The sequence below is a fragment of the Aquarana catesbeiana genome, linkage group LG09, assembly GCF_042186555.1.
Source record: "Aquarana catesbeiana isolate 2022-GZ linkage group LG09, ASM4218655v1, whole genome shotgun sequence".
Taxonomy (NCBI): domain Eukaryota; kingdom Metazoa; phylum Chordata; class Amphibia; order Anura; family Ranidae; genus Aquarana; species Aquarana catesbeiana.
In genome coordinates, this window is record NC_133332.1 from 87,263,101 (window position 1) to 87,324,048 (window position 60,948).

The window sequence follows — 60,948 nt, forward strand, 5'->3', positions numbered from 1 at the left end:
ATAGAAGGCACTGATGAGCACTGATGGAAGGCACTGATGAGCACTGATGGAAGGCACTGATGAGCACTGATAGAAGGCACTGATGGGCACTGATAGAAGGCACTGATGAGCACTGATGGGCACTGATAGAAGGCACTGATGGGCACTGATAGAAGGCACTGATGGGCACTGATAGACGGCACTGATGAGCACTGATGGAAGGCACTGATAGAAGGCACTGATGAGCATTGATAAAATGCACTGATGAGCACTGATGAGCACTGATAGAAGGCACTGATGACCACTGATAGAAGGCACTTATGAGCACTGATAGAAGGCACTGATGGGCACTGATGAGCACTGATAGAAGGCACTGATGAGCACTGATGGAAGGCACTGATGAGCACTGATAGAAGGCACTGATGAGCACTGATAGAAGGCACTGATGGGCACTGATAGAAGACACTGATGAGCACTCATAGAAGGCAATGATGGGCACTGATAGAAGGCACTGATGGAAATTAATAGCATTCACTGATGAGCACTGATAGGAGGCACTGATGGGCACTGATTAGTACTGATAGAAGGCACTGATGGGCACTGATAGAAGGCACTGATGAGCACTGATAGAAGGCACTGATGAGCACTGGTAGAAGTTACTGATGAGCACTGATAGAAGGCACTGATGGGCACTGATGAGCACTGATAGAAGGCACAGATGGGCACTGATAGAAGGCACTGATGGGCACTGATAGAAGGCACTGATGGGCACTGATAGACGGCACTGATGAGCACTGATGAGCACTAATAGAAGGCACTGATAAGCATTGATAGAAGGCACTGATGAGCACTGATGGAAGGCACTGATGAGCACTGATAGAAGGCACTGATGAGCACTGATGGAAGGTACTGATGAGCACTGATAGGAGGCACTGATGGGCACTGATAGGAGGCACTGATGGGCACTGATAGAAGGCACTGATGAGCACTGATAGAAGGCACTGATGGGCACTGATCGTAAGCACTGATGAGCACTGATAGAAGGCACTGATGAGCACTGATGGAAGGCACTGATGAGCACTGATAGAAGGCACTGATGAGCACTGATGGAAGGCACTGATGAGCACTGATAGGAGGTACTGATGGGCACTGATAGAAGGCACTGATGAGCACTGATAGAAGGCACTGATGGCCACTGATAGAAGGCATTGATGGGCACTGATGAGCACTGATAGAAGGCACTGATGGGCACTGATAGAAGGCACTGATGAGCACTGATGGAAGGAACTGATGAGCACTGATAGAAGGCACTGATGAGCACTGATAGAAGGCACTGATGGGCACTGATAGAAGGCACTGATGGGCACTGATAGAAGGCACTGATTGGCACTGATAGAAGGTACTGATGACCACTGATAGAAGGCACTGATGGGCACTGATAGAAGACACTGATGAGCACTCATAGAAGGCAATGATGGGCACTGATCGAAGGCTCTGATGCACACTGATAGAAGGCACTGATGGAAATTAATAGCATTCACTGATGAGCACTGAAAGGAGGCACTGATGGGCACTGATGAGCACTGATAGAAGGCACTGATGGGCACTGATAGAAGGCACTGATAGAAGGCACTAATGGGCACTGATAGAAGGCACTGATGAGCACTGATGGAAGGCACTGATGAGCACTGATAGAAGGCACTGATGAGCACTGATAGAAGGCACTGATGGGCACTGATAGAAGACACTGATGAGCACTCATAGAAGGCAATGATGGGCACTGATAGAAGGCACTGATGGAAATTAATAGCATTCACTGATGAGCACTGATAGGAGGCACTGATGGGCACTGATGAGTACTGATAGAAGGCACTGATGGGCACTGATAGAAGGCACTGATGAGCACTGATAGAAGGCACTGATGAGCACTGGTAGAAGTTACTGATGAGCACTGATAGAAGGCACTGATGGGCACTGATGAGCACTGATAGAAGGCACAGATGGGCACTGATAGAAGGCACTGATGGGCACTGATAGAAGGCACTGATGGGCACTGATAGACGGCACTGATGAGCACTGATGAGCACTAATAGAAGGCACTGATAAGCATTGATAGAAGGCACTGATGAGCACTGATGGAAGGCACTGATGAGCACTGATAGAAGGCACTGATGAGCACTGATGGAAGGTACTGATGAGCACTGATAGGAGGCACTGATGGGCACTGATAGGAGGCACTGATGGGCACTGATAGAAGGCACTGATGAGCACTGATAGAAGGCACTGATGGGCACTGATCGTAAGCACTGATGAGCACTGATAGAAGGCACTGATGAGCACTGATGGAAGGCACTGATGAGCACTGATAGAAGGCACTGATGAGCACTGATGGAAGGCACTGATGAGCACTGATAGGAGGTACTGATGGGCACTGATAGAAGGCACTGATGAGCACTGATAGAAGGCACTGATGGCCACTGATAGAAGGCATTGATGGGCACTGATGAGCACTGATAGAAGGCACTGATGGGCACTGATAGAAGGCACTGATGAGCACTGATGGAAGGAACTGATGAGCACTGATAGAAGGCACTGATGAGCACTGATAGAAGGCACTGATGGGCACTGATAGAAGGCACTGATGGGCACTGATAGAAGGCACTGATTGGCACTGATAGAAGGTACTGATGACCACTGATAGAAGGCACTGATGGGCACTGATAGAAGACACTGATGAGCACTCATAGAAGGCAATGATGGGCACTGATAGAAGGCTCTGATGCACACTGATAGAAGGCACTGATGGAAATTAATAGCATTCACTGATGAGCACTGATAGGAGGCACTGATGGGCACTGATGAGCACTGATAGAAGGCACTGATGGGCACTGATAGAAGGCACTGATGAGCACTGATAGAAGGCACTGATGAGCATTGGTAGAAGTTACTGATGAGCACTGATAGAAGACACTAATGGGCACTGATGAGCACTGATAGAAGGCACAGATGGGCACTGATAGAAGACACTGATGAGCACTGATAGAAGGCACTGATGGGCACTGATAGAAGTTACTGATGAGCACTGATAGAAGGCACTGATGAGCACTGATAGAAGGCACTGATGAGCACTGATGGAAGGCACTGATGAGCACTGATAGGAGGCACTGATGAGCACTGATAGGAGGCACTGATGGGCACTGATAGGAGGCACTGATGGGCAATGATAGAAGGCACTGATGAGCACTGATAGAAGGCACTGATGAGCACTGATAGAAGGCACTGATGGGCACTGATAGAAGGCACTGATGAGCACTGATAGAAGGCACTGATGAGCACTGATGGAAGGCACTGATGAGCACTGATGGAAGGCACTGATGAGCACTGATAGAAGGCACTGATGGGCACTGATGGAAGGCACTGATGAGCACTGATGAGCACTGATAGGAGGCACTGATGGGCACTGATAGAAGGCAATGATGGGCACTGACAGAAGGCACTGATGGGCACTGATAGAAGGAAGGCACTGATGGGCACTGATAGAAGGCACTGATGGGCACTGATGAGCACTGATAGAAGGCACTGATGGGCACTGATAGAAGGCACTGATGGGCACTGATAGAAGGCACTGATGGGCACTGATAGACGGCACTGATGAGCACTGATGGGCACCGATGAGCACTGATAGAAGGCACTGATAAGCATTGATAGAATGCACTGATGAGCACTGATGGAAGGCACTAATGAGCACTAATGGAAGGCACTGATGAGCACTGATAGAAGGCACTGATGAGCACTGATGGAAGGTATTCATGAGCACTGATAGGAGGCAGTGATGGGCACTGATAGGAGGCACTGATGAGCACTGAAAGAAGGCACTGATGGGCACTGATAGAAGGCACTGATGGGCACTGATAGAGGGCACTGATGGGCACTGATAGAAGGCACTGATGAGCACTGATGGGCACCGAAGAGCACTGATAGAAGGCACTTATGGGCACTGATAGAAGGCTCTGATGAGCACTGATAGAAGGCACTGATGGGCACTGATGAGCATTGATAGGAGGCACTGATGAGCACTGATGGGCACTGATGAGCACTGACAGAAGGCACTGATGGAAGGCACTGATGAGCACTGATAGAAAGCACTGATGAGCACTGATAGGAGGCAATGATGGGTACTGATAGAAGGCAATGATGGGCACTGATAGAAGGCACTGATGGACACTGATAGAAGGCACTGATGGGCACTGATAGATGGCACTGATGAGCACTGATGGGCACCGATGAGCACTGATAGAAGGCACTGATGAGCATTGATAGAAGCCACTGATGAGCACTGATAGAAGGCACTGATGAGCACTGATAGAAGGCACTGATGAGCACTGATGGAAGGTACTCATGAGCACTGATAGGAGGCACTGATGGGCACTGATAGGAGGCACTGATGAGCACTGATAGAAGGCACTGATGGGCACTGATAGAAGGCACTGATGGGCACTGATAGAAGGCATTGATGGGCATTGATGGGCACTGATGGGAACTGATAGAAGGCACTGATGGACACTGATAGAAGGCACTGATGGGCACCGATAGACGGCACTGATGAGCACTGATGGGCACTGATGAGCACTGATAGAAGGCACTGATGAGCATTGATAGAAGGCACTGATGAGCACTGATAGAAGGCACTGATGGGCACTGATAGAAGGCACTGATAGGCACTGATTGGCACTGATAGAAGGCACTGATGAGCACTGATAGGAGGCACTGATGGGCACTGATAGGAGGCACTGATGGGCACTGATAGAAGGCACTGATGAGCACTGATAGAAGGCACTGATGAGCACTGATGGAAGGCACTAATGAGCACTGATAGAAGGCACTGATGAGCACTGATGGAAGGCACTGATGGGCATTGATGAGCACTAATGGGCACTGATAGAAGGCACTGATGGACACTGATAGAAGGCACTGATGGGCACTGATAGACGGCACTGATGAGCACTGATGGGCACTGATGAGCACTGATAGAAGGCACTGATGAGCAATGATAGAAGGCACTGATGAGCACTGATGGAAGGCACTGATGAGCACTGAAAGAAGGCGCTGATGAGCATTGATAGAATGCACTGATGAGCACTGATGGAAGGCACTGATGAGCACTGATAGAAGGCACTGATGAGCACTGATGGAAGGTACTGATGAGCACTGATAGGAGGCACTGATGGGCACTGATAGGAGGCACTGATGAGCACTGATAGAAGGCACTGATGGGCACTGATAGAAGGCACTGATGGACACTGATAGAAAGCACTGATGGGCATTGATGAGCACTGATGGGCACTGACAAAAGGCACTGATGGACACTGATTGAAGGCACTAATGGGCACTGATAGACGGCACTGATGAGCACTGATGGGCACCGATGAGCACTGATAGAAGGCACTGATGAGCATTGATAGAAAGCACTGATGAGCACTGATGGAAGGCACTGATGAGCACTGATAGAAGGCACTGATGAGCACTGATGGAAGGTACTGATGAGCACTGATAGGAGGCACTGATGGGCACTGATAGGAGGCACTGATGGGCACTGATAGAAGGCACTGGTGAGCACTGATAGAAGGCACTGATGAGCACTGATGGAAGGAACTGATGAGCACTGATGGAAGGCACTGATGAGCACTGATAGAAGGCACTGATGAGCACTGATAGAAGGCACTGATGGGCATTGATGAGCACTAATGGGCACTGATAGAAGGCACTGATGGACACTGATAGAAGGCACTGATGGGCACTGATAGACGGCACTGATGAGCACTGATGGGCACCGATGAGCACTGATAGAAGGCACTGATGAGCATTGATAGAAGGCACTGATGAGCACTGATGGAAGGCACTGATGAGCACTGATAGAAGGCACTGATGAGCACTGATAGAAGGCACTGATGAGCACTGATAGGAGGCACTGATGGGCACTGATAGGAGGCACTGATGGGCACTGATAGAAGGCACTGATGAGCACTAATAGAAGGCACTGATGGGCACTGATAGAAGGCACTGATGAGCACTGATGGAAAGCACTGATGAGCACTGATAGAAGGCACTGATGGGCACTGATAGAAGGCGCTGATGGGCACTGATAGACGGCACTGATGAGCACTGATGGGCACCGATGAGCACTGATAGAAGGCACTGATGAGAATTGATAGAATGCACTGATGAGCACTGATGGAAGGCACTGATGAGCACTGATGGAAGGCACTGATGGGCACTGATAGAAGGCACTGATAAGCACTGATGGAAGGTACTGATGAGCACTGATAGGAGGCACTGATGGGCACTGATAGAAGGCACTGATGGGCACTGATAGAAGGCACCGATGGGCATTGATGAGCACTGATGGGCACTGATAGAAGGCACTAATGGGCACTGATAGAAGGCACTGATGGGCACTGATAGAAGGCACTGATGGGCACTGATAGAAGACACTGATGGGCACTGATGAACACTGATGGGCACTGATAGAAGGCACTAATGGGCACTGATAGAAGGTACTGATGAGCACTGATAGGAGGCACTGATGGGCACTGATAGAAGGCACTGATGGGCACTGATAGAAGGCACCGATGGGCATTGATGAGCACTGATGGGCACTGATAGAAGGCACTAATGGGCACTGATAGAAGGCACTGATGGGCACTGATAGAAGGCACTGATGGGCACTGATAGAAGGCACTGATGGGCACTGATAGAAGGCACCGATGGGCATTGATGAGCACTGATGGGCACTGATAGAAGGCACTAATGGGCACTGATAGAAGGCACTGATGGGCACTGATAGAAGGCACTGATGGGCACTGATAGAAGACACTGATGGGCACTGATGAACACTGATAGAAGGCACTGATGGGCACTGATAGAAGGCACTGATGGGCACTGATAGAAGGCACTGATGAGCTCTGATAGAAGGCACTGGTGGAAATGAATAGCATTCACTGATGAGCACTGATAGGAGGCACTGATGAGCACTGATAGAAGGCACTGATGAGCACTGATAGAAGGCACTGATGAGCACTGATGGAAGGTACTGATGAGCACTGATAGGAGGCACTGCTGGGCACTGATAGGAGGCACTGATGGGCACTGATAGAAGGCACTGATGAGCACTGATAGAAGGCACTGATGGGCACTGATAGAAGGCACTGATGAGCACTGATAGGAGGCACTGATGAGCACTGATAGGAGGCACTGATGGGCACTGATAGAAGGCACTGATGAGCACTGATAGAAGGCACTGATGAGCACTGATGGAAGGCACTAATGAGCACTGATAGAAGGCACTGATGAGCACTGATGGAAGGCACTGATGGGCATTGATGAGCACTAATGGGCACTGATAGAAGGCACTGATGGACACTGATAGAAGGCACTGATGGGCACTGATAGACGGCACTGATGAGCACTGATGGGCACCGATGAGCACTGATAGAAGGCACTGATGAGCATTGATAGAAGGCACTGATGAGCACTGATGGAAGGCACTGATGAGCACTGATAGAAGGCGCTGATGAGCATTGATAGAATGCACTGATGAGCACTGATGGAAGGCACTGATGAGCACTGATAGAAGGCACTGATGAGCACTGATGGAAGGTACTGATGAGCACTGATAGGAGGCACTGATGGGCACTGATAGGAGGCACTGATGAGCACTGATAGAAGGCACTGATGGGCACTGATAGAAGGCACTGATGGACACTGATAGAAAGCACTGATGGGCATTGATGAGCACTGATGGGCACTGACAGAAGGCACTGATGGACACTGATTGAAGGCACTGATGGGCACTGATAGACGGCACTGATGAGCACTGATGGGCACCGATGAGCACTCTATAGAAGGCACTGATGAGCATTGATAGAAAGCACTGATGAGCACTGATGGAAGGCACTGATGAGCACTGATAGAAGGCACTGATGAGCACTGATGGAAGGTACTGAGGAGCACTGATAGGAGGCACTGATGGGCACTGATAGGAGGCACTGATGGGCACTGATAGAAGGCACTGATGGGCACTGATAGAAGGCACTGATGAGCACTGATAGAAGGCACTGATGAGCACTGATGGAAGGCACTGATGAGCACTGATGGAAGGCACTGATGAGCACTGATAGAAGGCACTGATGAGCACTGATAGAAGGCACTGATGGGCATTGATGAGCACTAATGGGCACTAATAGAAGGCACTGATGGACACTGATAGAAGGCACTGATGGGCACTGATAGACGGCACTGATGAGCACTGATGGGCACCGATGAGCACTGATAGAAGGCACTGATGAGCATTGATAGAACGCACTGATGAGCACTGATGGAAGGCACTGATGAGCACTGATAGAAGGCACTGATGAGCACTGATAGAAGGCACTGATGAGCACTGATAGAAGGCACTGATGGGCACTGATAGAAGGCGCTGATGGGCACTGATAGACAGCACTGATGAGCACTGATGGGCACCGATGAGCACTGATAGAAGGCACTGATGGGCATTGATGAGCACTAATGGGCACTAATAGAAGGCACTGATGGACACTGATAGAAGGCACTGATGGGCACTGATAGACGGCACTGATGAGCACTGATGAGCACCGATGAGCACTGATAGAAGGCACTGATGAGCATTGATAGAACGCACTGATGAGCACTGATGGAAGGCACTGATGGGCACTGATAGAAGGCACTGATGAGCACTGATGGAAGGCACTGATGAGCACTGATAGAAGGCACTGATGGGCACTGATAGAAGGCGCTGATGGGCACTGATAGACGGCACTGATGAGCACTGATGGGCACCGATGAGCACTGATAGAAGGCACTGATGAGCATTGATAGAATGCACTGATGAGCACTGATGGAAGGCACTGATGAGCACTGACGGAAGGCACTGATGGGCACTGATAGAAGGCACTGATAAGCACTGATGGAAGGTAGTGATGAGCACTGATAGGAGGCACTGATGGGCACTGATAGAAGGCACTGATGGGCACTGATAGAAGGCACTGATAGAAGGCACTGATGGGCACTGATAGAAGGCACTGATGGGCATTGATGAGCACTGATGGGCACTGATAGAAGGCACTGATGGACACTGATAGAAGGCACTGATGAGCATTGATAGAAGGCACTGATGAGCACTGATAGAAGGCACTGATGAGCACTGATAGAAGGCACTGATGAGCACTGATGGAAGGTACTGATGAGCACTGATAGGAGGCACTGATGGGTACTGATAGGAGGCACTGATGGGCACTGATAGAAGGCACTGATGAGCACTGATAGAAGGCACTGATGGGCACTGATATAAGGCACTGATGAGCACTAATAGAAGACACTGATGAGCACTGATGGAAGGCACTGATGAGCACTGATGGAAGGCACTGATAGAAGGCACTGATGGGCACTGATGGAAGGCACTGATAGAAGGCACTGATGGGCACTGATGAGCACTGATAGAAGGCACTGATGGGCACTGATGAGCACTGATGGGCACTGATAGAAGGCACTGATGGGCACTGATAGAAGGCACTGATGGGCACTGATAGACGGCACTGATGAGCACTGATGGAAGGCACTGATAGAAAGCACTGATGAGCATTGATAAAATGCACTGATGAGCACTGATGGAAGGCACTGATGAGCACTGATAGAAGGCACTGATGACCACTGATAGAAGGCACTGATGAGCACTGATAGAAGGCACTGATGGGCACTGATGGAAGGCACTGATGAGCACTGATAGAAGGCACTGATTGGCACTGATGAGCACTGATAGAAGGCACTGATGGGCACTGATAGAAGGCACTGATGAGCACTGATGGAAGGCACTGATAGAAAGCACTGATGAGCATTGATAAAATGCACTGATGAGCACTGATGGAAGGCACTGATGAGCACTGATAGAAGGCACTGATGACCACTGATAGAAGGCACTGATGAGCACTGATAGAAGGCACTGATGGGCACTGATGGAAGGCACTGATGAGCACTGATAGAAGGCACTGATTGGCACTGATGAGCACTGATAGAAGGCACTGATGGGCACTGATAGAAGGCACTGATGAGCACTGATGGGCACTGATAGAAGGCACTGATGGGCACTGATAGAAGGCACTGATGGGCACTGATAGACGGCACTGACGAGCACTGATGGAAGGCACTGATAGAAGGCACTGATGAGCATTGATAAAATGCACTGATGAGCACTGATGGAAGGTACTGATGAGCACTGATAGAAGGCACTGATGGGCACTGATGAGCACTGATAGAAGGCACTGATGAGCACTGATGGAAGGCACTGATGAGCACTGATAGGAGACACTGATGGGCACTGATAGAAGGCACTGATGAGCACTGATAGAAGGCACTGATGGGCACTGATAGAAGGCATTGATGGGCACTGATGAGCACTGATAGAAGGCACTGATGGGCACTGATAGAAGGCACTGATGAGCACTGATGGAAGGCACTGATGAGCACTGATAGAAGGCACTGACGAGCACTGATAGAAGGCACTGATGGGCAATGATAGAAGGCACTGATGGGCACTGATAGAAGGCACTGATGACCACTGATAGAAGGCACTGATGGGCACTGATAGAAGACACTGATGAGCACTCATAGAAGGCAATGATGGGCACTGATAGAAGGCACTGATGGAAATTAATAGCATTCACTGATGAGCACTGATAGGAGGCACTGATGGGCACTGATGAGCACTGATAGAAGGCACTGATGGGCACTGATAGAAGGCACTGATGAGCACTGATAGAAGGCACTGATGAGCACTGGTAGAAGTTACTGATGAGCACTGATAGAAGGCACTGATGGGCACTGATGAGCACTGATAGAAGGCACAGATGGGCACTGATAGAAGGCACTGATGGGCACTGATAGAGGGCACTGATGAGCACTAATAGAAGGCACTGATAGAAGGCACTGATGGGCACTGATAGAGGGCACTGATGAGCACTAATAGAAGGCACTGATAGAAGGCACTGATGGGCACTGATAGAAGGCACTGATGAACGCTGATGGAAGGCACTGATGAGCACTGATAGAAGGCACTGATGAGAACTGATAGAAGGCACTGATGAGCACTGATGGAAGGTACTGATGAGCACTGATAGAAGGCACTGATGAGCACTGATGGAAGGCAATGATGAGCACTGATAGGAGGCACTGATAGAAAGCACTGATGAGCACTGATAGAAGGCACTGATGGCCACTGATAGAAGGCATTGATGGGCACTGATGAGCACTGATAGAAGGCACTGATGGGCACTGATAGAAGGCACTGATGAGCACTGATGGAAGGAACTGATGAGCACTGATAGAAGGTACTGATGACCACTGATAGAAGGCACTGATGGGCACTGATAGAAGACACTGATGAGCACTCATAGAAGGCAATGATGGGCACTGATAGAAGGCTCTGATGCACACTGATAGAAGGCACTGATGGAAATTAATAGCATTCACTGATGAGCACTGATAGGAGGCACTGATGGGCACTGATGAGCACTGATAGAAGGCACTGATGGGCACTGATAGAAGGCACTGATGAGCACTGATAGAAGGCACTGATGAGCATTGGTAGAAGTTACTGATGAGCACTGATAGAAGACACTAATGGGCACTGATGAGCACTGATAGAAGGCACAGATGGGCACTGATAGAAGACACTGATGAGCACTGATAGAAGGCACTGATGGGCACTGATAGAAGTTACTGATGAGCACTGATAGAAGGCACTGATGAGCACTGATAGAAGGCACTGATGAGCACTGATGGAAAGCACTGATGAGCACTGATAGGAGGCACTGATGAGCACTGATAGGAGGCACTGATGGGCACTGATAGGAGGCACTGATGGGCACTGATAGAAGGCACTGATGAGCACTGATAGAAGGCACTGATGAGCACTGATAGAAGGCACTGATGGGCACTGATAGAAGGCACTGATAAGCACTGATAGAAGGCACTGATGAGCACTGATGGAAGGCACTGATGAGCACTGATGGAAGGCACTGATGAGCACTGATAGAAGGCACTGATGGGCACTGATGGAAGGCACTGATGAGCACTGATAGAAGGCACTGATGGGCACTGATGAGCACTGATAGAAGGCACTGATGGGCACTGATAGAAGGCACTGATGAGCACTGATGGGCACTGATAGAAGGCACTGATGGGCACTGATAGATGGCACTGATGGGCACTGATAGACGGCACTGATGAGCACTGATGGAAGGCACTGATAGAAGGCACTGATGAGCATTGATAAAATGCACTGATGAGCACTGATGGAAGGCACTGATGAGCACTGATAGAAGGCACTGATGACCACTGATAGAAGGGACTGATGAGCACTGATAGAAGGCACTGATGGGCACTGATGAGCACTGATAGAAGGCACTGATGAGCACTGATGGAAGGCACTGATGAGCACTGATAGGAGGCACTGATGGGCACTGATAGAAGGCACTGATGAGCACTGATAGAAGGCACTGATGGGCACTGATAGAAGGCATTGATGGGCACTGATGAGCACTGATAGAAGGCACTGATGGGTACTGATAGAAGGCACTGATGAGCACTGATGGAAGGCACTGATGAGCACTGATAGAAGGCACTGATGAGCACTGATAGAAGGCACTGATGAGCACTGATAGGAGGCACTGATGGGCACTGATAGGAGGCACTGATAGAAGGCACTGATGAGCACTGATAGAAGGCACTGATGGGCACTGATAGAAAGCACTGATGAGCACTGATAGAAGGCACTGATGAGCACTGATGGAAGGCACTGATGAGCACTGATAGAAGGCACTGATGAGCACTGATGGAAGGCACTGATGAGCACTGATAGGAGGCACTGATGGGCACTGATAGAAGGCACTGATGAGCACTGATAGAAGGCACTGATGGCCACTGATAGAAGGCATTGATGGGCACTGATGAGCACTGATAGAAGGCACTGATGGGCACTGATAGAAGGCACTGATGAGCACTGATGGAAGGAACTGATGAGCACTGATAGAAGGCACTGATGAGCACTGATAGAAGGCACTTATGGGCACTGATAGAAGGCACTGATGGGCACTGATAGAAGGCACTGATTGGCACTGATAGAAGGTACTGATGACCACTGATAGAAGGCACTGATGGGCACTGATAGAAGACACTGATGAGCACTCATAGAAGTCAATGATGGGCACTGATAGAAGGCTCTGATGCACACTGATAGAAGGCACTGATGGAAATTAATAGCATTCACTGATGAGCACTGATAGGAGGCACTGATGGGCACTGATGAGCACTGATAGAAGGCACTGATGGGCACTGATAGAAGGCACTGATGAGCACTGATAGAAGGCACTGATGAGCACTGGTAGAAGTTACTGATGAGCACTGATAGAAGGCACTAATGGGCACTGATGAGCACTGATAGAAGGCACAGATGGGCACTGATAGAAGACACTGATGAGCACTGATAGAAGGCACTGATGGGCACTGATAGAAGTTACTGATGAGCACTGATAGAAGGCACTGATGAGCACTGATAGAAGGCACTGATGAGCACTGATGGAAGGCACTGATGAGCACTGATAGGAGGCACTGATGAGCACTGATAGGAGGCACTGATTGGCACTGATAGGAGGCACTGATGGGCACTGATAGAAGGCACTGATGAGCACTGATAGAAGGCACTGATAGGCAGTGATAGAAGGCACTGATGGGCACTGGTGACCACTGATAGAAGGCACTGATGGGCACTGATAGAAGGCACCGATGAGCACTGATAGAAGGCACTGATGGGCACTGATGGAAGGCACTGATAGGAGGCACTGATGGGCACTGATAGGAGGCACTGATGGGCACTGATAGATGGCACTGTTGAGTACTGATAGAAGGCACTAATGGGCACTGATAAAAGGCACTGATGGGCACTCATGAGCACTGATGAGCACTGATAGAAGGCACTGATAGAAGGCACTGATGTGCACTGATAGAAGGCACTGATGAACGCTGATGGAAGGCACTGATGAGCACTGATAGAAGGCACTGATGAGCACTGATAGAAGGCACTAATGGGCACTGATAGAAGGCACTGATGGGCACTGATAGAAGGCACTGATAGGCAATGATAGAAGACACTGATGGGCACTGATGAACACTGATAGAAGGCACTGATGGGCACTGATAGAAGGCACTGATGGGCACTGATAGAAGGCATTGATGAGCACTGATAGAAGGCACTGATGAGCACTGATGGAAGGTACTGATGAGCACTGATAGGAGGCACTGATGGGCACTGATAGGAGGCACTGATGGGCACTGATAGAAGGCACTGATGAGCACTGATAGAAGGCACTGATGGGCACTGATAGAAGGCACTGATGAGCACTGATAGAAGGCACTGATGAGCACTGATGGAAGGCACTGATGAGCACTGATGGAAGGCACTGATGAGCACTGATAGAAGGCACTGATGGGCACTGATGGAAGGCACTGATGAGCACTGATAGGAGGCACTGAGCGGCACTGATGAGCACTGATAGAAGGCACTGATGGGCACTGATAGAAGGCACTGATGAGCACTGATGGGCACTGATAGAAGGCACTGATGGGCACTGATAGAAGGCACTGATGGGCACTGATAGACGGCACTGATGAGCACTGATGGAAGGCACTGATAGAAGGCACTGATGAGCATTGATAAAATGCACTGATGAGCACTGACGAGCACTGATAGAAGGCACTGATGACCACTGATAGAAGGCACTTATGAGCACTGATAGAAGGCACTGATGAGCACTGATAGAAGGCACTGATGAGCACTGATGGAAGGCACTGATGAGCACTGATAGGAGGCACTGATGGGCACTGATAGAAGGCACTGATGAGCACTGATAGAAGGCACTGATGGGCACTGATAGAAGGCATTGATGGGCACTGATGAGCACTGATAGAAGGCACTGATGGGCACTGATAGAAGGCACTGATGAGCACTGATGGAAGGCACTGATGAGCAGTGATAGAAGGCACTGATGAGCACTGATAGAAGGCACTGATGAGCAATGATAGAAGGCACTGATGGGCACTGATAGAAGGCACTGATGACCACTGATAGAAGGCACTGATGGGCACTGATAGAAGACACTGATGAGCACTCATAGAAGGCAATGATGGGCACTGATAGAAGGCACTGATGGAAATTAATAGCATTCACTGATGAGCACTGATAGGAGGCACTGATGGGCACTGATGAGTACTGATAGAAGGCACTGATGGGCACTGATAGAAGGCACTGATGAGCACTGATAGAAGGCACTGATGAGCACTGGTAGAAGTTACTGATGAGCACTGATAGAAGGCACTGATGGGCACTGATGAGCACTGATAGAAGGCACAGATGGGCACTGATAGAAGGCACTGATAAGCATTGATAGAAGGCACTGATGAGCACTGATGGAAGGCACTGATGAGCACTGATAGAAGGCACTGATGAGCACTGATGGAAGGTACTGATGAGCACTGATAGGAGGCACTGATGGGCACTGATAGGAGGCACTGATGGGCACTGATAGAAGGCACTGATGAGCACTGATAGAAGGCACTGATGGGCACTGATCGTAAGCACTGATGAGCACTGATAGAAGGCACTGATGAGCACTGATGGAAGGCACTGATGAGCACTGATAGAAGGCACTGATGAGCACTGATGGAAGGCACTGATGAGCACTGATAGGAGGTACTGATGGGCACTGATAGAAGGCACTGATGAGCACTGATAGAAGGCACTGATGGCCACTGATAGAAGGCATTGATGGGCACTGATGAGCACTGATAGAAGGCACTGATGGGCACTGATAGAAGGCACTGATGAGCACTGATGGAAGGAACTGATGAGCACTGATAGAAGGCACTGATGAGCACTGATAGAAGGCACTGATGGGCACTGATAGAAGGCACTGATGGGCACTGATAGAAGGCACTGATTGGCACTGACAGAAGGTACTGATGACCACTGATAGAAGGCACTGATGGAAATTAATAGCATTCACTGATGAGCACTGATAGGAGGCACTGATGGGCACTGATGAGCACTGATAGAAGGCACTGATGGGCACTGATAGAAGGCACTGATGAGCACTGATAGAAGGCACTGATGAGCATTGGTAGAAGTTACTGAGGAGCACTGATAGAAGGCACTAATGGGCACTGATGAGCACTGATAGAAGGCACAGATGGGCACTGATAGAAGACACTGATGAGCACTGATAGAAGGCACTGATGGGCACTAATAGAAGTTACTGATGAGCACTGATAGAAGGCACTGATGAGCACTGATAGAAGGCACTGATGAGCACTGATGGAAGGCACTGATGAGCACTGATAGGAGGCACTGATGAGCACTGATAGGAGGCACTGATGGGCACTGATAGGAGGCACTGATGGGCACTGATAGAAGGCACTGATGAGCACTGATAGAAGGCACTGATGAGCACTGATAGAAGGCACTGATGGGCACTGATAGAAGGCACTGATGAGCACTGATAGAAGGCACTGATGAGCACTGATGGAAGGCACTGATGAGCACTGATAGAAGGCACTGATGGGCACTGATGGAAGGCACTGATGAGCACTGATAGAAGGCACTGATGGGCACTGATGAGCACTGATAGAAGGCACTGATGGGCACTGATAGAAGGCACTGATGAGCACTGATGGGCACTGATAGAAGGCACTGATGGGCACTGATAGATGGCACTGATGGGCACCGATAGATGGCACTGATGAGCACTGATGGAAGGCACTGATAGAAGGCACTGATGAGCATTGATAAAATGCACTGATGAGCACTGATGGAAGGCACTGATGAGCACTGATAGAAGGCACTGATGACCACTGATAGAAGGCACTGATGAGCACTGATAGAAGGCACTGATGGGCACTGATGAGCACTGATAGAAGGCACTGATGAGCACTGATGGAAGGCACTGATGAGCACTGATAGGAGGCACTGATGGGCACTGATAGAAGGCACTGATGAGCACTGATAGAAGGCACTGATGGGCACTGATAGAAGGCATTGATGGGCACTGATGAGCACTGATAGAAGGCACTGATGGGTACTGATAGAAGGCACTGATGAGCACTGATGGAAGGCACTGATGAGCACTGATAGAAGGCACTGATGAGCACTGATAGAAGGCACTGATGAGCACTGATAGGAGGCACTGATGGGCACTGATAGGAGGCACTGATAGAAGGCACTGATGAGCACTGATAGAAGGCACTGATGGGCACTGATAGAAAGCACTGATGAGCACTGATGGAAGGCACTGATGAGCACTGATAGAAGGCACTGATGAGCACTGATGGAAGGCACTGATGAGCACTGATAGGAGGCACTGATGGGCACTGATAGAAGGCACTGATGAGCACTGATAGAAGGCACTGATGGCCACTGATAGAAGGCATTGATGGGCACTGATGAGCACTGATAAAAGGCACTGATGGGCACTGATAGAAGGCACTGATGAGCACTGATGGAAGGAACTGATGAGCACTGATAGAAGGCACTGATGAGCACTGATAGAAGGCACTTATGGGCACTGATAGAAGGCACTGATGGGCACTGATAGAAGGCACTGATTGGCACTGATAGAAGGTACTGATGACCACTGATAGAAGGCACTGATGGGCACTGATAGAAGACACTGATGAGCACTCATAGAAGTCAATGATGGGCACTGATAGAAGGCTCTGATGCACACTGATAGAAGGCACTGATGGAAATTAATAGCATTCACTGATGAGCACTGATAGGAGGCACTGATGGGCACTGATGAGCACTGATAGAAGGCACTGATGGGCACTGATAGAAGGCACTGATGGGCACTGATAGAAGGCACTGATGAGCACTGATAGAAGGCACTGATGAGCACTGGTAGAAGTTACTGATGAGCACTGATAGAAGGCACTAATGGGCACTGATGAGCACTGATAGAAGGCACAGATGGGCACTGATAGAAGACACTGATGAGCACTGATAGAAGGCACTGATGGGCACTGATAGAAGTTACTGATGAGCACTGATAGAAGGCACTGATGAGCACTGATAGAAGGCACAGATGGGCACTGATAGAAGACACTGATGAGCACTGATAGAAGTTACTGATGAGCACTGATAGAAGGCACTGATGAGCACTGATAGAAGGCACTGATGAGCACTGATGGAAGGCACTGATGAGCACTGATAGGAGGCACTGATGAGCACTGATAGGAGGCAATGATGGGCACTGATAGGAGGCACTGATGGGCACTGATAGAAGGCACTGATGAGCACTGATAGAAGGCACTGATAGGCAGTGATAGAAGGCACTGATGGGCACTGGTGACCACTGATAGAAGGCACTGATGGGCACTGATAGAAGGCACCGATGAGCACTGATAAAAGGCACTGATGGGCACTGATGGAAGGCACTGATAGGAGGCACTGATGGGCACTGATAGGAGGCACTGATGGGCACTGATAGATGGCACTGATGAGTACTGATAGAAGGCACTAATGGGCACTGATAAAAGGCACTGATGGGCACTCATGAGCACTGATGAGCACTGATAGAAGGCACTGATAGAAGGCACTGATGGGCACTGATAGAAGGCACTGATGAACGCTGATGGAAGGCACTGATGAGCACTGATAGAAGGCACTGATGAGCACTGATAGAAGGCACTAATGGGCACTGATAGAAGGCACTGATGGGCACTGATAGAAGGCACTGATGGGCACTGATAGAAGACACTGATGGGCACTGATGAACACTGATAGAAGGCACTGATAGAAGGCACTGATGGGCACTGATGGAAGGTACTGATGAGCACTGATAGGAGGCACTGATGGGCACTGATAGGAGGCACTGATGAGCACTGATGGAAGGTACTGATGAGCACTGATAGGAGGCACTGATGGGCACTGATAGGAGGCACTGATGGGCACTGATAGAAGGCACTGATGAGCACTGATAGAAGGCACTGATGGGCACTGATAGAAGGCACTGATGAGCACTGATAGAAGGCACTGATGAGCACTGATGGAAGGCACTGATGAGCACTGATGGAAGGCACTGATGAGCACTGATAGAAGGCACTGATGGGCACTGATAGAAGGCACTGATGAGCACTGATGGGCACTGATAGAAGGCACTGATGGGCACTGATAGAAGGCACTGATGGGCACTGATAGACGGCACTGATGAGCACTGATGGAAGGCACTGATAGAAGGCACTGATGAGCATTGATAAAATGCACTGATGAGCACTGATGAGCACTGATAGAAGGCACTGATGACCACTGATAGAAGGCACTTATGAGCACTGATAGAAGGCACTGATGGGCACTGATGAGCACTGATAGAAGGCACTGATGAGCACTGATGGAAGGCACTGATGAGCACTGATAGAAGGCACTGATGAGCACTGATAGAAGGCACTGATGGGCACTGATAGAAGACACTGATGAGCACTCATAGAAGGCAATGATGGGCACTGATAGAAGGCACTGATGGAAATTAATAGCATTCACTGATGAGCACTGATAGGAGGCACTGATGGGCACTGATGAGTACTGATAGAAGGCACTGATGGGCACTGATAGAAGGCACTGATGAGCACTGATAGAAGGCACTGATGAGCACTGGTAGAAGTTACTGATGAGCACTGATAGAAGGCACTGATGGGCACTGATGAGCACTGATAGAAGGCACAGATGGGCACTGATAGAAGGCACTGATGGGCACTGATAGAAGGCACTGATGGGCACTGATAGACGGCACTGATGAGCACTGATGAGCACTAATAGAAGGCACTGATAAGCATTGATAGAAGGCACTGATGAGCACTGATGGAAGGCACTGATGAGCACTGATAGAAGGCACTGATGAGCACTGATGGAAGGTACTGATGAGCACTGATAGGAGGCACTGATGGGCACTGATAGGAGGCACTGATGGGCACTGATAGAAGGCACTGATGAGCACTGATAGAAGGCACTGATGGGCACTGATCGTAAGCACTGATGAGCACTGATAGAAGGCACTGATGAGCACTGATGGAAGGCACTGATGAGCACTGATAGAAGGCACTGATGAGCACTGATGGAAGGCACTGATGAGCACTGATAGGAGGTACTGATGGGCACTGATAGAAGGCACTGATGAGCACTGATAGAAGGCACTGATGGCCACTGATAGAAGGCATTGATGGGCACTGATGAGCACTGATAGAAGGCACTGATGGGCACTGATAGAAGGCACTGATGAGCACTGATGGAAGGAACTGATGAGCACTGATAGAAGGCACTGATGAGCACTGATAGAAGGCACTGATGGGCACTGATAGAAGGCACTGATGGGCACTGATAGAAGGCACTGATTGGCACTGATAGAAGGTACTGATGACCACTGATAGAAGGCACTGATGGGCACTGATAGAAGACACTGATGAGCACTCATAGAAGGCAATGATGGGCACTGATCGAAGGCTCTGATGCACACTGATAGAAGGCACTGATGGAAATTAATAGCATTCACTGATGAGCACTGAAAGGAGGCACTGATGGGCACTGATGAGCACTGATAGAAGGCACTGATGGGCACTGATAGAAGGCACTGATAGAAGGCACTAATGGGCACTGATAGAAGGCACTGATGAGCACTGATGGAAGGCACTGATGAGCACTGATAGAAGGCACTGATGGGCACTGATAGAAGACACTGATGAGCACTCATAGAAGGCAATGATGGGCACTGATAGAAGGCACTGATGGAAATTAATAGCATTCACTGATGAGCACTGATAGGAGGCACTGATGGGCACTGATGAGTACTGATAGAAGGCACTGATGGGCACTGATAGAAGGCACTGATGAGCACTGATAGAAGGCACTGATGAGCACTGGTAGAAGTTACTGATGAGCACTGATAGAAGGCACTGATGGGCACTGATGAGCACTGATAGAAGGCACAGATGGGCACTGATAGAAGGCACTGATGGGCACTGATAGAAGGCACTGATGGGCACTGATAGACGGCACTGATGAGCACTGATGAGCACTAATAGAAGGCACTGATAAGCATTGATAGAAGGCACTGATGAGCACTGATGGAAGGCACTGATGAGCACTGATAGAAGGCACTGATGAGCACTGATGGAAGGTACTGATGAGCACTGATAGGAGGCACTGATGGGCACTGATAGGAGGCACTGATGGGCACTGATAGAAGGCACTGATGAGCACTGATAGAAGGCACTGATGGGCACTGATCGTAAGCACTGATGAGCACTGATAGAAGGCACTGATGAGCACTGATGGAAGGCACTGATGAGCACTGATAGAAGGCACTGATGAGCACTGATGGAAGGCACTGATGAGCACTGATAGGAGGTACTGATGGGCACTGATAGAAGGCACTGATGAGCACTGATAGAAGGCACTGATGGCCACTGATAGAAGGCATTGATGGGCACTGATGAGCACTGATAGAAGGCACTGATGGGCACTGATAGAAGGCACTGATGAGCACTGATGGAAGGAACTGATGAGCACTGATAGAAGGCACTGATGAGCACTGATAGAAGGCACTGATGGGCACTGATAGAAGGCACTGATGGGCACTGATAGAAGGCACTGATTGGCACTGATAGAAGGTACTGATGACCACTGATAGAAGGCACTGATGGGCACTGATAGAAGACACTGATGAGCACTCATAGAAGGCAATGATGGGCACTGATCGAAGGCTCTGATGCACACTGATAGAAGGCACTGATGGAAATTAATAGCATTCACTGATGAGCACTGAAAGGAGGCACTGATGGGCACTGATGGGCACTGATAGAAGGCACTGATGGGCACTGATAGAAGGCACTGATGAGCACTGATAGAAGGCACTGATGAGCACTGGTAGAAGTTACTGATGAGCACTGATAGAAGGCACTAATGGGCACTGATGAGCACTGATAGAAGGCACAGATGGGCACTGATACAAGACACTGATGAGCACTGATAGAAGGCACTGATGGGCACTGATAGAAGTTACTGATGAGCACTGATAGAAGGCACTGATGAGCACTGATAGAAGGCACTGATGAGCACTGATGGAAGGCACTGATGAGCACTGATAGGAGGCACTGATGAGCACTGATAGGAGGCACTGATGGGCACTGATAGGAGGCACTGATGGGCACTGATAGAAGGCAGTGATGAGCACTGATAGAAGGCACTGATAGGCAGTGATAGAAGGCACTGATGGGCACTGGTGACCACTGATAGAAGGCACTGATGGGCACTGATAGAAGGCACCAATGAGCACTGATAGAAGGCACTGATGGAAGGCATTGATAGGAGGCACTGATGGGCACTGATAGGAGGCACTGATGGGCACTGATAGAAGGCACTGATGAGTACTGATAGAAGGCACTAATGGGCACTGATAAAAGGCACTGATGGGTACTCATGAGCACTGATGAGCACTGATAGAAGGCACTGATAGAAGGCACTGATGGGCACTGATAGAAGGCACTGATGAACACTGATGGAAGGCACTGATGAGCACTGATAGAAGGCACTGATGAGCACTGATAGAAGGCACTAATGGGCACTGATAGAAGGCACCGATGGGCACTGATAGAAGGCACTGATGGGCACTGATAGAAGGCACTGATGGGCACTGATAGAAGGCACTGATGAGCACTGATAGAAGGCACTGGTGGAAATGAATAGCATTCACTGATGAGCACTGATAGGAGGCACTGATGAGCACTGATAGAAGGCACTGATGAGCACTGATAGAAGGTACTGATGGGCACTGATAGAAGGCACTGATGAGCACTGATAGAAGGCACTAATAGAAGTTACTGATGAGCACTGATAGAAGGCACTGATGAGCACTGATAGAAGGCACTGATGGGCACTGATAGAAGGCACTGATGGGCACTGATAGACGGCACTGATGAGCACTAATAGAAGGCACTGATGAGCACTGATAGAAGTTACTGATGAGCACTGATAGAAGGCACTGATGGGCACTGATGAGCACTGATAGAAGGCACTGATGGGCACTGATAGAAGGCACTGATGGGCACTGATAGAAGGCACTGATGGGCACTGATAGACGGCACTGATGAGCACTGATGAGCACTAATAGAAGGCACTGATAAGCATTGATAGAATGCACTGATGAGCACTGATGGAAGGCACTGATGAGCACTGATAGAAGGCACTGATGAGCACTGATGGAAGGTACTGATGAGCACTGATAGGAGGCACTGATGGGCACTGATAGGAGGCACTGATGGGCACTGATAGAAGGCACTGATGAGCACTGATAGAAGGCACTGATGGGCACTGATCGAAAGCACTGATGAGCACTTATAGAAGGCACTGATGAACACTGATGGAAGGCACTGATGAGCACTGATAGAAGGCACTGATGAGCACTGATGGAAGGCACTGATGAGCACTAATAGGAGGCACTGATGGGCACTGATAGAAGGCACTGATGAGCACTGATAGAAGGCACTGATGGCCACTGATAGAAGGCATTGATGGGCACTGATGAGCACTGATAGAAGGCACTGATGGCCACTGATAGAAGGCACTGATGAGCACTGATGGAAGGAACTGATGAGCACTGATAGAAGGCACTGATGAGCACTGATAGAAGGCACTGATGGGCACTGATAGAAGGCACTGATTGGCACTGATAGAAGGTACTGATGACCACTGATAGAAGGCACTGATGGGCACTGATAGAAGACACTGATGAGCACTCATAGAAGGCAATGATGGGCACTGATAGAAGGCTCTGATGCACACTGATAGAAGGCACTGATGGAAATTAATAGCATTCACTGATGAGCACTGATAGGAGGCACTGATGGGCACTGATGAGCACTGATAGAAGGCACTGATGGGCACTGATAGAAGGCATTGATGAGCACTGATAGAAGGCACTGATGAGCACTGGTAGAAGTTACTGATGAGCACTGATAGAAGGCACTAATGGGCACTGATGAGCACTGATAGAAGGCACAGATGGGCACTGATACAAGACACTGATGAGCACTGATAGAAGGCACTGATGGGCACTGATAGAAGTTACTGATGAGCACTGATAGAAGGCACTGATGAGCACTGATAGAAGGCACTGATGAGCACTGATGGAAGGCACTGATGAGCACTGATAGGAGGCACTGATGAGCACTGATAGGAGGCACTGATGGGCACTGATAGGAGGCACTGATGGGCACTGATAGAAGGCACTGATGAGCACTGATAGAAGGCACTGATAGGCAGTGATCGAAGGCACTGATGGGCACTGGTGACCACTGATAGAAGGCACTGATGGGCACTGATAGAAGGCACCGATGAGCACTGATAGAAGGCACTGATGGGCACTTATGGAAGGCACTGATAGGAGGCACTGATGGGCACTGATAGGAGGCACTGATGGGCACTGATAGAAGGCACTGATGAGTACTGATAGAAGGCACTAATGGGCACTGATAGAAGGCACTGATGGGCACTGATAGAAGGCACTGATGGGCACTGATAAAAGGCACTGATGGGTACTCATGAGCACTGATGAGCACTGATAGAAGGCACTGATAGAAGGCACTGATGGGCACTGATAGAAGGCACTGATGAACACTGATGGAAGGCACTGATGAGCACTGATAGAAGGCACTGATGAGCACTGATAGAAGGCACTAATGGGCACTGATAGAAGGCACTGATGGGCACTGATAGAAGGCACTGATGGGCACTGATAGAAGACACTGATGGGCACTGATGAACACTGATAGAAGGCACTGATGGGCACTGATAGAAGGCACTGATGGGCACTGATAGAAGGCACTGATGAGCACTGATAGAAGGCACTGGTGGAAATGAATAGCATTCACTGATGAGCACTGATAGGAGGCACTGATGAGCACTGATAGAAGGCACTGATGAGCACTGATAGAAGGTACTGATGGGCACTGATAGAAGGCACTGATGAGCACTGATAGAAGGCACTGATAGAAGTTACTGATGAGCACTGATAGAAGGCACTGATGAGTACTGATAGAAGGCACTAATGGGCACTGATAAAAGGCACTGATGGGTACTCATGAGCACTGATGAGCACGGATAGAAGGCACTGATAGAAGGCACTGATGGGCACTGATAGAAGGCACTGATGAACACTGATGGAAGGCACTGATGAGCACTGATAGAAGGCACTGATGAGCACTGATAGAAGGCACTAATGGGCACTGATAGAAGGCACTGATGGGCACTGATAGAAGGCACTGATGGGCACTGATAGAAGACACTGATGGGCACTGATGAACACTGATAGAAGGCACTGATGGGCACTGATAGAAGGCACTGATGGGCACTGATAGAAGGCACTGATGAGCACTGATAGAAGGCACTGGTGGAAATGAATAGCATTCACTGATGAGCACTGATAGGAGGCACTGATGAGCACTGATAGAAGGCACTGATGAGCACTGATAGAAGGTACTGATGGGCACTGATAGAAGGCACTGATGAGCACTGATAGAAGGCACTGATAGAAGTTACTGATGAGCACTGATAGAAGGCACTGATGAGCACTGATAGAAGGCACTGATGGGCACTGATAGAAGGCACTGATGAGCACTGATAGAAGGCACTGATGAGCACTGATAGAAGGCACTGATGGGCACTGATAGAAGGCACTAATGGGCACTGATAGGAAACATTTATGGGCACTGATAGGAGGCACTAATGGGCACTGATAGGAGGGATTTTTGGGCACCGATGAGCACTGATGGGAGGCACTGATGGGCACTAATAGAAGGCACTAATGGGCACTGATAGAAGGCACTAATGGGCACTGATAGGAGGCACTAATGGGCACTAATAGGAGGCATTTATGGGCACTGATAGGAGGCACTGATAGGAGGCACTGATGAGCACTGATAGGCCACATTGATGAGCACTGATAGGCAGCACAGATAGGAGGCACTAATGTGCACTGATAGGTGGCATTGATGGGCACTAATAGGTGGTACTGATGGGCACTGAGGAATACTGATAGGCAGTTTTGATGGGCTTTTATGGGCAGAATTGAAGAGTACTGATAGGTGGCACTGATGGACGCTGTTAGGTGGCATTAATGAGCACTGATAGGTGGTGCTGATAGGCACAATTGATGGGCACTAATAGGCAGCATTAATGAGCACCGATAGGTAACAATTGTAGGTGGAAGTGAGGGGCACTGATAGGCGGCATTGATGGGCACTGATAGATGGCACTGATGATTGGGGCATTGATTATCAGTGTAAACAATTTACTGACATTCTTGACAGTTAACGGTAGTCCTTTCCTAACACAAACACAGCGTGGGAGGAAAGGGCTGCGGATAATCGGCAAGTCTTTTTACATGGTAAAGGGCCGCTGTGTTTGCGCTGGATGCATGTCCCAGGGGTCGGGCGGGAAGCACGGTTTTGGGAGGATGTCCATGGACACCCTCCCAAAATTGGAAGTCCGGGGCTCGGATGGAAGGGGGGCAGGGGGGCCCATCATGGTTTCTTGCACCGGGGCCCTGAAGGTTCTATTTGTGCCTCTGTTATAGAGTATGCATAAGAATTAAAAGAATACAGCCTGCCAGTGCCCATTAAAAGAATACATCCTGCCGGTGCCCTATAAAAGAATACATCCTGCCGATGCCCATTATATACTGCTTACCTGTTCCTGGTAATGAGATGTCCGGCTGTGTCAGATCGGAATCAATGTGCAGCCGTGGTAACGATGTCCCGCCTCCTGTTACACAGGGCACAATGATTCCTAGCATTAGATCACTGTGCCGTCAATCACAAGAGGTGGTCTAGGAGGCGGGACATCGTTATGTGGCTGCTCACACTGACACAGCATGGGAGGGATGGGAAACTCACAGGGGCACCGGGCCGATTCATGAGCGTCACCCAGCGGCACAGTCCCATCTCTTTTTCGCCTCCATTTCGGAATTTTTTTTCTTAAGCTGACATTCACTCGAGTATAAGCTGAGGGGGGGGGGGGGTGTCAGCCTAAAAAATGGGCTGAAAAACTCGGCTTATACTCGAGTACGTACGGTATATACCATTGTTTTTAGACGTTATAACTTTCACACAAACCAATTAATACACGCTTATTGGGATTTTTTTTTTACCAGACAGGTAACAGGATACATTTTGCCATAAATTTATGAAGGAATTTGATTTTATTGCATGTTTTATAACATAAAGTAGAAAATATTGCTTTGTTTTAAATTTCTGATCTTTTTTGGTTTATATAATAAAAAATAAAAAACCCAGTGGTGATAAAATGTCACCAAAAGAAATCTCTATTTGTGTAAAAAAAAAAAAAATGATATAAATTTTAAATTTGTGTACAGTGTTGCATGACCGCGCAATTTCCAGTTAAAGTAGCACAGTGTCGAATAGCAAAAAATATCCTGGTCATAAAGGGGGTAAAACCTTCCGGAGGTCAGGTGGTTGTAAAGTCAGTGAGACCTGTTCCTGTGTCCCCCTAGGTGTGCTGACCACGGTAATAATCGCTGGCTGATGTGCCTCCGTCATCCCGCTGTGTTCAGAGTCTCTCCCTCTCCTCCTCCCCCCTGCCTGTCAGTTCATAGTGTGTGTATATGTGTGAGCCAATCTCCTCCCTGCCCCTCCTATCCTGCCTCTATTCCATGTGGCTGTAAAGTCACTGAGGACAATTACTGGAATCCCCTCTGTTATAGCAAGCTATACAGTACAGTGTGTGTGTTTTTTTAAACTATGAAGCTAAATACTGTCACGGAACGTCCCACACTCTGCTTGAGTGCTTCCGTCAGTATACCACTTCCTCCCAGTCTGGACTAAGATATCAGATATTCCAACTGCTCCCAAGCACAAAACAAGGCGAGACTTGCTTAGATGCTAACATGGACTGTTTTATTTAGAATCAAAATTACAAGACTTTATATGCCGTTGGAACCTCCTCTAACAATACAACTGTAACCTAATTAACATGAGCTAGTTTACTAAATCATTTACCCAGACTAGTTGACTATTCAATACACATAACCATAAACATCAACACAGGGTTAATTAGAACAAACAACAATGTGTGGAATACCCTTAGAACCTGTGGTAAGCCAGACTAGACTCATTTATATTAAACACATTATAGCAGACAACAAGACAGGTAGTTGGAGTTGATGACACCAGCATATCCTCACAGTGTGTGTCCCAACAGTATGAATCAGTCTTATCAGCAGGGGGGCTGCTGGAGGAATCCCCCCTCCCTCTACAGGGACACACATCCCAAATGACCACAGCAAAGAGTCCACAACAGAATGAGACAACATACAATATATACATATATACATGATTGAGTTTGATTAGTACAGATCAGACTGGATTTCTAGTTTACCTTGCAGAGTATTGTTCCCTTAAAATCCAGGGCCCATAATCTGTTGGCAAGAGGCTTGTGTTCAGTCCCCTCCAATAGCCTCTGTCCCGGGTGAGTCTGTCACAAATACCTTATTTCACAGTGCCGCTGGGCAGTTACGTGACCTCTCGCCTCTCTCCTTTCCCAATCTAAGGAATACAGCAGGAAGGGCTGAGATTCCCCTCTGACGTCAGCCAGGAGGTCACATGAAATAAGGTATTTAGCTTCATAATTATATAAAAAAAACCACACACTGTAATGTATAGTTTGCTATAACAGAGGGGATCAGGGCCGCCATCAGGGGGGTACAGCCGGTACACATGTAAGGGGCCCGCCCGTCTGAGGGGCCCGGACCACAGGTCACAACCCAGGCTATCCTTAACACAAGGCAGCTGCCAGAGCGAACCGGCTGCCAGGATGCAGGGGAGGGTGGAGAGGTGGGTGGATCACACGTGTGTACAGGTCGGGGCCCGCTGTCAGACGCTGTGCAGGGTGGGGTGATGTCAGGTGCCAGGTCAGAGGGTCCCATGGAGGAGAACATCAGGGGGGAGGAGCCCCTCCCGCTTATTTGTGTGCAGGTCAGAGGGACCCATGGAGGAGGTTGGGTGGAGGACCCCCCCCTCTTTTGTGCATGCAAGCTCCGCTCTGGTCAGGTACCAGTGTGCGCCGGGCTGTGCGGGGTGGGTGGGGCCAGTTATGCCAGCGAAGGGCCCCATGGAGGAGGAGGTCAGGGTGAAGAAGCCCCCCCCTTTTCATGTGAAAGCTGGGAGGACTGGTGCTTCCCTAGGTGTTTTGCGACACTCCCTCCCACCTGTTCCTCTGCACCCTACCTGTCCCTCTGCCCCCCTACCTGTGACACTGCCTCCCACCTGTCCCGCTGCCCCCAACCTGTGACACTGCTTCCCACCTGTCCCACTCCCTCCCACCTGTCCCGCTGCCCCTCACCTGTCCCGCTGCCCCCCATCCCACTCCCTCCCACCTGTCCCGCTGCCCCCCGGCCTGTGACACTGCCTCCCACCTGTCAAACTCCCTCCCACCTGTCACACTGCCCCGCTACCTGTGACACTCCCTCCCACCTGTCCCTCTGCCCCCCCACCTGTGACACTGCCTCTCACCTGCCCCACTGTCCCCCACCTATGACACTGCCTCTAATCCTCTAATCAGGCCTAAAGCTGTGTAAGGGCCCCCACCATTTCTGGTGGCTGCCCTTGAGGGGATACCAGTAATTGTGTTCAGTGACTTTACAGCCACACAGAATAGTGGGAGGAGGGGAGAGGAGGGGCGGAAAGGAGATCGGCTCACACACACTAGGAACTAACAGGCAGGGATATAGCGGGGAAGAGGGAGAGACTACGGGATAACGGAGGCACGTAAACTAACCACGGTATCATGGATCAGCAGCCATGATTACCATGGTCAGCACAATAAGGGGGACACAGGAACAGGCAGGATCAACCACGTATTTTACAGCAAAGAATGGGACAAATGAAACTACACAAGCACTATGCTGTTTATCATGCTTTTTCTCCTATATTGTAAGCTCTAACGAGCAGGGCCCTCTGATTCCTCCTGTATTGGCCAAGGGCCGTCTTTACTGCAGGGCAAAAGGGGCAGCTGCCCAGGGCCCAGTCATTGTTGGAGGGCCCAAAGCTGCTGCCCCCTCCGCGGTGCCCGCCAGGGTTTTGTTTTAGCTGGAGTTCAGCCACCTCAGGCGCTGCTCAGTTCCGTCACTTGTAAATACAAAAGCGCTGTCTCTGTATTTACAAGTGACAACACTTATCACCCCGCGGCCGCTCAAACCCATCCCTCCTCTATACACATCGATCTCTATGAGAGAGCAGAGGAGTGAGGGGTGGGGAAGCTGCATGAGCACCGAATGCTATAGGAGCACAGAGGAGTGGGGGGGCGGGGAAGCTGCTTGAGCGCCGAACACTATACGAGAGCAGAGGGAGGGGCGGGGAAGCTGCACAGAGAGAAGCACCTCCTGACTGGCAGCCTGCACGGACACACCGTGAGTACTCTGCAGCTCCACTCTCTCATATTTTCTAAGTGGTGGGAGAGGAACTGGGGGGAGCTCTGAACTGGGGAAGAGAGCTTTGTACTGTGGGGGGGGAGATGTACACAGTGCACCCCATACACAGCGCACCCCTCAGCCCTGCACTCTACACACAGTGCACCCCTCAGCCCTGCACCCCTCCGCCCTGCACTCCGCGCACCCCTCAGCCCTGCACTCTGCCCACCCCTCAGCCCTGCACTCTGCGCACCCCTCAGCCCTGCACTTCACGCACCCCTCAGCCCTGCACTCCGCAATGCACTCCACACACAGTGCACCCCTCAACCCTGCACCCGGCACACAGTTCACCCCTCAGTCCTGCACTCCGTGCACAGCGCACCCCTCAGCCCGGCACTCCATGCACAGTGCACCCCTCAACCCTGCACTCCATGCACAGCGCACCCCTCAACCCTGCACTTCATACATTGCGCACCCCTAATCACTGCACTGTAATGATGTGCTGTAACCTCTAGCAACCAACCAGTGAGCTGTAATGATGTGCTGTAACCTCTAGCGCCAGTGAGTGGTAATGATGTGCAGTAACCTTCAGCAACAAATCAGTAAACAGTAATGATCTCCTGTAATTTCTAGCAACCAAGTAGTGAGCAACAATAATGATGTACAGTAACCTCTAGCAACCAATTGGTGAGGGGTAATGCTGTGCAGTAACCTCTAGCAACCAATCAGTGAGCAGTATTAATGTGCAGTAACCTCTAACAACCAATCAGCAAGCAGAAACTATGTGCTGTAAGCTGTAGCCACTATTCACTGAGCTGTAATGTGTGCTGTTACCTCTGGCAACCAATAGCTGCCTGATCTGCTGCAGTGAACTGATTTTGAGTCTAGCTGCTATTTATTGTATGTCTCAGAGTGTGGGGCTTTTTGCACAGGGTCCAATCAATATTAAAGATGGCCCTGCGGCCCTGGGTACCAATGATGGGGCCCTATTCCTCCCATTGATACCAATGATGGAGCATTGGTTAAATCCATTGGGCCATTTTCTATTCCAGCTGGTCAACTTTGGGGCACTATGCCTCCAACATGAACATTCCAACCTTGCGAACCAGAACTAGTCATTGAGGTAGTGACACCAGTCCAGAGGACAAAATAAAGCAGGTGAAGTACAAATCAGCAATGAGAGGACACAAAGACGCACATTGGTGCCGAGGTTGTGGTGAAGGACAATGTTGGTAGAAGTGCTAAAATGACTACCATCAGTTGAACCCTCACTATATAACGAAGGAGTATACTGAACAGCACTATATGGTTGTGTGCGGGGAAGAGGAGGGGAGTGGAAAGCGGAGGCGGAGAGGAGGAATCACTGGAGGTCGAGACCGTCCTTCTACAATATGCTGGCCCCGTAAAGCGCGAGTCGCCTCGCTAGTTGTGTCCCCGGTGGAAGCCATTTTGTTTGAGGCACGTCTGTGTTATACGACATAGAAGCGGTCTCCGGTAAAATGGCGTCTTCGTGTGCTCTATTGCAAAAGAATTTAAGACGAGTTTCATACAGTAATGATTATTTTTTTCAACTTACTTTGTCTTCTTTTTTCTGAATATGTCGCGATGCGCTAGAATGGTTTCGTGTTTGTCATGAGCTTTATTTATTTTGTCATTGTCACACCTTGAATCCCTAACAGCCTCTCAGCGCTTGCACGTCACACTTTACAGTTTGTGGGCGGGTACGATGGCTTGTTGGTTTTGCTGGGTACTAATTATTATTGACGCTCACAAAACTACACAATAGGTAGCCGTGTGTACATACGTATTTATAAAGTTACTGTGAACAAATACAGTTCTAGTGTTTTCCAACGAAGACAGAGTGTCAATTGTCAATAAAGCTGAATGAAGGTTAAACAAAAAAAAAAAAAAGAGAAGACGTGTGCTGGTTGGCAGATCAGACCGCGTGACTTCTCTCACCAAGATGGCGGCCTCCTTGGGCAGGCTGTGTGTGACCGGTGTGAGAGGAGTCCTGAGGAGCAGGGTAATGTGTGAGGGGAATGGAGGGTTATTACTGGAGTTCCTCATTCTTTGGCAGCCATGTGACTGCAATAGATGAATGATACAAATCTTCAGTATTCTTATCTGCTCTGCTGTGACTGAAAGTATGAAAGCTTTACACACAGCTGACTAGTATTTTCATGGGGAGGTCTGTAGTGACCGCTCACATTCATAGGAAATGGAAGCAAACCTCTAGTGAGTGCATTACAGCCTCCTCCACACGGGAGGGATTCGATCAATGCCCAGTGCCAGCAGTCTGATTAAGGCGCCATTCACATCCACGATCCCGAATCATGGCAAATAACAGGATGCCCTTTGCGATCCCTGTCACTTCCAGTGGCTCCCTGATCGCGGTGTAGGGTTGCCCCCTTTTCGTCAAGCGCATCCGAACACATAAGCAGCGCACAGCAATTTTTCATTTTTTTTCAGTGGTACATTACATTCATTATCTCTATACAATGCAAGGAAATTTGTATGCAGTATACACTATACATATGTTTTTGTGATTAAAGAACATTTCTAATCATATGGAGTTAATCACAAGAGTCCCCCTTTACATCAGAGTCCACAGAGGTGACACTCTTGGCTTACAATTGCAGTGAGCAGCCCTGCTGGGTAGCCACAGTCTGGGCCAGAGGTGGACTGATAACTCGTGGGGCTCCAGGGCAACTGAAGATCATGGGTCCTCCAGGTTTAATGATGGCTGCCTCATGGGAATCAACATTAATGTGGCAGGTCGAAGCTTAGAGGCACCGAGCTCTGCGACATGCAGAGTGGCAGGAGTGTGGTGGGTATGATGGGGGCAGTATGTATAGGAGATGAGTGTGGTGGGTATGACGGGGGCAGTATGTATAGGAGAGGAGTGTGGTGGGTATGATGGGGGCAATATGTATAGGAGAGGAGTGTGGTGGGTATGATGGGGGGCAGTATGTACAGGAGAGGTGTGTGTGGTGGGTATGATGGGGGCAGTATGTACAGGAGAGGACTGTGGTGGGTATGATGGGGGCAGTGTGTACAGGAGAGGAGTGTGGAGTGTATGATGGGGGCAGTATGTACAAGAGAGGAGTGTGGGGGGTATGACGGGGCAGTATGTACAGGAGAGGAGTGTGGGGGGTATGACGGGGGAAGTATGTACAGGAGAGGAGTGCGGAGTGTATGCTGGAGGCAGTATGTATAGGAGAGGAGTGCGGAGTGTATGCTGGGGGCAGTATGTACAGGAGAGGAGTGTGGAGTGTATGATGGGGGCAGTATGTACAGGAGAGGAGTGCGGAGTGTATGATGGGGGCAGTATGTACAGGAGAGGAGTGCGGAGTGTATGATGGGGCAGTATGTACAGGAGAGGAGTGCGGAGTGTATGATGGGGGCAGTATGTACGGGAGAGGAGTGCGGAGTGTATGATGGGGGCAGTATGTACAGGAGAGTAGTGCGGAGTGTATGATGGGGCAGTATGTACAGGAGAGTAGTGCGGAGTGTATGATGGGGGCAGTATGTACAAGAGAGGAGTGTGGAGTGTATGATGGGGGCAGTATGTACAAGAGAGGAGTGTGGGGGGTATGACGGGGGCAGTATGTACAGGACAGGAGTGCCTAGTGTATGCTGGGGGCAGTATGTACAGGAGAGGAGTGTGGGGGGGAATGATGGGGGCAGTATGTACAGGAGAGGAGTGTGGGGGGGGAATGATGGGGGCATTATGTACAGGAGAGGAGTGTGGAGGGTATGACGAACTACAAAAACATATTTGGGGGGCACACCCTAAAATGCATTTAAATTCAAGATGGTGCTGCTATAAGACCAACAAACAGTAACAAAACATATTACAGCGCACACATTCAAGAATGACATTTCCTGCAAGGCTAGTTAAAAACAGCTGAACATATTCAACAAAATACGGGGGTTTGGTCACATTATATGGTCATATAGTGTTAAGCCCACTTATTGCGACAAAGTACCCCAAATTAGTGGGTCCTACACTAGTAATAAAAGGAAAGATTTTTTGGGCTGGAGCACCCCTCTCCCTCCTCATTACCTCTTCATTAGTGGTCACCAGTGCATAGGAGGAATCCCTTCATTTCTCCCAAATAGCAGTTTGGCTCCCATGGTTGAGACGCAGGAGCTTTCATTCTATTACTAGGGTAGGACCCACTAATTCAGGGTACTTTGTTGCAGTAAGTGGGCTTAGCACTATATGACCATATAGTGTGACCAAACCCCCCCGTATTTTTTTTAATATGTTCAGGCGTCTTTAACTAGCCTTGCAGGAAATGTCATTCTTGAATGTGTGCGTTGTAATATGTTTTGTACTGGAGGGTATGACGGGGCAGTATGTACAGGAGAGGAGTGTGGAGGGTATGACGGGGGCAGTATGTATAGGAGAGGAGTGTGGAGGGTATGACGGGGGCAGTATGTATAGGAGAGGAGTGTGGAGGGTATGACGGGGGCAGTATGTATAGGAGAGGAGTGTGGAAGGTATGACGGGGCAGTATGTACAGGAGAGGAGTGTGGGGGGTAAGACGGGGGCAGTATGTACAGGAGAGGAGTGTGGGGGGTATGATGGGGGCAGTATGTACAGGAGAGGAGTGTAGAAGGTAGGATGGGGGCAGCAAGTACAGGAGAGGAGTGTGGGGGGTATGACGGGGGCAGTATGTACAGGAGAGGGTGGGTAAAACCAGGCAGATGGTTCAGAACCCGGACTGTCTGGGTGAATCCTGTACAGGTGGCAACCCTATCGTGGTGTGATTGTTGCTTGACGAATCAGTAAAATCGCACAAACAGAATCGAGGTACACCTGTTGCCCAAAAGAAGTTTTGTGTCGCGTTATTCAAACCGGACCCGTGCGACCTCCCTGTCACACCTGGGGGAAAAATGCTGCCCCGTGCTCCCATCTGTCCAGGTTCCACTTCTTTTTTCAGCCCCACCTCTGTAACTGTTTACTATGCTTTAGTTTGTGAATGGGAAGTGTGCTGAGCGACTTCCTGTTCATTCACTGTCCAGTGCAGCTAAGGCTGCAGAGAAAGGGGCTGAGGAATCTCTGTCCTCACTCCCTTCTTCTGTCAGAAGTGCGATATCGCAGGTCTGTATTTCACCAAAAAATACAAAATTATAATAAAATTATAAATATTATTTTTAAAAAATTGTAAATATTTATAGTGATTGTACAGGCTCGTGTTTTTTTTTTTTAAATAACAAACATGTCATACTTCGCTCCGCTGTGCAGTTCATTTTGCACAGAGTGGCCCCGATCCTCATCTTCTGGGGTCCCTCGGCAGCTTTCGTGGCTCCTCCTCACTTCAGATAACCCCGTAGGAGAAGCGCTCTCCCGGAGGGTTACCTTGTGGGCGCACTCCATAGACACAAATGCCGGACTCGGCTCTGGCGCCCGCGTCATTGGATTTGATTGACAGCAGCAGGAGCCAATGGCTGTGCTGCTGTCAATCTATCCAATCAAGAGTCGGGACCCCGTGCAGAGAGTGACAGCGCGTCTCCGGAGTGAGAATTACGTGGCTCAGGTAAGAAAAATGGGGGGCCGGTGACTGCCAAAAGTTTTTTCACCTTAAGGCTACTTTTACACTGGGGCGTTGGGGGGGCTTTACCGTCATTTTTGCGTAGGTTTTCGGGCGTTTTTAACCCCGCTAGCGTCCGAAAAGTGTTAAAACCGTCCGCTGCCCTTTAATTTCAATGGGCAGGGGCACTTTAGGAGCGGTGTATACACACCACTCCTACAGCGCTGCAAAGATGCACCTTGCAGGACTTTTCTTTTACCGTCCTGCCAGTGCACCGTTCCAGTGTGAAAGCATTCGGGCTGAGAGAGGAGGCTCTTTCAAGGCGCTATTTTTAGCGTTCTAGCGCCTGTAATGCGCCTCAGTGTGAAAGTTGAAAGGTGAAAAAACATGAGGGTTTACAACCCCTTTAAACAATGTAAATGTAATAAAAATATAAATTTGTAAATATTAAAAAATGTAAAAAAAAAAAAAAAATTGTAAATAGTATAAAAAAAAATATTGTAAATATTATAATAACAAATTGTAAATATAATTAAAAAATAAAATTGTAAATATAATTCAAACAAATGTAAATATCATAAAAAAATGTAAATTTTATAATAAAAGTAAATATGCATTTTTTAAATATTTTAAAAAATAAAATTGTAAATTATTTTTAAAAACTGTAAATATTTTAATCAAAAAATAAAATTGTAAATATAATAATTAAAATTGTAAATATAATAAAAATAAAATGGTAAATATTATTAAACCAAAAAATTTGTAAAAGACCAAATACATTTTTTTTGTCCCTCCCTGCTCTATCAAAATCTAAAAAAAGTTTTGCCTTTAGTTATAGTTAAAGTAGTACAGCCTTGTTCAGAACCTGCCCCAGCATGTGATTGGAGTAGCAGCTAACCACTTCTCTTGTTGCATTGCCCTTTTAATGTGGAGTTGCTAGTAATAATTATTGTATCTACAGCTTGTGGTGTTTTTACTGAGTTTGTGGAACATGGGGGGGGGGATGGGGACTTTTTATACCGGCTTGGAGCATGACATTTCTCTACATGTCTACAACTTAGACATAGTAGTGGCATATTAGCTTGAACGATAAATCAAGAATGTGGCATACTTGGTGTATGTGACACCTGGGACTGTGACATTTATTTTCAGTGATATTAATAAAATGTAATAATAATTCTGGCCAGGAAAAAAAAAAATCTGAAAACCATGAAAATCATAATGTTTTCTGACATTGGTGGTCAGTGTAGGTGCCCCCTTCATCAGCGGTCAGTGTATTTCCCCTTATATTTGAAGACCATGTGGTGATCAAGGTATTGCCCATTTACATTGGTGGTCAGTTCTCTTTTACGTAGATTATCAGTAGAGAAGGGCCCTGTTACTGTGGTGGTCAGTGGGAGAAGGGCGCCGTTACTGTGGTGGTCAGTGGGAGAAGGGCCCCGTTACTGTGGTGGTCAGTGGGAGAAGGGCCCCGTTACTGTGGTGGTCAGAGAGAAGAATGCCTTCCTTGAAGATAATTGGTGTCGGTGGTTATTTATCCAAGATTAAAAAATTGCCCAGGGAACCCATAGCAACCTCTGGAAGGACCCTGGTTGAGAATGGTTACCTTGGCATGTTTACAGAGCTAGGATGAATGTAGCATGCAAATATGCAGAGCCTAGAAGACTTGTAATGGTGTCCCTCCCTTTCACAGGCTTTGTGATGCTGTAAAGGGGATTACAGGAAGCTCATATCAAGACCTCTTTAAGTACTGTGCTAGTTCTAAGAAAAATGCATTTCATGATTTTAAATGAATACATAGTTGGATAAAATGTATGTTTTCAAATCTCTGCCTGGTGTCCAGCTTTTTCCTTGATGTGCTTAAATCACAGTTGCGCGGATGATTGGCTGAATGGCAGTTAGTAGTAATGTGACCGCTATATAAGAGGCATGTCATTTAGCTGTTTGATGAGCAGATTTTTCAATTTTATATGAGGAAACAGGACAGAATAGTTGATGCATGCGACTGGACTATGCTATAAGGAAGGGGAGAGAAAATACATTTCCTTCTAGTGGTACTGAATTATACATACTTATTGTTTCTTTTCTAGCCCCTAGTGTCTGTGCTGCCTGTTGGGGTTCGTGCACTCTGCAACCCACCTGAAACCTTCGATGTGTCATCTCGGTATAAAGATCAGCCCTGGGAATATCTGAACAGTGAAGGTATTGTGCTTCAGGTTAAACTTGTTGTTTGTTAATTTTTTAAAGGCTATGTTCATCTTTTTGTAACCTTTTTACACCCGTGTTTTAGGGTGTAGTATGTTCCTTTGAAGCAGCCTGCTGCACCCTCTGATCCTCCCCCCGTGACAGCAGGCAGGAGATCCTCCCCCTACACCTGCTGTCACAGTTTAAAAACAGCGCTGCTGTATGGGGCTCCGCCCACACAGCCGCTTCATTAATTAACACAGGGACTACAAGTCCCTTGCAGCTCTCAATGATGAGCACCCTCGTAGTTCATTGACTCTTCCTGCACTTCAGTAACTGCCTCAACAGCTGTATTAAGTGTCTGCAGGATCCTGACATTGCACCCGCGATTCACTGATCATAGGTGCAATGCTTTGCACTGCATGCTACAGTGTAATAACATAATACATTCACATTTTTTTACCTGCAAAATCGTGTGCATTTTTTTTTTTTTTTATAAAAGATGACTTTGGCCTTTTAAGCTTAAAGTAACATTCCACATTTTTGATTAAAATAGAGAGACCCTTGAAATAATGTTAGGTTTCAAGGACCGCCTGCTAAAGTGATTTCATTTGTAGCTCATGATACATTAGAATGATCCTTAAGTTGTGGAAACGTTTAAATATAAAAAATGTGGTACACCCAGAATATTTAACACTCAGAGCAGATTAATTTTTTTTTTTAACACCTTCAGTCCAATCCAGCTTATTGTCAGCCTCCACCTTCCCCTTGCAGCTGCTCATGTAGTGTTTGTGATGATCAGTGTGACTGCTGGGCTATCTTGACCAGGCTGCTTCTAATGACTCTGTGCCTGCAAATCCTCGGGAGAGCCGCTTGTCTTCCTACCCCCGCCCCATCCTTCTACTAGTCAGTGTGACAAGCCTGAGGCTTCAAGTGAATGTCCCCTTTGAGACCCCGGCAGTGCTGAATCTGTGTGATCTGCAGAAGGTAGTGAGCTCCCACACCATGGACACAGAGTAAGAGCCTGTCCCTGGAGAGGGGCTGCTGCTGGCTGTGGAAACACATGAGACTGTGGAGCCTGGGGGACAGGAAGAGCTGAGTGTAAGGTAAGAGTGCCGGACTGTCACTGAGGAGTTCAGGAGGGGGATGTGTGTTGGACGGGAAGTGCGTGAGGAGGACCAACAATTCCTCACATAGACCTCTGTGTATGAGGAGCCAACCCTGTACATACCTCACATACTACACTGAGTGTATGAGGAGAGCCCACAATCCTTCATATAGACCTCAGAGAACCCTCACCCTACACACCTCACCTCACCGTACTGAGTGTATGGCGGAGCCAACCCTGTACATACCTTACAATTCCACACTAAGTGTATGAGGAAAACCCACAATCCTTCACATAGACCTTGTAGCATGAAGATCTGTATCCCCTGCAGCAACTGCTCATGTGCTGGAATCAGGGGGGGGGATGGAATGAGCAGCTTACACATCTGGAGAGGCACCATCAATGCTGAAAGTTGTAACTGGGTTTTAGAGCAGCATATGCTCCCATCCAGATGAAACCTTTTTCAGGGAAGGCCTTGCATATTTTAGCAGGAAAATGCTAAAAAAAAAAAACACATACTGCATGTATGGCAACAGCGTGGCTTTGTAGTAGAAGAATCAGGGTGCTTAAATGGCCTGCCTGCAGCCCAGACCTTTCATAAACTGAAAATATTTGGTGTATCTCGAAACGAAAAATAGGATGAAAGACCCAGACTGTTGAGCAGTTAGAATCCTATATCAGGCAAGAATAGGACAACCTTCCTTTTCTAAAACTCCAGCAACTGGTCTTTTCGGTTCCCAGATGTTTACAGAGTGCTAAAAGAAGAGGGGATGCTACACGGTGGTAAACATGGCCCAACATTTTTAAAACGTGTTGCTGCCATTCATTTTAAAATGACCTTATTTTTTTTCTTAAAATGGTACATCTATGTTCTGTTGGGAATAAAATATGGGTTTACGTGGTTTGCAAACCATTGCATTCAGTTTTTCCGTAGATTTTATACAGCTTTCTAATATTTATTTAAAATTGGAGTTGTATATTATGTACACAAGTAATTTGTTCTTTAATATTTTAATCATGTTAAAAAACTAGGTTTTCATTTCAGTCTGCAGGCAGCTGCAACTTTCAAAACTTGCCAAAAATTCTCAGCTACCAGTTCCTTGATGCCATGTTAACTGCTGTTATTCCGGGTAATATTTGTGTATGACTCCATTCCCCCCACCCCCAGAAACTTTATTTCCTGCTTGTGTGATTGGCTCACTACTTTTTGAGAAATTTGCATTACAGGCAGCCTGTGAAATATTCATATTTTGCAAGACACTTTCAAGACTGTCACAGAATAAAGACCTAACAAGGCTGCTACCTTTTTTTTTTTTTTTTCTTTTCATCACAATACTGAAGCTCGTGATAAAAATTTAAAGCAGATGCATTTTAGTACCATTGTGGTCACCAGGACAAGTGAGATGAAATATCCTCTTCCGACAGAGGTTCTAACCATTTCCTGCACTCTATACACAATGAAAAAGGAACCTTTTGGATAAAGTTCTACTTTAGAAATCTGGTATAAGCTGAGATTAGTCCAACCCCACCAATCTGATAAAACAGGGCAGGAAATCATTAACTTTAATTATTTTTATTGTATGCAAATATTTTATTATATCATAGATTTAGCTACTGTACATTTCTCTTCTTCTAGAGTACTTGGAGCGTTATGGGGAAAATCTAGTCTGGTCAAATTACAGGAGGAACCACAAAGGACCGATCCCACCACAGAAAACCAGAAAAAAGTGCATTGTAAGTAAGAGCCTGAGCCCGGGTTCATGTTCTACAAAAAACAGCACTCCTACCAGCTATCCTTCAAAAAAAAAAAATGGCACTGTCTAACAATTTTAACATTAAAATCAGAGGTTTTAGTTGCTCAAAATTTGCAAATATACAGTACAGCGCCTTGAAAAAGTATTCACACCCCTTGAAATGTTCCACATTTTGTCATGTTACAACCAAAAATGTCAATGTATTTTTTAGGGATTTTATGTGATAGACCAACACAAAGTGGCACATAATTGTGAAGTGTAAGGAAAATAATTGTTTTCATTTTTTTTTACAAATATCTGAATAGTGTGGCATGCATTTGTATTTAGCCCCCTTTACTCTGATACCCCTAACTAAAATCTAGTGGAACCAATTACCTTCAGAAGTCACCTAATTAGTAAATAGAGTCCACCGGTGTGTAATTTAATCTCAGTATAAATACAGCTATGCTGTGAGGCCCTCAGAGGTTTGTTAGAGAACCTTAGTGAACAAACAGCATCATGAAGGCCAAGGAACACACCAGACAGGTCAGGGATAAAGTTGCGGAGAAGTTTACAGCAGGGTTAGGTTATAAAAATAAATATCCCAAGCTTTGAACATCTCACAGAGCACTGTTCAATCCATCATCCGAAATAGGAAAGAGTATGGCACAACTGCAAACCTACAAAGACATGGCCGTCCACCTAAACTGACAGGCCGGGCAAAGAGAGCATTAATCAGAGAAGCAGCCAAGAGGCCCATGGTAACTCTGGAGGAGATGCAGAGATCCACAACTCAGGTGGGAGAATCTGTCCACAGGACAACTTTTAGTCGTGCACTCTAAAAATTTGGCCTTTATGGAACTGTGGCAAGAAGAAAGCCATAAGAAGTCCCGTTTACGAGAAGCCATGTGGGGCACACAGTAAACATGTGGAAGAAGGTGGTCACCAGGTCAGATGAGTCCAAAATGTAACTTTTTGGCCTAAAAGCAAAATGCTATGTGTGGCGGAAAACTAACACTGCACATTACCCTGAAAACACCATCCCCGCAGCATCATATTGTGTGGATGTTTTTCTTCAGCAGGCACAGGGAAGCTGGTCAGAGTTGATGGGAAGATGGATGGAGCCAAATACAGGGCAATCTTAGAAGAAAACCTGTTAGCATCTACAAAAGACTTGAGACGGGTGGAGGTTCACCTTCCAGCAGGACAACAACCCTAAACATACAGCCAGAGCTACAACTGAATGGTTTAGATCAAAGCATATTCATGTGTTAGAATGGCCCAGTCAAGGTTCAGACCTAAATCCAATTGAGAATCTGTGACATGACTTGAAAATTGCTGTTCACAGACACTCTCCATCCAGTCTGACAGATCTTGAGCTATTTTGCAAAGAAGAATGGGCAAAAATGTCACTCTCTAGATGTGCAAAGCTGGTAGAGACATCCCCAAAAAGACTTGCAGCTGTAATTGCAGTGAAAGGTGGTTCTACAAAGTATTGACTCAGGGGGGCTGAATACAAATGGATGCTACACTTTTCGGATATTGATTTGTATAAAAAATTTGAAAATAATTCATCATTTTCCTCCCACTTCCCAATTATGAGCCACTTTGTGTTGGTCTATCACAAAAAACAATGAAATAAATGTAAGTTTTTGGTTGTAACATGACAAAATGTGGAAAATGTCAAGGGGTATGAATACTTTTTCAAGGCACTGTATGGGAATTTACGGGGCGTAAATTCATAAACGGGGCGTAAATTCATACTATTTACAAGCCGACCTCAATGCACTGTCTAATTGGGCGACTATGTGGCAGATGAGGTTTAATGTTGAGAAATGTAAAGTTATGCACTTGGGGGCTAAGAATATGCATGCATCATACATGCTAGGGGGAGTACAACTGGGGGAATCTGTAGTGGAGAAGGATCTGGGGGTTTTGGTAGATCATAAGCTCAATAATAGCATGCAATGCCAAGCTGCGGTTTCCAAAGCGAGCAAAGTTCTTTCTTGTATTAAGAGAGGTATGGACTCCAGAGAGAGAGATATCATTTTGCCCCTGTTCAAATCATTAGTAAGACCTCATCTGGAATATGCAGTTCAGTTTTGGACACCAGTTCTCAAAAAGGATATCGGGGAACTGGAGAAAGTGCAGAGAAGGGCAACCAAACTGATAAGAGGCATGGGGGAGCTCAGCTATGAGGAAAGATTAGAGGAACTGAATTTGTTCACTCTTGAGAAGAGGAGAATAAGGGGGGATATGATCAACATGTTTAAATATATAAGGGGTCCATATAGTGAACTTGGTGTTGAGTTATTCACTTTACGGTCAACACAGAGGACAAGGGGGCACTCTTTACGACTGGAGGAAAAGAGATTTCATCTTCAAATACGGAAAGGTTTCTTCACAGTAAGAGCTGTGAAAATGTGGAATAGACTCCCTCCAGAGGTGGTTCTGGCCAGCTCAGTAGATTGCTTTAAGAAAGGCCTGGATACTTTCCTAAATGTACATAATATAACTGGGTACTGACATTTATAGGTAAAGTTGATCCAGGGAAAATCCGATTGCCTCTCTGGGATCAGGAAGGAATTTTTTCCCCTGCTGTAGCAAATTGGAGCATGCTCTGCTGGGGTTTTTTGCCTTCCTCTGGATCAACTGTGGGTATAGTATTGGGTATATTGGATTGTACGTTTTTTTTTGTTTTATTTTTTTTTTTTATGGTTGGACTGGATTAGGGCTGAAACAACTAATCGATTAATCGACAACTAATCGATTATGAAATTAATCGATTACTATTTTCATAATCGATTAATCGGCCAGTAAAATAGTGGGGTTAAAAAAATAAAATGAGCCCTTTATAGTACAAAAAGAGCAAATCGCTACTGTAAATATTACTTTCACCGTTCTACAGTAAAAAAAAATGAACCCCTTACAGTTGCGATTATTTGCTTTTTTTGTACTATAAAGGGCTCATTTTAGTTTCTTTTAACCCCATTATGTTACTAAACGTCTTAGACCTGGTTCACATCTATGTGTTTTTTGGTGCTTTTTGCAGAAACACACTACAGTTAATTTAACATGGTTTCCTATGGGACACGTTCACATCTATGCTTTTTTTCAGCCGCTGCGTATTTGGAAAGGGTCAAGGACTTTTTTTTTTCTTAATGCAAAATGGTGCTTTTTAGGTTCAATATACTTCAATGGAGAAGCTGCAGAAAAGCATGTAATGCGTTTTTGCAGCAATTTGTATTTTTTAATCTGCCCAACAACAAATTGGCCAAAAAACAGTATTTCTCTTCTAATAGTGTATACAGTATATCTCCTCTAATAGTGAATATACAGTATATCTCTTCTGTCTGTTATTCTCAGAGTGGATTCAATATTTTGCTCCCTAACCATATAGTTGGTTGTTTATATTTACCACTGCATAGAGATATTTAAGAATGAATTGCCTTTTTTTTTAAACTTTACATATTAACTAAATTATACACCACACTTTTTTTTTTAAGGTTATTAACCGATTAATCGATTAATCTAAACAATAATCGGCCAACTAATCGATTATGAAAATAATCGTTAGTTGCAGCCCTAGACTGGATGGACTTGTGTCTTTTTTCAACCTGACTAACTATGTAACTATGTAACTATGTGGATGCTGCACTGCTTCACCAAGGCTCCTCTGTAAAGTGTGGTCCTTACTCTATATTTGAGAGTCTCCAAGTTGGAGCACATATAGCAGTGGACAAATTAAGTGCAAGTATGCCTGGAGGGAGCCCATGCCTCCTTAAAAGCGCAGGGACACATCAGAAGCCCAGATGTAGCACAGTGGCCACTTAAGACCTCCAATGTGTCTCCCAAGCCAAATCCAGCGAGCAAGCTGTACATAAATGGCAACCACCCCACTTTATAGCTAGATATGAAGTAAAGGTACACTTTATACCTTATTTCTAGCTTTGTGTCCAGTTAGGGACAAACCTCATCTCTGCACATTTTGCTTGAATTTTTACTCTTGCTTGAAGTCTGTTTTTAAGCTAAGAAAGAACTGTAATATATTGTTGCCTACGAGCTGTGGTGGCCGCTGCTTTTGTTTTTCCTTTAGTTTCATCTGGTGATCATGCAAGTAACACATTTTTTGAACTAGGATGACATAGCAGTGTAGCTATAGTGTAGAGACATGAAGGTTGATTTACAAAAGGCAAATCCACTCTGCACTACAAGTGCACTTGGAAGTGCAGTCACTGTATATCTGAGGGGGACATGCAAGGAAAATAAACTGCATTTTTGCTTGCACATGATTTGATGATAAAATCAGCAGAGCTTCCCCTCATTTCAGATCTTCCCCTCAGATATACAGAGACTGCACTTCCAAGTGCACTTGTAGTGCAGAGTGGATTTGCCTTTGGTAAATAAACCCCAAGGTTTTCTTAGGGCCCTTTCACGCGGGGTCGGCGTCGACGGTAAAGTGCTGCTATTTTTAGCGGCGCTTTACCGTCATATTTGTGGGGGTATTCGGCCGCTAGTGGGGCACTTTTAACCCCCGCTAGCGGCCAAAAAAGGGTTAAAACCACCCGCAAAGATCTGCTGCAGCAGCGCTATGCTGGCGGTATAGCTGCGCTGCCCATTGATTTCAATTGGCAGGAGCAGTATACACACCGCTTCTTCACCGCTCCAAAGATGCTGCTAGCAGGACTTTTTTTTACCATCCTGCCAGCCTACCGCTCCAGTGTGAAAACCCTCGGAGCGGCTCTTTCGGGGCGTTTTGCAGGCGCTATTTTTAGCACTGTAGCGCCTGCAAAGCTCCCCGGTGTGAAAGGGGTCTTAGAGGAATACAAAACAGCTTCCCTTCTATCTGCTCATCATATGGGGTTGTTCTGCAGTCCACAGAACTGGAATCAATGCTCCACAGATAACTTTCTATGCTGACTTATGTGCTCACAAGATTTCTGGCAGGATTAACTGTGTTGTGTGGTTTTTTTTGGGGGGTTTTTTTGTACATCTTGTATAGATAAAAAAAAAAATGGGGTTAACATAAACGTTAAAGCTAAACTTCAGGCAAACCATTTAATTACATAGATAAAATCCATATAGAAAAACTTTTATCTGTCAGATGATTTGTATTTTTATCCTTTCATTCCTGAGATTTAATAATATGTAGTCAGATATGATAACTTCTACATGCTGGTTTATTTGACAGAGAGCAGGCAAGGTCTGTGGAAACCCCTGTCCAATATGTAGAGATCAGAAGCTTCATGTGGATTACAGAGTAAGTATGACCGCCGATGCACAATCTACATACAAAAAGGCAAACCTAATTTTTTACAGGCTTCGGCCTGACAGTGCTGAGTTCAGTGTACACAATGCACATGCATATTTCCCTATGTTTTGCCCTGTAAGTACAACAAAAGAAAAGTTTGGAGGTTTTAAGAAATCTTCAGGTCTAAACTATGCATCTAACAGTGTGGGAAAAAAAGGTTTAAATGCAAGGGTTTAATGCTTTGGAAATGAAGACATTGAGAATGGTTAAGTAGTTTAGCAAAACAAAACTGTGTAGGGCTGACCCTACTCAATCCATAAAAATGACGTGTTTTGTCAGCCCACAATAGGAATTTAGGTGCTCAAGTGCATTTCTGGCAGATATAAATGGGTGTTTTCTGAAAGCATAGAGACCCTGTAAAGTTTTTTTTTTTTTTTTTTTTTTATGTCACACAATAACTGTTAGTGCTAGTTCACACCAGACGCAGTTCCGTTCGCTTTTTTTCTGCACAAAATGCATGCACAGTGTTTTCAATGTATTCCAATGGCTCTAGTTCACATCATGCAGTCAGTTTCTGCACCGGAAACTGAACGGAAACTGACTGCATGGTGTGAGCCATTGGAATACATGGAAAACACTGTGCATGCATTCTTAGTGCAGAAAAAAAGCACACGGAACTGAACAGAACTGCGTCTGGTGTGAACTAGCACTTACTGTTTATGAAATCCTGTATTTTCAGTTAAAAAAATAAAAAATAAAATTTAATTTGTACAAAAAAACCCACAATAGATCAACTATTTTTGTTGGTAAAATATAAGAGATGAGTTGTACTGAGTAAATGGATGCCAAGTATGTCAAGCCTCAGAATTTGTGCGTGTTCATGAAACGGCAAAAAACAACGGTACCCAAAAAAAAGTACCCAATGCTTCACGTCCGGAAGGTTTACCCCATTGACGAGGCCATTTTTTGCGACATGGCATTGCGTTACTTTAACTGACAATTGCGCTGTCGTGCGAGGTTGTACCCAAATAAAATTGATGTCAATTTTTTTCCCCCACAAATAGCTTTCTTTTGGGGTATTTGATCACCTCTGCGTTTTTTCATTTTTTGCACTATAAACAATAGAAGACCGACAATTTTGAAAAAAAAAAAATATATATATATATATATATATATTTTTTTTTTTTTTTTTAACTTTCTGCTATAATACATAAACAAAAAAAAAAAAATCTTCATCAATTTAGGCCAATATGTATTCTACTACATATTTTTCGTTAAAAAAATCCCAATAAGTGTATATTGGTTTGAAAGTTATAGGGTCTACAAACTACAGGATAGATTTATGGACTTTTAATTTTTTTTTATGTTTTTACTGGTAATCTGACCCTAAATTACACTTTTTGGGGACCAGTGACACCAATACTAAAAAAAATTAAATTCACTGATTACTGTATAAATGACACTGGCAGGGAAGGGGTTAACATCAGGTGCTCCCTCAGTGTGTTTCTAACTGTGTGGGGAAAGTACTGACAGGAAGAACACAGAGATCGCTGTTCCTGGTTAAAACGGGGATCTAACTTGTTTACATAGGCAGATCCCCGGGTGGCCAGCAAACATCGGGTCCGCCGGACACGCGCATCAGCTCCTTCTCTGTGCAGTAGGCGCTCCCACGCTATCTATTGCATTAAACAACGTACAGGTACGTTTTGCGCAATCGAACCACCCTGCCGCAGTATATATGCGGTGAGCAGTCCTTAAGTGGTTAAAAGTCTTTAAGAGCTCATCAGTTTAGTTAACAAGGACTGATGGCTCTAGAATTATTGCTCCCAATCTGGTGTTTTTGTACGTATTCACACTAGACGCATGCGCTTGCATTCCTATGTATGTGTGGGCTTTTAACTTTTTATTTTTTTTCTTCTGTTTTTAAATGTAATTTATCATTTAAAAAAAAAAATCTTTAGCAGACAGAAGTTTGTTTACATGCCAGCGCTGCCGTAGTCCTTATGTCTGTGGCAGTGAAAGGATCGAGTTCTGTACAACCACCTTCAGGTTTTCCCCACATGATCAGCTCCGCAAGCTACAACCGGCAGCACGGATCAGTATATACTGATGGCGGGGAAGTCTCTCCACTGTCAGAATACAAATGCTCAGCGAAATCAAATACGTGAATGGGGAAATAAAGCTATTTATTTTATTTATTTTTTCAGCCTACTGGTTGAACAAAAAAAGACTCCTCTACAGTCTGCTTTACCAACTTGTAAGATAACAATTAGGAGAGTTAAATAGACTTTTTAAGATAACACTGACAAAGAAGACAAGATAGCTCTGAATGTCTCACAAGAGTGTGTGTGTGTTGCACTTGTAAAACAGATATAACAAAACACTTTCAATGGTATATTTAACAGACCAAAAAGAGAAAATAAGAGAAGTTCATGGTTGGCGATTTACATACATTTTACACTTTAAAGCATCCTTCAGTCTGCCATGGGAATTTTGCAATTCTGTCATTTTAACCATTTGCAGGCTGTATATATACGGTGGCAAGGCGTCTGCTGCGCAGGATCAGGTATCTAGTACAGTGTGCATGCATGTGTTGTCGGCAGCCCGCTCTGATTAGACACATTGGGAGCTGATCGGCGAGTATGGCGGACTCGATGTTCGCCAGCACACAGATAAAACGGCAAGGCAGATCGCCATTCTGTCAGTACAGAAGGCATGGATCCTGTGTCTCTGCTAAGCGTGGGCACTGATCCATGCCTTCTCCTAGTACAAGCACCTTCCCCACTGTAAGAAAGCACTGGCCTGGCACATTTAACCCTTTGATCGCCGCTGATGTTAACCCCTTCCCAGCCAGTGTCATTAGTACAGCGACCGAGCATATTTTTAGCACTGGTCCCCAAAAAGTCAGTTAAGTGTCCCGACTGTCCTCCCCGATATCGCAGTCCCGCTATAAGTCGTTGATCACCGCCATTACTAATAATAAAAGAAATTTTTTTTTTTTTTTTTTTTTTTTTTTTTTCATCATTTAATATGTTTTATAGCAGAAAATAAAAAATATTGCTTTTTGTTTTCAAAATTGTCGGCCTTTTTTTTGTTTATAGTGCAAAAAATAAAACCTGCAAAGCTGATCAGATACCACCAAAAGAAAGCTCTATTTGTGGGGAAAAAAAGGACATAAATTGTGTTTAGTTATAGTGTAGCACGGCTACGCAATTGTCAGTTAAAGTGACGCAGTGCCATATCGCAAAAAAATGGCCTGGTCATGAAGGGGGGTAAACTTTCGAAGGTCAAGTGGTTAAAGAAGCATTTAATCAGGCTTTATCAAGCCTCAAGAAGGGTTTCCCTTCTGTTCACTGTTTGTATTCCTGTGAGTTTGGTGTAGGTAAATGGATGATATATGTGCCATTTTATTTACTTACTGCTGCTCTGCATGGTGTTCACATAATGACATGTGATAACAGTCCTTGCAGTTATACTCTGAGGTCAAGCTGACGTGATATTGCACCCCTAGGGTTTGGGTCCAAAACAGCCAGGGCTCAGAGGAAGTAAGTTGAATGACTGGCAGCTTCATTCAACCTGGAATAATATTTTTTGACTGGGATGTTTGCCTACTGTTAGTGTTATATCAATCTCAGCTGACTTTGTCCAGCACTATTTAAAAGATGAGGGTGCCTTAGTCTAAGAATAAATCCCTATTTTCAAGACACTACAATTGTGCTTTTAGCATCTCCAGTTCCTCAAGAATCTGATAGAAGTGGGTGCCTCTATTTGGAGTCTGTGGCTTTATTGAAAGAACAGAGAAACTCCTACCCACATTCCCTACTTTACACAGAATATGCAAAGAGCTATACGAGTAGAGATATTTTATGGCAAAAGAAAAATTATGGTATTTGCTCATCAAGTTTTGCTTAAAGCCCCCATGGACTGCTTGAATTTTGGTCAATTCCTGCTGAATAGGCTGAAATTCATGCCATGAGTGGCCCTGCAAAGCACCACTTGGCCGGACAAAATGCAGTCCCTCTTTGGCAGTGATATTGCATGCAGGCATATCAGCAATAGATTTTTCCAGCCTGCAGGCTGAATGAGAGAAAATTAACAGTGTATTGCAGCCTTACGACACCTCTCCTCTTTTAGCCTGCTTATTAGACAATAAAGGGGCAGAAACACACTGATAAGGTAATTCTTGTACTTTCAAATTTTGAACAATATCTGTATGTATTCTCTTCCTTGCCTAGATGCTGACATGCCGTTTAAAAAAATTTAAATCGCCGTAATTACCTTTTATTTTTATATTCTTCTTTGCACTTCCTGGTTCTCCTCCCGTGGGAGTAGGCGTGTTTCTAGCCTCTCCCAGACTCCTGGGAGCTAGTCTCAGGCTTCCCAGGATGCCACTGAGCATGTGCGGGAATGAGCGGTGAATGCTGGGAGCACAGCATTCACCGCATCCAGGAAATAAATGCTTGTGGGCTTCAAATGCCCACAATGAAGATGGAAACCGCCTGCAGCGAATAATATGTTATTCTTTCCGACGAAATCTGACACAGGCGGACATATTACACACAATATGCGAGTATGTAATGCTGAGAAGAAAAGTTTGTGAATGAACTCAAAAAAAAAAAAAAAAACGATAGATAGGTGGACCCCTGCTTTAACCGCTTGGCATCCGCGCTATAGCCGAATGACGGCTACAGCGCGGACCTACATTCCCGGGAGGACGTCATATGACGTCCTCCCCTGTGCACGCTCCCTGCGCGGCGCGCGCCGGGCGCGTTGTGATCACCGAGTCACTGAGACTCGGCTGATCACCGATCTGTGTAAGGGGCCGGTCCCGGCCCCTTACCATGTGATCAGCTGTCAGCCAATGGCAGCTGATCACATGATGTAAACAAAAGATCGGTAATCGTTTTTTTTTTTTTACTCACGCTGACAGCGCGAGTAGAAAAAAAATCCGATCACCGGATCGGATGTGAGGGACATCGGTCCCCAAGTGGAAGAGGCACATCTGCCTCATCAGTGCCCAATAAAAGTGCCACCTAATAGTGCCCACAGTGCCACCTAACAGTGCCCACAGTGCCACCTAACAGTGCCCACAAGTACCACCTATCAGTGCCCACAAGTACCACCTATCAGTGCCCACAAGTACCACCTATCAATGCCCACCTGTAGTGCCAATCAGCGCCACCTGCCAGTGCTGCCCATCACTGCCACCCATCAGTGCCCATCACTGCCACCCATCAGTGCCCATCACTGCCGCCCATCAGTGCCCATCACTGCCGCCTATCAGTGCCCATCACTGCCGCCTCATCAGCGTACATCAATGAAGGAGAAAAATTACCCGTTTAAAATTTTTTAAAACAAAATATAAAAAAAATAAACTTTTTTTTAAAAAAAAAATCAGTTTTTTACATTTTTTTAATAAAAAGTAAAAACCGCAGAGGTGATCAAATACCACCAAAAGAAAGCTCTATTTGTGGTGAAAAAATGATAAAAATTTCATTTGGGTACAGTGTTGTATGACCGCGCAATTGTCATTCAAAGTGCGTCAGCGCCGAAAGCTGAAAATTGGTCTGGATAGGAGGGGGGTTTAAGTGCCCAGTAAGCAAGTGGTTAAAGCAGTGTTTCTCAATTCCAGTCCTCAAGGCACGCTAAGGGGTCACCTGTGCAAAGTAATGAAAAACATGATCTGTTGGTGCACCTTGAGGACTGGAATTTAGAAACGCTGTCTTAAAGGGTATGTCCAGGTGTAATCCAAACCGTCTCTCTCTGTGCTAGAGCAGTGGTACTCGAGCACTACGCTGCCATTTCCCTCCACCCAGGCTGTGGTTTTCAGTCTGATGCAATAAAGAACGTTGTGACCGCAGTCTCTAATACGCCTCTTCTTCCCATCGCCCAACTATGGGCAGTTGAAGCATGAGGGGCAGGAAATGGGTGTGTAAGATGCTGTGTAACTTCCTGTCTACTTTTTGCAGGGTGCCAGAATGCTCTGCATGCCAGCACTGAAAGAACAGCTGTAGTACTGTTTGACTTGGCCCTCTCTGGTCTCAGACGCAGAAGATCATAATGGGCTTCCTGGTGGATGTAGTGCTAACTAGCTTGAAGTTAACACTTCTGCAGCCCTCCTTGTAATCTTTTTCCAGTGCACCCGCACTTGCAAAAAGTCTCTGCTGGTCCTTGGCTTTGAAGATGCCACAGTAATCTGTTACAGGCCCTCTTTAGATTGTCATTCTGTCTAGTAAGACCAGCTCTGTGGGCTGAGGGGGTTGCAGTTGGAGTTTGCTAAGTCCTCAAAGTTTGGACAAAGTGTATGCTCCATTCGATTTGGCAGTTCCTGGAAGAATGTCAGAGAGCCTTGTCTTTCTTGGTGGATGCCTTGGGAAAACTTAGGTAGCTTTCCTGGTTGGGCACCACTTCTGTCCACATGAGAAATATCATGTGGCTCAAGTGCTGGTTGATTGAACTTTTCTGCAAGAAACAAGTGGAAGGGCAAACACTTGTTTGGACCATCTTTGGATGCCTTCCTTCAGAAGGTAACACTGGGAAGAAGCACACTTGTACCTCTATAAGATGATAGGTTAGAAACAAATGCTTCCTCCAGATCTGAAGGCAAGTCTTCAAAAAGAAGGCACCCCCATTCCCCCCCACCCCTGTGGTGGAAGGTCCATCTTTTGGCCTTTGCACCCATATGGACATGGGAAATCAGACGGCTTGGTCTGCAGCATAGTGTACAGAGGTGACAAGCTGGAGTTTTGGTGCTTTCCCTCTCCACACTTTATGTGCTCAAGGATTCACAAAAAATAGAACCGTTTTTGTTGCAGCTCTGCTGGAAGGGACAGGTCTCGCAGCTTCCATTGCAACTTGTTTATGGTTTCCAAACCAAACATACATACAGCCTATTTCTGGCCCTTGTGTCTAAAGTCTCTGAAGGTACAAAAATTTATAATGGAGTTCACCCAGTCTTTGATTGCTTCGCTTAATTAGGGGCACTTTCTGGTGTCCGTGGAAATGAAGGATGCTCACCCACACATCTTGATTGTCTGGCCTCAACAGTGGTTTCTGTGATTCACAATAGAAGATGCCACTTCGTTTGTTTTGTCATCATTCAGCCTGGCCGTGGCCCCAGAGTGCTCACCAAGGTGTTGGCTCCAGGTTTAGGGTTGATGAGCATATGGAGTATCCCTGGATGACTTGCTTTTCAGGGAGCATTCAGCCCAGGAACTGACCTCAAAACTGCAGACAGTACAAGTCATGGAAAAGTTTTGTTGGACGCTAAACCTTCAGAAGTAGTACTTCAGGAGACGTTACCTGTCTTTCATCCCAGGTGGAGTCCCTGAGATTATTAAAAAGCCCCTCACTTTGTGACTGTATGAGGGTGCTGGGGAAGATTGGTAGTAGGGGTGCAACGGATCGTCACCGATCTGTGATCAACCTGTTCGGATCGGCACACATGCGCTCCGCGGAGCGCGCCGCTGCCTCGGCCTTAGGAAAGGCCGCAGCTTCGGCCTAGCTCCGGAGAGGCGGCCATCTTGGTACACCCGGCGGCTGTTTACCACGTGATCTCTTGTAAACAAACCGGCATCGCGTCATGACGCCGGTTCCACTCTGCCCTCTGTGTACTGATCTGTACAGTGGAGGGGAGAGATCGGGTGGCAGCAGTGCCAATACTCTGCCATACCCTGCCAATATATTATTACAGTGGGGCAGATTGTGGATATTACAGTGGGGGGACATGATGTGTATATTACAGTGGGGGAGATTTTTTTTTTGTTGATCCGAAAATGATCCGAACCGTGACTCCTGATCTGTTTGTTCGTTTGGCACAAACGTCTTTGGATCTGTCTATGCATACGACTCCTCTCAACTTCTATAAGCCCACATCTCTCTTTCAGGCTGGAAAGACAGAGATGCAAAAAAAAATAAAAACCTGTCTCGGCCTTTCCAGCAACGTCCCCGGCATTGTTTACTTCCGCCGGCCCGGACTTGAAGTCATAACGTTGCACACAGGCTTCCGGGGGTCATAGATGTGACTGGGGACCAGAAATCTCTATGCTCAACTTCCCGTGGGGACCGATTTTCGTTCTCCAGCTCGCCGAGTGCACGGGCAGCCTGTAGAAGCACCGCTGCCTGTAAGAACAATCAGGCAGCTGAACTGGCGCTATGATTTTTCTTGCGGTGCATGGAATAGTCGGCCGAAAAAAGATGATATCTGGATGATGCCTGTAGCTGCAGGCGTCATTCAGATATCTCCACTCAAAGTCCAGGATGTCATATGGCGTACCGTGGGCGAGAAATGATTAATCAGTACAGTTGTCATTTGAAAATACACTACAACACACCACTTCCGAATTTTTCTTCTGTTGTACAAGAATATTCATAACTTTAGTAAACTCTTCATTTTTGATAGATTAGCATGGAAAAAAAAAGACAATCATTTGTCTCATAATCCCATCATGTGTACCAGGCACTAACTGAGTTGAGAGGGGGTTTTGCTTGGGCATTTGTATTGCAGAAATAAACTGAATGTTTTCCCCAGACACGTGTTAAGTGTGTTTAGCATTTGCAGTATACAAAGTAACAGAGCCCCTAATGTATATCGAGCTAACATTCCCTCACTATAGTCTGATAGCTGCTGTGCAAGCAAATGTAAAGACAAATTTAGGTTCTCGTAATAAATGTATTGCATTTAATTGTTACACAAGTACATGATGTTTTAAACAAGTTTAAGTATTACTGCTGTTCATTTGTTTGCAGAACATCAGGTTACTTGAGCAGTTTATTTGTTCACATACTGGAGTGGTGCACGATCCGACCAAAACAGGTGTGTGCTCCATTATAATATAACTCACGTTCGGAATAAAATTGCCTGTATAATGTACCCTAACATTCAGACATTATGCCTTTCATTTATGTGGATTAGGAGTCTGTATGGAGCAGTACAAGAAGCTTGTAAAAGCCATATCTGATGCACAAGAGCATGGTGAGTAACTGCCATTCCCTTTCCTTGCTAGGAGACTCATTACTTTGCCATATCCTGCATACTTGTGTCCTGATATAATTTTAAGAGCATAAGCTGCCTACTAGTGGATTTATACCTGCACTCCTGAATGCCACGAAAGAATCAAACTGTTGTTCATGTCTTATTCTTTTAAATTTTTTATATTTGTAAAGGCATATTGTTTATATACTCCTTTTCTATACTGCAGCAATGTTTCACTCTCCAGTTGTGTAACAGTCAGCTTAGGTACATCATGTCCCATAGCAGTTAGGCCCACACCTGAAAACCCTGATGACACAGGACAGTAACATGGAAGTTATTTAGCAGCAGTTAAAGGAGACCTGCATGGCATCAGTGATCTGCTAATTGCTGGTGTAATGCTTACCAGCCTCCCAAAACAAAAAATTGTAAATGCACATTTTTGTTTTACCTTCAAAAAGATCTGCATTTATTTTTTGTTAAAAGGTGAACTTATTCTTTAACACTAATGACACCATCCTCTGTTATTTTTTTGGAAAAGTGGTTACCATATATACTCGAGTATAAGCCGAGTTTTTCAGCACTTTTTTTGTGCTGAAAATGCCCCCCTCGGCTTATACTTGAGTCAAGCACTTTTCTGCAACACAGAATGGCATTTTCTGAACCGACTTTGGGGCCCCATATCTCGAGGCCACTAGGAACCCCAAATTTGGCATGCAAACCCAGTGGAACTAGCACTATAACATATCCAAAGCTGGGGTTCCTAGTACCAAGTGGTCTCGAGATACGGGGCCCCAAATTCGGTTCTGAAAATGTCATTCTCTGCAGCAGAAAAGTGCTTGACATTTTCCGAACCGACTTTGGGGCCCCGTATCTCAGGGCCACTTGGTGCTAGGAGCCCCAGCTTTGGATATGTTGTAGTGCTAGTTCCACTGGGTTTGCAAATTTGGGGTTCCTAGCACCAAGTGGCCTAGAGATACGGGGCCCCAAAGTCGGTCAACTGTGTCCATCTGCAGCAATGTCATTTCGGGACCCTTTGGGTCCAGAGACCCCAAATTTTGGCTGCAGCTAAGGGGCATCTAGGAACCCTTAACTACCGAGTTTGACGTTCGGGGGACCTATGGCTGCAAATGGGCACAGTGAGGCTGCAACTGGGCATTGTTGACCCTCTTTTCCACTTACAGTAGCTGCGCATTTCCCACCCTAGGCTTATACTCGAGTCAATAAGTTTTCCCAATTTTTTTTTGTGGTAAAATTAGGTGCCTCAGCTTATATTCGGGTCAACTTATACTTGAGTATATACGGTACATCAGTCATCAGGTACATACCAATTCACACAGAGACCTGTTCAATGCGATTGCCACAGAAGCATTGTGGGGAAAACACTGGTTTTAGCAAAGAGGGAGAGGAACTAATGAGCTGTTATTACGCTCATACACCTAAGATCAAAGCTAGCCAAAATGTGGCTGGTTTAGTAGGGTGTGTGAACAACCTCGCTTGACAAAAGTCAAACTACATTTCCAAGGAAAGCATAAGCCAGCTGTGCACTTGCTCTCCTGCCTGGTGCCTCGATTGCAACGCTGTGTCCGCCCGACTTGTGTATATCTCCTCCCAGTGGCAAAAATGCTGTTTACATTTTTTTTAAAACTCTTTATTGACAAGGTATAAAAGACAAGTCAGTATAACAACCTTTGCACTCAACATGAGCGTTAAGGAATACAACATTCGGTACACACAAATACCAAGTGAAATCCATATTGCATATAAATTGTTGGAACTGAACATTTGATAAAGATAATAAAACAGTGACACAGTACTCTCCAAGCAGGTAAAACCAGGTTAGGAACTGTAAAGGTTCATGCAATATACATACATTTTGATATACATATAATGGGTTTATACGACATACCTCGCAAGTGGTCGTAATGATGAGAGTCAGAGCACCAGATGTCCCATACTTTACTGTATTTATGTGGGCAACCCCTATGCTCAAAAATACATTTTTCATAAGGGAGTATCTGGTTCACCATCTGAATCCATTGATGGACAGACGGGTTTACATTAATTTTATGAGGTCAACAAATGCTTGTATACATAGGAGAGCACTAGATGGTCCCCCTTGACGAGTGCATATTTTATTACACATGTGGGGACAGCAGGAGTGTATGGCACTGATTAAAGAACACTTTAATTTATGAATAATGAACTCTGGACTTTTAGTTTGGTTTAATTGCACATATTTGTTGGATTTTGTATAATATATACAGTGGGGACGGAAAGTATTCAGACCCCCTTACATTTTTCACTCTGTTATATTGCAGCCATTTGCTAAAATCATTTAAGTTTATTTATTTTCCTCAATGTACACACAGCACCCCATATTGACAGAAAAACGCAGAATTGTTGACATTTTTGCAGATTTATTAAAAATGAAAAACTGAAATCTCACATAATCCTAAGAATTCAGATCCTTTGCTTAGTATTTAGTAGGAGCACCCTTTTTGAGAAAGATGCAACAAGTTTTTCACACCTGGATTTGGGGATCCTCTGCCATTCCTCCTTGCAGATCCTCTCCAGTTCTGTCAGGTTGGATGGTAAACGTTGGTGGACAGCCATTTTTAGGTCTCTCCAGAGATGCTCAATTGGATTTAAGTCAGGGCTCTGGCTGGGCCATTCAAGAACAGTCACGGAGTTGTTGTGAAGCCACTCCTTTGTTATTTTAGCTGTGTGCTTAGGGTCATTGTCTTGTTGGAAGGTAAACCTTTGGCCCAGTCTGAGATCCTGAGCACTCTGGAGAAGGTTTTAGTCCAGGATATCCCTGTACTTGGCTGCATTCATCTTCCCCTCGACTGCAACCAGTCGTCCTGTCCCTGCAACTGAAAAACACGCCACCACCATGCTTCTCTGTTGGGACTGTATTGGACAGGTGATGAGCAGTGCCTGGTTTTCTAAACACATACCGCTTAGAATTAAGGCCAAAAAGTTCTATCTTGGTCTCATCAGACCAGAGAATCTTATTTCTCATCATCTTGGAGTCCTTCAGGTGTTTTTTAGCAAACTCCATGTGGACTTTCATGTGTCTTGCACTGAGGAGAGGCTTCCATCGGGCCACTCTGCCATAAAGCCCCGACTGGTGGAGGGCTGCAGTGATGGTTGACTTTCTACAACTTTCTCCCATCTCCCGACTGCATGTCTGGAGCTCAGCCACAGTAATCTTTGGGTTCTTCTTTACCTCTCTCACCAAGGCTCTTCTCCCCCGATAGCTCAGTTTGGCCAGACAGCCAGCTCTAGGAAGGGTTCTGGTCGTCCCAAACGTCTTTCATTTAAGGATTATGGAGGCCACTGTGCTCTTAGGAACCTTAAGTGCAGCAGAAATTTTTGTGTAACCTTGCCCAGATCTGTGCCTTGCCACAATTCTGTCTCTGAGCTCTTCAGGCAGTTCCTTTTGACCTCATGATTCTCATTTGCTCTCACATGCACTGTGAGCTGTAAGGTCTTATATAGACAGGTGTGTGGCTTTCCTAATCAAGTCCAACAGTATAATCAAACACAGCTGGACTCAAATGAAGGTGTAGAACCATCTCAAGGATGATCAGAAGAAATGGACAGCACCTGAATTAAATATCTCACAGTAAATGGTCTGAATACTTAGGACCATGTGATATTTAATTTTTTCTTTTTGAATAAATCTGCAAAAATGTCAACCATTCTGCGTTTTTCTGTCAATATGGGGTGCTGTGTGTACATTGAGGAAAAAATGAACTTAAATGATTTTAGCAAATGGCTGCAATATAACAGAGTGAAAAATTTAAGGGGATCTGAATACTTTCCATCCCCACTGTGTGTGTGTGTGTGTGTATATATATATATATATATATATATATATATATATATATATATATATATATATGCACACACACACACTCTTTTGGATGGAGTCACTTTGAATCATCATCGTTGGCGTTATATCATTCAGTGGGATTGAGTCGCTATTTTGTCACAGATGGTATAAGGAATTATTTTGTATATTTTACATAAAGATTTAGAAGTGTGAGCCATTTAAAGGAATGGAATGCTGCACAGATGTGACGCTATTGGTTCTAGCTTGCTCTATAGTTTGTGTTGGGATTTTTTTTTTTAATTTAGTTTAAAGCAAAACTATAGTCTTCCTCTGTAATTACAGTTTGTCTTAATTCTTCTGCAAAGTCCCACAACTGCTGGGTGAGGCTTCCTCTGATGGTGTGGTAATGATGTCGCACAGCTCTGAATTTCAGAGCAGAGCTGTCACTCTTGTAGGGTGTGGCTATCAACATTGTCATTCAGCACCTGATCACACCTAGTCCTGCTCACTGCTGAAACCCTCCCACTGGGAGCACGGAAGACACAAATCTGTAGGTCAGACTCCTTAGTCAGCAGAACAGCTAGAATAAAACCTTTTAGATATGTGGTTTTTGGCCAGTCTGAGCTGACCATAGAGATGCATTGAAAAAGAACAGTAAAGTGTGACCACTGTGCTAAGTAAGGACCCTGTATATGTGAAAAACAATATGCATGTACGATACAAAACAAATATAACATTCTCATCTTCCAAGAAGTGGTCATATTTGTCAGTATCTGAAAAAAGAATGGACCATGTTGTCCGTGGCAACAAGATTCTCCTTATTTATGCCAGCATCCGAGCCATTGAATATAAATAAAATTAAAAATTCTCCTTTCAGACATTTTGATAAAGTAAGGGGAGAGGGAATGAATTTTTTCCTAGTGTGATATGAAATCTGATCTCCTTTGCAAGGTCTTCTCACAGTGACAATACAACACCAAGAGGTGACCTTTGGCGAATATTCATATAATCACGGAGCTGTGGCACAAACCCCTCCCGCTCCAGCAGGGACGTGGTATTCCTGGTACGAGTGGCAAGAACCACCAGCCAAAGAAGTGACCCGACTACGCAAGATGTACAGGCCGCACTTGAAGAAGATGATGGGGGAAGAATAAAAATGGGTGATAATTTCTTATTATAAATGTGTATATTAATACTTTAAAATAAATGTTAAATAAATCCTGGGAATGTATTTAGCCTGTTTTTTATTTTTAATATATCTAAAGAAAAAAAGTGGTGTGACCCAAAGCAAGCAATCATGTTCTATTATCTGCCTACTCGTAGGTTCAGAAAAGGCATATGTAAAGAGGTCCCCTATACTGGTGGCAGTGGCTGAACAGAAATTGGGGGCTTAAAAAGCAATACCATAATTTCTAAACTTTCTTCACTAGAACATTTGTTTTTGTACTTGGGAGATTATTCCTAATTTCCTATAAGTAGGATGTCTCCTAAATGGATACATCAATAAAAAATTGACAGATCTTCTAAGGCAGCGCATAGATAAGTCTAGTTTTTTAGCTCAACCACAGAATGGGGTTAATTTACTAAAACTGGAGTGCAAACTCTGGTGCAGCTCTGCATAGATTGTGAAAGTGGAAACTCCTGCGCTGTCGGGGGGGGGGGGGGGCTATGCTAAAAGGACACTGCTGCAACACCTAAGTACTGATCCAAGGCAGGACAAATGGGACAAAAGTGGGGGAAGATGGTAGTTG

At 46.2% G+C, this 60,948-nt stretch overlaps 1 protein-coding gene across 1 annotated transcript; it reads left to right on the top strand.

Moving 5' to 3' along the window:
- The first annotated feature begins 32,451 nt into the window (after positions 1-32,451).
- Positions 32,452-60,428, top strand: MRPS18B (mitochondrial ribosomal protein S18B). Its single transcript, XM_073598892.1, has 7 exons — positions 32,452-32,592; positions 38,200-38,311; positions 41,038-41,135; positions 46,326-46,394; positions 55,134-55,200; positions 55,300-55,359; positions 60,149-60,428. Exons 1-7 carry the CDS (start codon positions 32,533-32,535, stop codon positions 60,349-60,351), a joined length of 669 nt encoding a protein of 222 aa, XP_073454993.1. The 5' UTR covers positions 32,452-32,532; the 3' UTR covers positions 60,352-60,428.
- Positions 60,429-60,948: the final 520 nt, after the last annotated feature.

What these genes read in the sequence shown, in the direction of transcription:
- MRPS18B (XM_073598892.1), top strand. Translation starts at nt 32,533, where the DNA reads ATGGCGGCCTCCTTGGGCAGGCTGTGTGTGACCGGTGTGAGAGGAGTC. An exon ending in AAACCAGAAAAAAGTGCATT is followed by an intron (nt 41,136 to 46,325) that starts GTAAGTAAGAGC and finishes TTTATTTGACAG; the next exon opens with AGAGCAGGCAAGGTCTGTGG. An exon ending in AGCTTCATGTGGATTACAGA is followed by an intron (nt 46,395 to 55,133) that starts GTAAGTATGACC and finishes ATTTGTTTGCAG; the next exon opens with AACATCAGGTTACTTGAGCA.